The 55,883-nt window shown below is 45.0% G+C and overlaps 1 protein-coding gene across 1 annotated transcript; it reads right to left on the reverse strand.

Moving 5' to 3' along the window:
* Positions 1 to 19,466: 19,466 nt before the first annotated feature.
* GARS1 (glycyl-tRNA synthetase 1) lies at positions 19,467 to 55,614 on the reverse strand. Its single transcript, XM_083186873.1, has 17 exons — positions 55,374 to 55,614; positions 45,960 to 46,061; positions 44,626 to 44,728; positions 40,191 to 40,332; positions 38,900 to 38,988; positions 37,468 to 37,544; positions 35,957 to 36,102; positions 35,719 to 35,868; positions 33,657 to 33,819; positions 32,896 to 33,060; positions 32,653 to 32,761; positions 29,972 to 30,116; positions 27,915 to 28,000; positions 25,361 to 25,470; positions 24,861 to 24,954; positions 23,816 to 24,006; positions 19,467 to 19,752 (listed from the first exon to the last, which is right to left on the reverse strand). The coding sequence occupies exons 1-17, from the start codon at positions 55,557 to 55,559 to the stop codon at positions 19,627 to 19,629; spliced, it is 2,184 nt and encodes a 727-aa protein (XP_083042999.1). The 5' UTR covers positions 55,560 to 55,614; the 3' UTR covers positions 19,467 to 19,626.
* Positions 55,615 to 55,883: the final 269 nt, after the last annotated feature.

Raw genomic sequence — 55,883 nt, forward strand, 5'->3', positions numbered from 1 at the left:
CCAAGGGCTGGCAGCACTTAGACATTTTTTGAATAACAACCCCCTATATCAGGGCCCTGATATAGGACTTATTGTGGAGTTGATGTCTCTAATTCTGACTAAGAATTTTTTTGTCTATGGAGAGCGATTCTACCTGCAGTTGATGGGGGTAGCGATGGGGGCGGCGGTAGCCCCCTCATACGCAAATATTTTTATGTTTGAGTTTGAACAAGAATTGTTTTTTGATGACCCATCAATTGCAGGTAGAATCGTCCACTTTAATCGCTACATAGATGATTTGCTGGTCATGTGGAGGGGCCCTCCAGATGACTTAATTACTCTGTTAGACAATGTAAATAAAAGTGGTAGTCCCATTAAATTTACATATACGTACAGTCCTAAAGAGGTTCATTACCTCGATGTGCTTATCAGAATAGAAGAGGGTATTATCTCTACCAGCTTATACTCAAAACCAACGGATCGTAACAATCTTTTGGCATACAGTAGCTGTCACCCGAGAAGCACCATTCGCAGTCTCCCCCACTCCCAATTATTGAGAGTTAAAAGAATTGAGTCAGATCCTACAAAAGCCGCAGACCAGATGGACAAGATGGTGGCCAGGTTTGTACAACGGGGTTATCCCATTAAAGAATTAGAAGCCGCCAAGACTAAAGTGCTAGCCATAGATCGAGAGGTCCTACTACAGTCTAAAAAAACAGAGGAAACATCTAATACTAGACTCCCTTGGGTGACTACATATAACAGTCATAGCCAGATGTCAACACAAATTGTACGTAAACACTGGCCACTGGTCCAGGCCGATCCGGCATTGGGTCTGTCACATACCACACTTTTACCTAGCTATAAAACGGTCCAAAAACATCCGGGACATACTAGTTAAATCGGACGCATCGATGTTTACCACCCCTAGGATTTCCAACAGGGTGGGATGCATCAGATGTGTCTGTACCACCTGCAGCTTTTTGATCCCAGGATCAACGTTTAACCATCCGCATACAGGAAAACCCATTTCGATCAGACACCTGCTTACTTGTAATACGCCTTACACAGTATACCAAATAATTTGTCCCTGCGGTCTTTCCTACATAGGAAAGACCGAGGGACCGTTCAAACAACGCATGACGGCCCATAGGTCATCGATACGCAAAGCATTACTAACGGGGTCCTCAGATCAGCCGGTCTCTAGACACTTTTTATTAGCGCAACACAGTATAGCTGCGATAAAGTATCGCATGATAGACCACATTCCCGCAGCTATTCGGGGCGGCAATAGGGGACAACAGTTGCTCAAATGTGAGGCACGCTGGATTGCCAGACTGGGCACTGTTGCCCCCAAAGGGCTGAACGAATACTCGGGCATCAATGTGTTATTATAATTACTATTGGAACTTGCATAGCGCATTGTGGCTGTATTCTTGAAAAACCACCACAGCTGTAACTCCTGAGTAGTTGATACCTACACCCATTATCCCTTAGTGGGATAAGCACATATATGTTTGGAGATACCACTTTTTTTATTATACCTGTAAATTGATGTGGTGTGGACACTGTCAGTCGACAGAGCTCACGCACACCTAACATTTTTATGACACAATTTTTCCTATTAGAGTGCAGTGAAATTTTTTGTTATTTAGTTATTTAGTTTTGCAGTGTTTGTATTGTGTCATATGTATATTATCTGCACTATATTATTCTTGTATTAATGTGATATCCATATACATATATTTTTTACTAATTGTCTACATCATTATGTCGACCACCAGCACATTGTAGTAAAGGATAATGGTTCACGTACAGGGGTTAGCAACACAGGTCCATATGGGCGTGTGGGGGCTGACCCAGTACCTGGAAGCACACTCACACACGTGAGGGGCGGTGCTCAAACACCTGCCCTCCCACGTGACTCACCTTGATTAGGTATTTAATCAGTGTATGTTTGTCTGTATATTGAGCCTGACGATAATGCATTCGCATTGAAACGTTGCCATCTTTAAATAAAATTTATACGTTTGAGATTCCTCGAGTCTGGAGTGCTGTGTCCACCCCAAGAAGTCTGTATACCTGTTTGACACTGGCACCCGACCAGCAACGATCCAAGGGAAGCTGTGCCCGGCACCCAAGAAGTCTATATATATATATATATATATATATATATATATATATATATATATATATATATATATATATATATATATATATATATATGGATAGCAGTTGTGGGTTGGCGCCCTTTTGTGTGATCTTCAATAATTAGATCTGTAAAGCCTTCAATTAGAATTTCAAGATACAAGCAAGTAAAGTTCAATATAAGTTTATTAAAATGTCTTTGATTCCACACTACAGTGGTGGTTGAATCAGACCATAAAAAGTTCAGTGGTATATTTCATGACAGCATTTAAAAACTATCCCAACGCGTTTCGTCCCCACACGGGACTTCATCAGGGGTTCGCAAAAAAGCTTTAGGAACAATTTCAACCACTCTCTTGGTGGAGATGTCTTCAAACTGGATGTTTTGAGTACTGAGTCCTTAGGATATCAAATGTACCATTAAAATTTCGTCGTCCCAGATGTACAATCACTTTATTCAGGAACTTGGTGCTTCAATACTACGGTGCGAATGATCTATTCAGTCCGTATAAACACGGATGATGGAACAACTTGGGGTTTAGAGGCTCGAGGGTGTTTACCCAATGATCGAATCACAATTCTGTTCACCTCTTTGGAATAATATCTACAGGTATAGCGGTCATATGGATGCAACTCTCAATGGGTCAATTAGGGCTGTTCTGATAGCCCTTGTTTGCTGGGGCTGTTCCAATAGCCCTTGTCAGATGGATACTCTCATTTAGGGACCGTTGTAGATCAAACAGATTCGAGAAAGAGAAGCATCCAGTGTACAGTCAAAAACTGATCGAAAATAGTGGTTACCACTGTCCTTCTAGAGATGTGTGCTGGTGCAGAGGCTCAGTGGAAAAAATCATATATATATATATAATCTCAATACAACAAATGACATGGCCGCCGGATACCTCGAACTCCAAAACGATAGCTGGTCTCAGCGTCCGGTGCACTTCACGGCACAGCTTGCGGCACCACAAATGCTGGTATCTCCGACGGAGCGCCCCGCTGCTGTCTGCCGCCTCCCCGGTCCCCATTACCTCCCCGAGCCCCGCCTCCCCGAACTCCCCCTAACCCTACTCATCTCCCTGAAGCGGAGACAGGCAGAGTCCCGCCGTCCAGCCGCAAAGTGACTGGGATGCGCGTGCGTGTAAGATGGTACCGGTATAAACTCAGAAAGGGTGTGTGGCAACATGTAGAGGGGGCATGGTCATCCCCTTTTCCTATACTTACAATAGGCAGTTGTAGACCCAAAAAAGTACAAGGTACAGGCCTTAAAAAAAAAAAAAACAGTACTGTACATGCCAAAAAGGTTGGAGGGTATGCGTTCACAGTACTACTGGCAGTAGGTCCCGATTCGGACTGTACAGTATGTATATATAATATATGTTTGCAGTACCCAATCCTGTGTAGCGATCGAGATTTAGTCTTTTTAGTTCTCATTATGGCAAAAAAGGGGCAGTGCGGGATTGCACCTTTATAAAAATGTTTGTCCGCATCTTTTTTTATTTTAAAATACCCAAATTCAGGCATTTTATTTACTGTGGGGGAGGGTAGATGTAGCTGAATTGCTGTAACATGTAAGGTTGTAACATGTGTGGAGAGAGTTAGATTTGGGTGGAGTGTAATCAAACTGAAATCTAATTTGCAGTGTAAAAATGAAGCAGCCAGTATTTTCCATGCACAGAAACAAAATAACTCACCCAAATCTAAAGGTGCCCATACACTTGTCCAATTTGGGACGATTTCACCAAATCGGACATGTTTGATGTCCTCCTTGGGACCTGCTGCCCGTCCGACCTCCCGGCGGCAGGGAGAAGGGTCGCATGTGAAAGGACCACATGCAATGCATCGCATGCCATCCTGTTGCTCGAGAAGATCCTGGGCGGCTCAAGGAAGGTTGGATGGCCCATACACTGCTGTGATACATCTACGATAGATTTCAGTTTGAATACACTCCATCCAAATCTAACTCTCTCTGCACATGTTACATCTGCTCCAACTGCAGTCCAGCATGGTTTTACCCATTTTGGGAACAAAACTTCCCTTTGATCAGGTCTGAATTAGGCCTAATGTGAGGTAACAACAGAGCAACCGAAGTTGCAATTGATGTGAGGGGTTTCGCTGATAGCAGCTGCTTTACAAAAAACACATTAATATGTGAATGTGGGATCCACATTAGCATAAAAAGCAGCGCTAAGGCAAGTTTAATAAAATCATTTTTAATAATAAAATATGCAATAATAAATAAAATGAAAAAAAAAAAATATATAAAAAACACAATAATTGGCACAATAAGCAGATGATAAGGTGAGGTGCGGTGCATCTGCTGGCAGAAAGCCGCTCCGCCTGCTGGTCTGGATGCATGCCCACAACACTGCCACAAGTCAGGACAGTTTTGCGCACTTACATTGTCGCTGACAAGTTTCTGCCCCTATGCGCCCAATTTCACAGGAAGATCCAGACAAGTTGGGGTAAATGTACTTATATGGAAGTTCTATTGAAAATTGGATATTGCTGATAGCAACCAATCAGATTAGATTATCTTCTAAAAGTAGAATCTGATTGGTTGCTATGTGCAATATCTCATCTTCAATAGAACTCTAATCTTAGTAAATTTATCCCATTGATTACATAGCAAACATTGGGGATAATTTACTAAGATGTGAGTTGTATTTCACATTGGATGTTGCTATGGGCAACCAAGCAGTTACTATCTATTATCTTCTAGAAGGTGCTTAAAAAATAAGAAGTAGTTTCTGATTGGTCACCCATAGCAACATCCCATGTGACATACAACTCACACCTTAGTAAATTTCCCCATTGTATAGCTCAAACAGCACTAGCACACATCTCACCTAGAGCCAGATGTACTAAGCTTGAAAAGTAATAAAATGGAGTGTGATAAACAATCAGCGAATCAGCTCCTTGCTACCATGTCACAGACTGTGTTTGAAAAATGTCAGGTAAGAGCTGATTGGTTGGTGGCTTATCACTTTCAATTTTATCACTTTTCATGGCTTAGTACATCTCGCCCCTAGAGTATTGTGTTCAGTTCTGGAGGCCATATCTCCAGAAGGATATAAATACATTAGAGACTGTACAAAGAAGGGCAACTAAAATGGTGCATGGCCTACATCACAAAACGTACCAGGAAAGACTAAAAGATCTTAATATGTATACTTTAGAGCAGAGAAGGGAAAGGGGGGACATGATAGAAACTTTCAAATATATCAAGGGTTTTAACAAGGTACAGGTCGGAGACATTCTTCACAGGAAGAGGAGCAACAGAACACGAGGACATGCACTGACACTAGAGCGAGGAAGATTCAGGGGAAATGTGAGGAAGAATTTTTTCACAGAAAGAGTAGTTGATAAGTGGAATAGCCTCCCATCAGAGGTGGTAGAGGCAAATACAGTAGTACAAATTAAACATGCTTGGGATAAGCATATTGATATCATTACAAAAAAAATAAGGACCAAATATGGTTTGAGGTAACATGTTTAAAAAAAGGGGCAGACTAGATGGGCCAAGTGGTTCTTATCTGCCATCAAATTCTATGTTTCTATGTTTCTATGATAAACAGCCAGCCAATCAGCTCCTACCTGCCATGTCACAGGCTGTGTTTGAAAATGTCAGGTAGGAGCTGATTCGTTGGTTGTTTATCACTCTCCATTTTATCACTTTTGAAGCTTAGTGCATCTGGCCCTGTGTGAGGGCTCCCTTCAGTCTTTACTTTACGCACATTTAATCGCACAAGAACATTGTCAGTATTATAGCTCAAACTATTTTCTAATTGCCGTATCGTTAGTGATGATTACACGGGCTGACAGGCCGGCACTGCGGAGTGTAACAGCCCACGTACCCACACGGAGGATCCTTATCCCTGGGGTTAATTCAGATCACAACTGATGGGAGAAAGACTGAGGCAAGATGTCTTAATGTCATCAATATGCCTTTCCCCCCTGCCATTTAAAGATCATGGCCAGAGATTAGCTCATGAACTGGAAATAAATGAGCACTGATCCAATTAAAAAGGAATGTAATCACCGTATGGTATTATCTCTGCTAATTCATTAGGGGACGACTTGTGACAAATGAGACCATGAAATGAACATTGTTTTATAAATGCAATAGTATAATTTTCCATTATATGTGCATTCTTATATGTAATGGTCTGCTGCAGTCATTGCATATATACAGTATACAGGGGATGCTTAATAATCTTTTATATAAATATGCCACTTAGTCTGTGGCTTCCTGCTGTCTCTATTTCCCTCACGTTAGGTCACTGCCCCCTGTCACATGCAGTCCTGTCCTGACTAGCACATCATTCCTTTCCTGATCTACTCTGTGCTGCTTGGGGACCTTGCTCCATCCACTATATAACTCTCAGTCTGTGGCTTCTTGCTGCCTCCATTCCCCTCATCACAGCATGTCACTGCCCCTGTCACATAAAGCCCTCTCCTCACTGTCACATCACTCATCTCATGATATACTTTGTGCTGCTTGGGGACCTTGCTCCATCCACTGTATAACTCTCAGTCTGTGGCTTCCTGCTGCCTGTTTCCCTCACATCAGATCACTGCCCCTGTCACATGCAGTTCTGTCCTGACCAGCACATAACACATATCCTGATCTACTCTGTGCTGCTTAGGGACCCTGCACTTCCCACTATATAACTCTCAGTCTGTGGCTTGCTGTTGCCTCCATTCCCCATTTCCCACCATGTCACTGGCACTGTCACATAATGTCATATCCATACTAACAGAAGACTCATTTCCTTACATACTATTTGCTGCAGGTAGTGTCCGTCCTAGGCATAGGCAAACTAGCTAAATGTTTAGGGGTATGTGTTGGAAATTTGGCATTGGCAGGCCAGACTGGTGGCTATTTGCAAGGCACCTGACCCAGATGGGTGAATGGCTGCCCTACAACAATTGGACCTCTCAGATCAGCTCTGATCAGCAGCAGGAGCAGAGACAGTGGGAGCAGCAGGCAGCATCATAAAAGGCCACTGGCGGAGGATTGATCAGATTTTTAGGGCGGGGATGAGTGTTGTGCAGGGGGAGGGATTATGGGGCGTAATGTGGATGGGGCATTACTGTGTGGCAATATGTTTATAAGGGTATTAGTAATTTACGACATATTTTGTTGAAGTTATAACTGTTGGTACATTGTAAAAGGGGCATTACTGTGTGGCATTATGTATATAAGGGGACACCGCTGGGCAGATACACAGCGCTGTACCGGTTGGGTATAGAGATGCGCATGTGCTGGTACTGCTCTCTGCCAGATGAGATGGAAGTGCACTGAAGTCCTGGTTGCATATTAACAGCCGGGACCAGCTTTGCACCACCATGGTTTGTAACATTACCCACCTTGAGAAGAGGTTAACAAACCCTTCAGACCTGGTTTACACGGAAACTCGTTCAAAAGACTTTTCTATACTGAAGCTCTTCTCTGGACCATAGCCCTTCTAATTGACCAGAAACTGGACTCATCCCCGCACTAACTTGGCATCTAAGATCTTCTCCACCATAAATTTTAGATTATCTCAAAACTAATTCTACTACTTGATGGTCCCCAACAGTGGGGAAGATGTATTAAGCCTGGAGAAGAGATAAACTGGAGATAGAGTGGAGATACAGTAAAGTGAAAGGTGATAAAGCGCCAGCCAATGAACTGTGACAGTTGAAAATGACAGTTGGGAGTTGATTGGCCGGTGCTTTATCTCCTTGCATCTTATCTCCAGTTTATCTCTTCTCCAGGCTTAATACATCTGCCCCATTGATCAGTATCCTACTAAAGAGATGCACAGGCTGGTTTAAAGAGAGATCAGTGGAATACATTATTGATATTGACAGATGATGATTACCATAGTCGAAAGGATACAGGGTTGATTTGTGAAATGATCCTAAAAGGTCCAAAGAATTTGGGACCCAATTTCCCAAGGTTGTTGTACTGTAGTTTAATATTATTAATAATAAAAGAGTTGAAAGCTTTTAAAATACAATGCCTCTTGGATTTTTTTTTATTATTCTTTGATTGTTTATTGAGATTTGATGTTTGGACCCCTATTGTCCAATTTTCTTCTCTTCTGTACACCCCCCCACACACACACACACACACACACACACACACACACACACACACACCACCACCATTTTTTTTGCAGATCTAAATCTAAATATTTTAATAAAAATGATCAAACTTCCTCTTAGGACATAAGGACAAGACGGACCAGTTTGTACTTGAGAGCCCTCGGCAGCTCCCTGGAAGGCTCGCTTGCGATTTGACACTTGATGTGCCATTTTTACAAGCAATAAATCACATGTATTACCGGGGAGCTTCTGCAGTGGCGGGGGGTGGGCAGCGGCATCCAGGCTGTGGGGATCCAGGCAGCAGTGGCTGGGAAGCAGGCATCGGGAATCCAGGCAGCAGCTGCTGGGAGCTTGTAGCGCTATTTGCAGGGTGGCGGATGGGAATCACTGCTGAATTTGAAAACATATTTTAAAAAGACTGGCTGGATGCTGATTGGCTGAATTCTCTCAGCTGCTGCCTGGATGCTGCTGCTTCCTGGATCACCATTGCCTCGACTCCGCTGCTGCACATAGGTGTGTGCCAGTGGTGCTTCACTGCTGGCACACAGCTGCGGATCAGACCGACACATTGCGGGTGCTAAAAAGCACCCGCGATGTGCCACTGATAGGTTCGATCCGATAGATTTAATGTACAGCCCATACAAACTCCCCACTCTGACCCAATGTGCACAGGACCGCGCATTGGGACAGAGGGGATGTCTGGGGTAAAAAAGGAGAGGCAAAAAAACCCTGCAGATATCCAGAAAACCTGACCTATCTAGAATTAACAAGAAAACTTGGCATATCAAGTGTTAACCCAGACTTGTCTACTGATAATCTATGCAAATCTCATTAAACTGAACTGAAATCTATATAGTGACCACTGGCACTAAGGGACAGCCATTCAATTACAGAAGGTCACATTTGGGTGGCCATTTAACATTTGAATTAGCCCAAATTCCAAAGAGTTAAGGTGCCCATACACAGATCTGGCTGGTTGGAACAAAAACATGGTTATGGATGAGTGACAGTTTGTCAGTTTTCCAGCATTTCCAAGCACATGGTCAACTGTCATTTGCTCTCAGCCATAACCATGTTTTTGTACCAACCAGTCAGATCTGAAGATAAATCTTCATGTGTATGGCCACCTTTAGAGGCGAGCACTGAGAGATGACCACGCACAGCACTTACATAATGTCAGGTGCTGTGTGAGCCGATGACTGTTCCCGCCACCACCCAATGCAGTTCCCTAAGCCGGCCGCTCAGTGCTTCAGGAAGCACAAGGAGTGTGGAGGCAAAGCTCATGAGACAGCTCACAGTTCCGCCTCCATACTCCTATGGCCAATGGGAATATTTGCGCCAGTCATGCATACACAGCAGCGCACAACATACTTGCCTACTTTTGAAAACTAGTTTCAGGGAGATTATAGTTGGCAATAGAATTCTGCAAAGTGCCCCATTGAGGGGGAATGTCATGCTCCTCCCAAAGGGCGTGTCTAGTTCCATATATGGAGAGATTGTGAAAAGAGATTGTGCACGTGGCACCTAGAAGTGTGGGTGTGTACTGCCACATCTAAGAGGAATCTTTTATAATGTCTTATATCCAAATGTAGATGAGCCCCAGAGCAGATAGTAAGAGATACTACAGTATACTTGGTAAAGTGGTGGGAAATGGTGCTGATGATTCAATGTAAATGTTTCTGTCCCATTCCTTTTTTCCCAAAAATGTAACAGTGTAATGTGGGCTAGGTGACATGAGGGAGATTGCTAGACTAATGAGGGAGAGAGGGAGATTGCTGCTATGTCAGGGAGTCTCCTGCAGAATGAAGGAGGGGAGGTAACTATGATGTAACAGTGTAATGTGGGCTAGGTGACCTGAGGGAGATTTCTAGACTAATAAGGGAGAGCGGGAGATTGCTGCTTTGTCAGGGAGTCTCCTGCAGAATGCAGGAGGGGGGGTAATTATGATGTAACAGTGTAATGTGGGCTAGGTGACCTGAGGGAGATTGCTAGACTAATGAGGGAGAGAGGGATATTGCTGCTATGTCATGGAGTCTCCAGCAGAATTCAGGAGGGGAGGTAACTATGATGTAACAGTGTAATGTGGGCTAGGTGACATGAGGGAGATTTCTAGACTAATAAGGGAGAGCGGGAGATTGCTGCTTTGTCAGGGAGTCTCCTGCAGAATTCAGGAGGGGAGGTAACTATGATGTAACAGTGTAATGTGGGCTAGGTGACATGAGGGAGATTGCTAGACTAATGAGGGAGAGAGGGAGATTGCGGCTATTTCAGGGAGTCTCCTGTAGAATGCAGTAGGGGAGGTAACTATGGTGTATCAGTGTAATGTGGGCTAGGTGACATGAGGGAGATTGCGAGACTAATGAGTGAGAGAGGGAGATTGCTGCTATGTCAGGGAGTCTCCTGCAGAATGCAGGAGGGGAGGTAACTGATATAACAGTGTAATGTGGGCTAGGTGAATTGAGGGAGATTGCTAGACTAATGAGGGAGAGAGGGAGATTGCTGCTATGTCAGGGAGTCTCCTGAACAATGCAGGAGGGGAGGCAACTATGGTGTAACAGTGTAATGTGGGCCAGGTGACATGAGGGAGAGAGGGAGATTGCTGCTATGTCAGGGAGTCTCCTGCAGAATGCAGGAGGGGAGGCAACTATGGTGTAACAGTGTAATGTGGGCCAGGTGACATAAGGGAGATTGCTAGATTAATGAGGGAGAGAGGGAGAATGCTGCTATGTCAGGGAGTCTCCTGCAGAATGCAGGAGGGGAGGTAACTATGATGTAACAGTGTGATGTGGGCTAGGTGACATGAGGGAGATTGCTAGATTAATGAGGGAGAGAGGGAGATTGCTGCTATATCAGGAAGTCTCCTGCAGAATGCAGGAGGGTAGGCAACTATGGCGCACACACGGCCAGTTTAACTCCTGGCCATGTTCGCCAACAAGCTGCCACTCCTCGCATGCCGTGAACCCACCGCTGGTATGTGGGGGCCCATAAATGTCTGGGGGCCCCAGGACGGCCGAACCTATTGCCCCTCCCTTAATCCGACCCTGAAAACGTCTATACAATGACTTATATGAGGATACATAAATAAACTGAACAAACATCTATACAGAAGACAAACAACATTAAAAAACAAAACAGACAAAATATACATAGTTCTATACAAACATAACATCTATCCGGGAATTAGCAAACTCCCCAGGGAAGCAGACCTGCCAATCTCACACTGAAGCGCAGCTTTCCTACCTGTGCTTATACTGAAATGATGCATCATTATTCTGTATTATTTCAGATCTGAAAAGAAAGAACATTTCGCCTTTTGCCTTCAAAAGCTTCTGAGTGCAGTCTAAAAGTTGAGCATAAGGAGCAAGAGCGCCACCTTGGGGTAATGGGTATGTTAGCAATCTGCACCACGCTTTTACAAAATGCCTTACATTCTACATTAGACAAACATAGGAATCATTGACAATGGAAAACTACATATAGGTAACTAACGTGCTGTAATCCCTACAAACAAATCCAAGGTGGTCATGCTCAAACACAAGCTAGGAAATGGCAACAAAAGAGATTACTGTTGGGTAAGGCACCAATCCGACATCGTTACCTGTGCAAATGTACCCTGACCTTAGAACGCAGCTATCACGTCTATGTAGGGTTACCACCTAGTCCCTTTAATTCCGGACACATATTAATTACACAGGTACTGTGGCTGGCTGACTTCAAGACTCCACTTCACCTGATTTTAAACTGCCACAGAACCTGTGTAATTAACATGTGTCCGGAATTAAAGGGACTAGGTGGTAACCCTACGTCTATGTACATGACCTTCTCCTTCATTCCTGGCTATTGTAACATGGTTTGGGCTTTGTTGTTTTTTTGGTGTGGCAGGTAGAGCATCTTTACACATGAAAGTAATGTGGAGGATCCGGTCCAGGTTTTAGAGCAGCAGCAGTGAAACTGATGTGATCAGGGTTGGGCTGATTAGCAGCACCTGTGCTCTCCTGATATCAGTGTTTCCAGGGCAGAGGTTCAGTGCTCCTGATGGTGGAACAGCTGCCCAAGTGATAGGCCGGAGTGTGGGCTACGGTAGGGACCACTGGAGCATGCTGAAGAGTTTGTACTATGCTGTTATACCTGTACTCTGCAATGCTGTAACCATGCTTGCCTATGCTGATTACCTGGTATGCTGTTCACCTACTACAAAATAAAGACCAAGACCTCACCTTATCCAGAGTATGCGAGTCCTTGTCACATTACATTTCCATGATAAACTATTAATAAAGTATATTATGATAAATGTTGCAGTGAGGAAAAAGTTTTTTTTTATTTTAATTGATCATAAAAAAAAAAAAATACAATAAAAAAAAAATGTATATCGAAACCGGACAATCCTAAAATTGTGTGGTTTAACTTTCCTTAAAAAAAATGTATTGTATTTTCTTATGATCAATTAAAACGGTTTACTAATTTTCATTATAAATAATCGCCCTCTTACAGTATGTAGTCATTTATATGGTTGATATATCGGAAGCAGATCCGAGATAGGAGCCGCCCACTGGATTATTAGTTTTAGACATAGAGGGTGCAATTTAATAGGATGAGAGATTCAGAAAGTGAGAGATTTGGTAAGAAATCTCCAGGTTTTATAAAGCGGCAATCATTTACACTGCAAAATCACACTGGTTTAGTCGGATCATTCTTCTAGTCCCTAAAGATCTTCCAGTGTTTAATAAGTCTAGGACGGTTGTTAATAATATTACGGTTAGGCCTGATGGGGCTTTGTTGAGTTTGTAGGGATGTCTGGAATGTACAGATTAGGACCGGTTTGTTGAGGAGGCAACCGATGATCCCTTCATCGATGTAGACTCACTAGCTTCCATGGCTTTGATGCACCTTAAATTTTGTATTGAGGGTGCAACCAGGGAAAAGAGAATAAATGTATTCCCAACTGAGAAGCCATGGATGAATAGTGAGGTCCGTTCACTATTAAGATCTAGAGATAGGGTAGCATATACGATTGCTCATTGAAATCTAAAGAGGGGTAATTCAATTGGCTAAGGCCTATTGCCTATGGCAAATTAATGTCAGGAAAGCCCCCGGTCCAGACGGTATTCTATGTAGGGTCTAACATATCTGTGCTGACCAATTGGCAGAAATATTTACAAGGATTTTTAATTTATCATTATTTTATTGTGTTGTTCCACAATGTTATTGTGTTTGTTAAATGATTATTGCCCTTACAGTACTTCAGTAATTATGGAGTGTTTTGAGAGAGTGGTCTTAGATCATCTTAAGGGTGTCATCCCGGTTGTCAATTTGCATATACTGTAGGTCAAATAGATCCACTGAAGATGCTGCTCTTTCTGTTCTCCATAACATTTTCTGTCATCTGGAGAAGTGACTCCTATGTTAAATCTTTATTTGTAGACTATAGCTCTGCTTTTAATATCGCCCTGCCTGCGGTATTGATTGCAAAGCTCAGGGAGATTGGTTACAATGCTCCTATGTGTGACTGGCTGTCTGATTTCTTAACTGATCATCTGCAGTAAGTAAGGATGGGTTCAACTTTCCACTGAGCTGGTCTTAAACGTAGGTGTCGCCCAGGAATGTGTTTTGAGTCCCTTTCAATATTCATTATATACCTCTGATTGTTTTTCAAATTCAGAGTGTAACCTCATTGTTAAATTAGCTGATATTATGGTAGTGAGTTTGATTAGTGATGGAGGTGCAGCACAGTGGCGTAGCTATGTTTTGGGCGCCCCCCCCCCCCCCCGCACCCCTACCAACCCAGCCGCCGCCCATGCAAACCCCCCCTCAATCCCCCACAGCCATACCTATCGCGCTGGTCCCAGCGGCTCCGTTCTTCTGCTGAGGACCACCAGAAAATGGCCGCCCCCATACAGCAGACAGTTTTAGAGAACGGTGTGCTATATGGCGGCGGCGGCCATTTTGTGGTGGTCCTCAGCAGAAGAACGGAGCCGCCGGGACCAGCGCGATAGGTATGGCTGTGGGGGATTTAGGGGGGGGGTTTGCATGGGCGGCGGGGCGGGTGGGTAGGGGTGCAGGGGGCGCCCAAAACATAGCTACGCCACTGTGCTGCAGCACCTCCATTCTATAGCCGTCCTCTTCCCCATCACTAATCAAACTCACTACCATAATATCAGCTAATTTAACAATGAGCCCCCAGCGCCCCAACATGCACAGCGCCCCCCCCCCCCCCCCCCCGCGGTGGCGGGGGCTGCGGTGCTATAGTTACGCCGCTGGTGCAGCAACTGAAACGAATAACTAACTTTTATATAGTAAAAACAAAGAGACGTGGTTATAGATTTTAGGAGATCTAGGAAACCCACCATTAGACCGCTGTTTTTAAATGGCGAAGAGGTAGAGAGGGTTAGGAATATAACATTTTTAGATATTATCTTTACCGAAGAACTGACATGGTCCGTGCACACTGTTACAGCGATTAGAAAGGCTCTGCAACACCTTTTTTCTTGCAGAGACTTATGGCAGCGGGGTTATCTAGGTGAATACTTGTGAATTTCTATTGCTGTGTAATGGAGAGCCTATTAACCTATGATATCACAGTATAGTATGGGGATTCCAAGTGTTCAGACCGTGGATCCTTAGACAGAAAAAATATCATTGGCCAAACCTTGCCTAGTATGGCAGATATTTTTGACAAAAGGAGTAAAGTTGAGGCTAGAAAAATAATTTCAGACCCTAGCCACCCTTTTTATCCGCTTTTCTTCCTGTTACCCTCTGAAAAACGTTATGTGTGTTTACGTTGCAGTACTAGTGTGCGGCGTAACAGTTTTTTTCCTTCTGTTGTTTCAAGTCTGAATTGTAGTGTGTGAATTGTGAGTACTCCTATTCTTATGGAATTTCACTTATGCATTTCTTTTAACGTTGTAGTGACAAGAAATATGATTTGATTTTGATTTGACGATTGATTTGGAAGACTCGAGTCAATTGATGACCCAGCCATGAGCCTGCAGGATGAGATCTACAGTTTGTTGTAGATGGTCCTGAAGAACTTCCCATGACTGGGCCAAGCTGGTAGTCCAGATAACTAAAAAAACTGATTCTGCGTCTCAAGTGTCCATGCCATATCCTTCGTGAATACACAAGGTGCTGTTGACAGTCCAATTGGTAGTGCGCCAAACTAAATGTGATCCTGGAGCAGTGCAAAACAAAGAAACTTTGTAGAATGGGCATGTGAATGTAGGCATCCCGAATGTCCAGGGATGCCATGAAGTCTCCCGGTTCCAAAGCCAGGATTATGTAATGTAGAGATTCCATAAGAAACTTTGGTATGCAGAGAAATCTGTTGAGGGATTTAAGGTTCAGTAACGGTTTGACACCGGAAGAGACTGGTATAGAAACCCAGGCCCCACTGTGCAAAGGGAACCTGCCTTGTCCTTGTCTGTCTCCCCTGGCAAACTGATGGAAAAATATTGATAGGGGAGGGGGGAGACACCGAAAAGTGAAGAAATAGCCTATGCAGACCACGTTGCGGACCCAGTCGTCCGTTGTGGTTTCCAGCCAAATGTCTGAAAAAACGCAAGAGGCAACCTCCCACACTGGGATCCCCAGTGTGGGAGGTTGCCTCATCAGGCGGTAGGGTCTGGATGACAGGTAGTCCAGGACTTTTTACCTTGTTGTCTAGCAGGTCTAGAAGCCGGAGGTTGTCCTCTGTTGGAGGATTGTCCTTAGACCTTGCCCTGTGGAAGTATTGAGGTTGTACGGGGGTGAGACACCAACACGGGGGGGAGAAAAGCAGTCAGACAGCACCACAGTAGCCATGATCTTATCCAATTGAGGCCCAAATAGCACTGTACCCATATTATGGCAAGACCTCCAGGGCACTCAGAATCTGCTCGCCACAGGGCTCGTCTGGCAGAATTTTTGGAAGCCAAGATGCCAGAGTACAGCTGCCGCTTTGGGACTCTGCTGCTAAGGATCCCGGACAGGTACTCACTGGGTGGTGGTGCTTTGGTACAGGAGATCACAAAATGCCTAGGGCTGCTAGAAGAAAAACTGGCTGCCTGAAGGTGAAGGCAGGGTATAGGAGGAGGAGCCTGCGTTGCCTGAAGCAAGTCCTGAATGTCCAACCTATACCCAGCATCAACCCTGTGGAGTGAAGAATATGTTTTTTCTTGCATGTCCTCTTCTTAGCACCAGAAGAAAGAGTGGAAAAGAACTCTCACTACTAAAACAAATAACTAGTCCCCTATGAGGACCTACCTTGGTAGTGAGACCACCGACTTTTAGGGTAAAGCATCCTCAAGTCTCCATATGGGCAATTCAGTGTGGAATGGCAGGAAAATCCAATGATGCTGAATGTGGCATGCTCCCTCCCGCCATCTGTTTAAAACTGCGGCAAATAGGCCGGTAGCGGAAGTGCATCAGTGGAACACATCGGACGTGTGTGCATTCCAAACGGTCACCGAAGCACACCCAGAAGTTGCAGCCACGCTGGACAGAGGTTACAGAATGCTGACCTCCAACAAGTGTCCAACCCTCATCCACTGCACCGGCAACCGGGCAGAAGAGGGTAATGGCTCCACTTCAGCCCCAGGAACAGCAGCACAACCGGCCTACTGTTAAGGTAAAATAAACACCAAACTAACATGACTACACACAAGACAGCAAAAAAAGACTGAGGCGAACGGGGGAGAAGCAATCTTATATACCAGTGGTGGACAGACCCTAAGGAAAAAACGACCCGTCTACAAACAGGAAAAAGGGGCCTAACCCATTGTAACGGCTGCCATGTAGTAGGAATAAATTGTGTTTAATAGAGAATAGAAATGTCCCAATGTCAAGCGACAAATTGAAGACCTGCGCTACAGATGGGCAACATGTAATATCGTTAAAACAGGAGTACAGTAGAGCATTGTGCATGGAGAGGTTTTCTTAATGAACGCTGATGGGAGGAAATCAGAAATGACTGTTTATATAGAACAGTTTCAGCCACCTAATGATAGAATAGATAATATACATCTCTATAGAGACATTTTCCAAAATAAATTGCTCAAATATAACACAAATGCCAATTTATAAAAGATGAGCAGAGAACATGCCTCAATAAGGACTCATTTCCTGCCGGCGTTAACGTCTGAACGGTACATTATATCTAGCACCAGGTAGATTTGTTCTCGTTAGCAGAGGCACCAACTGAATACTAATAGTGATATATCTTATACCATGCCATCGGAAAACATCGGCTGCTTCCATCTGCCTGAGGTCCGTGTAGCACAGTGATTCTGTCAGCAGCCTTCCTCCTATAGCTGTATTTGGTGTGAATTATATCATTTGGTTTCCCTTACCTGAGCATTGAACGTACAATGGGGGTTATTCTGGTTCATTCGCAAGGCTGCGAATTCCACCAAACCCTGCCTTGGCGAACGGTGGCCTGGCGTGTAACAGAATGGATGCAGAGGGTGAAGGTAATTACAGACATGTACGATGGCCTTACTCAGACTGCATGACAGTACTTTATATAAAAAGGAGGTTTTTCCGGATACAGAATTAAAAAGAAATGTAATGTACAAGAACCAACAGGCTGCCTTCACCCGCTAGCCCCAATATATGACCTACAGAGGTCCCTACACAGATCGGACAGAAATCCTATTTTAAAGGACAGTGACCATTCTATTCTGGCTGGAGGGGAAGATCCCAAACTGCAGGAGGAATCATGAAAAATTATTTTTTTAACCCTCTATGTATAAGTTACTGTGGGAGTAAAAGGTCATTTATATCAATCCACACCGCCATACACTTTAGGAACAAAATTTGGGTCAGACCTCTGAGGAACAAGCAGTTTTTGTATGTTGTCCCCATGGTTATGACATAGCAGATCAAAGCTGGCTGGCTCAACCAGGTTATGGTCAACCACCCTTAGATGAACATGTATTTTACCCCAAATAGCGGACTTGGGACTCAGTTTTAAAAACTGAGTGGGACCCCAGGGGATAGGTTGCGCTCTACTGCAGCCGGTGTAGAGGTAAAACTGATATAACTGTTTTCGTTCCAGTGTTCCCATGTGGAAAGATTGCTGCAGTCGCCATCCTGTGTTGTATTTGCAGCATGGCCAAGGCGGACTGCTCCCCGAGGCCTGCTGCCGGAGCGCTCCTCCCTAGTCCACCCGCCGCTGCTAACACATCTCTCCTCCATGGGCAACTCGCCGCTGCCGACAGCTCTGCTCACCGAGGCCTGCTGCCGGAGCTCTCCTCCCTAGTCCACCCGCCGCTGCTAACACATCTCTCCTCCATGGGCAACCCGCCGCTGCTGACAGAGCTCTGCTCCCTGGGGCCTGCTGGAGCTCTCTTCCTCCCTGGACTACCAGCCGCTGCTGTCAACTTTCCATCTGCATGGTCCACCCAGTGCTGCCACTGACAGTGTGACATCTCATGCTGAGCCTGCTGCCCTGCCGTCACCTCATCTCCACCTGCCCTCTCTCCTCTGCTGGCTCTCCATTTCCCCCCGCATGTTGCGTAACGGGCATTATGGAGTGTGTAATCTTGGTGCAGTGTGTCCAAATGGGTCTAATTGGTGCAGTGTGTTTAAATGGCGCTATTGTGTGGTGTAATGTGATTTGCTATTGTGTGGCCATGCCCTACAGAGTCCCTGTTTCAAGATTACAGTATGTCTTTTCTAGTATATGTGTATCTTGCTTTATGTGAGTGGGCCAACTGATACTTCCACCTGACCCACAGTGAGGGGCACCACAAAATCTATGTTTGCTTACCAAAAATAAATACATTCAAGGTATATGCCATGTGGTGGAGGCTTCTGTATGTGCCATGCTGGGGGGGGGGGGGGGATTAGGCTTTATTCCATTGGGACCCAGAAAAGGTCAGGTAGGACCCCAATTTTTTAAAGTGAGGGGTCCCAGGAACCCAGAATTTTTTAGGGCTTTCGCGATCACTGGACCGCCGACCATGCTCCCGTCACTCTAACGCTGATGTCTTAACTTCCATTACTGCCGATCTAGACTTGTTCGGCTATCTTTAGGCGTCTAACTAGACAGGTTCGACCATAACATGGTCCATCTAGATCCTTCGACCGATACCATCCCTACTATCCATAACTGCTCCATTAAGCAGCTGAACCCTAAAGTTATGTACACACTTAAACGATATGTACCCAGACAACATATCATACCGTGCGTACACATTCAGAGCGATGTAATGAAGGACAAATCGATCCCTCGGGAATATTAAAGATATGACATTAAATGCAAAAGCAAATGTTCAACATATAGTTTAATGGCAGAAAGCTTTAAATGGAAGTGATAATTAAGGATTATCCCTGTAAGCATATCAAAATGCCTGTTTCCCTTAATTGTCAACGAGATAAAATTTTGAACGTCAGGGTCACTGGTAAAATGGGCCCGATCCATGTCTTCTATTCCTCCATCGTATCCTTCTTGCTGGTCTCCTGCCCCTCAAACACTGGATATTTCTTCTCCACCTCTGCCCAAGCCAGGAAACCGTTGGCCAGACCTTGGATGATGCCGGGAAGTTCTGAGATCTGAAATGATATTGACAGCGATCAGACGTTTTCATAATCACAATTTGTTCTGTTCACACCTTGGGAGAGAAGAAAATCTGGTGTGTCGCACTGCCGACAGGAAAGCCAACATTCCAGTGGGCGCTATGGGTAACACTACCTTTTCTACAATTATCATATATAGCCCCCTATGTGAAATCAAGCACACTGTACATCAACATTATCATATCATCCAGTAACATCTACAGCAGTGGATAAGAAGGACATAAAGGTGTGTAAGGCCTCATCTCTTCTCGAAGACCAATTTAATGCAGGAGCTTTAAAGAACTAGAGACGCACTTAACACTTTTGTTAAGGTCTTCCCTACAAGTCCCAACATGGTGGTACAGCTTATTACCTACAGTAAGGGTGCGTAGTCTAGGGTCCCTAGAACTCTTGTACATAAAGGCAAGAGTTCTAGTTAACAGAGCAAAACCTCGGACAGTTCACCACAAACTCTGCAGTAATGGAACCATGGCAAAAAAATTACAATTTACAGGAATAAATGGCGCAGAGGGCACACTTCACAATAACAGAATAGATATAATTAGGTTTCTGTATATCATAATTCAGAATGAATTTTACAAATTATATTTTTTATTCGTAGTGAAGGCAGACTTTGGCATGAGTCTCAGAAAACGCATTGCGGTGCTGCGCAGGAGACGGTGGTGGGGATATTTAACCTTTAACATAAAAATAACTAAATGAAACCTGTGGGAACAGGGAACAATTTACATTTTGACAGCAGCCACCATAAACCCTGGATTGAAAATATACCAAAAAATCTAATACTCAGATTACCGCGCAGTAACTAACGAAGATTTCTTGGCTCAATCCGGTGAAATGTTACATTTCAAGAGAAGAGGCTATCCAGAGGAGCTCCTTAAAAAAGCCTTTAAGGATGCACTCCAAGTCCCTAGACAAAAACTCTTAGAACAGACGAATAAGAAATCTACTTTTCTACAAGAATCCTCTTTAGATAAAAAAAGACTTTATACTTTTTTATCTCAAATTCAATATGAGGTCAAACTCCATTAAGAAAGCTGTTCTTGACAACTTTTAGATCTTACAACATGATAAAATATTGTCAAAGTGTCTTGACAAAACCAAAATAATCTTCAAAAGAAATCAAAATCTCAGGGAATTTATAGCGCCAAGCATGCTACCTAGAGAACCATCCTTCCCCTAAGACAACTTGGATACCTCATAAACCTAAAGGTAATTTCAAATGTAATAAATCAATCTGTCTTACTTGCAACTATATGGAAAATAAAAATTATACGATTATCTCGCTTGTAACTGCAGTATACATCCCATTAAACAATTTATTAACTGCAAGACTACTTATTGTATATATGCTTTACAATGCACTTGCAGTACATCGAAATACTAGAAGCTTGAAAAGTCGCTTCAGAGAACATAGAAACAATATTCTGAAAAAAAAATTCCCAATCAGTGTTTCAAAAAAGATCTTTTGATCTCAGGAATTGAACATATATCTGATACCAAAAGAGGAGGTGATAGATTTAAAAGGCTATCGCTGAATCTTCCTGGATCTAGATACACTTGCCCCACTGGGTTTAAATGAAGCCCTTGATTTTTTCATGTTTAGACTAGAGAAGGGGTTCCCAAACTTTTTTGAATCACAGCACCCCGAAGCATAAAGGCCCATACACACTGGGTGACTGAGCTGAAATCCGCTCAAAACAGCAGGTTTGAGCGGCTTTCAGCTCAAAGCCGCCTAGTGTGTATGGCCCGGCGATGAGCGCTGCTGCGCGCTCCCACAACATCGCTGGGAAAGCCTGTCATCTGCTGGTTATACCAGCAGATGACCGGCTTTCAGGACGGCTTTGAATAGCTCTCCGCAACAGCGTCCTCCCTCCTCAGTCGGCGCCGGGCAGGGGGAAAGCCGCTCAGTGTGTGTGCACGGAGTGTATTTCCCCACAGCGATGATAGGGATTATAGTGGTCCATAAACGCTGGGCATAGTCACCCAGTGTGTATGGACCTTTAGAGATATTTTCGTGGCAAAAAAAGTTAAATTGTGTTTACATCTCATCATTACGATCAGTTATGTGGTAACGGAGAGGATTCACTTCTGTTTCTCCACAATTTGACTATTATATTGGACATGAATAACTTAAATTTGTCATGGACTACAAATCCAGGGCACCCCTGCAAGTCCCCCAAGGCACCCCAGGGTGCCACGGCACACAGTTTGGGAACCACTGGACTAGAGTATACGGAGACTGGAGGTGGAACCTACATCCCATGAGTTGGGGTCCCACCATCGTTGGGGTGATTTGTTCCTTCTCCCCTGTTCCATATCTCAGTATTTTTTTCACCTCTTATTTCACCTAGTATTTCTTACCCTAATTTCTGTAATCAGTATTTACATCTGATCAGGTGATTACACAGAATTCTTTGAGGCCACCCGCAATTTTTCCCTAGCTATTTTCCAGTATTATAATTCCCATTTTCATGATTTTTTTTAATATATTTAGAATGTTTATTATTTTAATTCTCTTAATTTCCATGATGATTGAATTATGCTCAAGTGTTTTCCGCAGGGACCAGAATGACAAAACTACCCTCAAACTAATGGTTTGCTGTTTACTCTCCTTCTGATCTGTGCGGCCTCTTAACACCATCACGATTATTACCACCAATTGACTGCTCTCCGTCTAAATTAAATATATAATGTGTTACTTGTGTCGCAATATTTCTTCTTAGATAATTATGCCTGCTAGTTCACTTGTTACAGGACACGCTGTTTAGTAACTGTTGCTTTCTGTCTGAAGCTTCGATTGTTATGTTGTACACACCTAATTGTTGACAATTGGCTCCTTAATTATTTAATTTAATAATGACCCCTTGCTGCACTATTTATACCAAGTCCGGATGCTGGCAATATTCAGCTTGAAAAGTTTCCAATCACCAAGGAGACGAAACATGTTGCCACCCAACATCCACCAGACCTTGAACCTGACTTCTGCCCTTACTTGGGCTTTGACCGCTAGATTATGCTAGATCGTCTCTCCACTGACTGCAGCAAACAGCACTCACCACGCTCTGGCACACAGCCGCTCTCCAGCACGGCAGTGCTCACCACCCCGCTGCCCTTCCGTTTGAACAGCACTCATACCATCTCCCTGTGCGGTAAATGATTCCTTTACCTAGACTCAAGTGGGTGAGATTACATTCCTCCTCCCCCTGCTTCTACTAACATGCCGGTATACCAGCGTACTATCATTTCACTGCTTTATCAATTAACTGCCTAAACCAATGGGACTTATTGAGTGTCAGCTTACACGCTAATTAAGGCAAAATCATCTTATCCACAGTCACTAATACCGCATTTTGGCGCCTGTTATTAACCCCATGTTTCACCATACAGCTTTTCCTTAGTGGCTTTCATACAGACTCATGGCACAATCTCCTTACCTGGGATGGGTGTGGTATAGGGGTCCGACAGTCGGGATCCCGACAGTAATTATTCCGACGTTGGGACCCCCACGAGGAAAAATAGCCGACGGCTGTTAGCGTTTTGACAGTCGGGATCCCGACTGTTGGGACCCCGTCCGGCACCCACCTGGGATGCCAGCAAATGTATTTTTTTAGGCTACCTTCAGCCTTTTAATCTCTGCATTGCTCAGATATGGTCTTATTTATCGTTTATGTTTCATTATACACCAATTTTTGTTGTGTACCCACCGTCATCCATTATTATGGTTTACATTTTTATACTTATTATAACATTTTATAAATCTCAGAGGGCATCCTGTATAAAAAGGACTACACCCCTCTGGTATGTGCAGAAGACCCAAAACCTGACATCACTCCTCTGTGATGTCACTCTTTTGCTACTACACCCTGCTAGGCAGCAGTTAATGCAAGCTACATACTAATGATGGCCACTTGCTCCACAATATTATCGGCTAGGCGTGGATAGGACAAGATGAACATTCTGATGGAAATGGAGGCAGGAGTATACAGGACCCTAACAATTGGAAACTACATCATACATGCTACAGTGACAGTATTACCTCGGCTCTTATCTGCCGCATTGTGTCGCGGTCTCTGAGGGTTGCAGTGTGTGGAGTGCGATTCACTGTATCAAAGTCTATTGTGATACCAAAGGCAACACCGATCTCATCCGTCCGGGCGTAGCGCCTCCCAATGGATCCAGAGGAATCGTCTACTTTGTGAGACACGCCGTTCCTAGTTAAAGCTTCGGCTGTGGAGAAAGGGAAGTGTGTAGAGGTTAGTTCTATAGACATTAAGGGGTCCATTTAATTACCCAAGAGTCCCATATACTGTATGCTGCACTTGATTTCGGACCGAATTGGTCCGCAGCCCCATAGAAGTGGCCACGAGGGGGGATAAGGTGCTGTTTTTGGCATTTCCATCCATTATGACAACTAGCCACCCTCGCAGCTTACTGAGCACTTGCTGCAAATCACAATCTGAATAGCAACACAATACAACTCCATCATCATAATCATCTTCTATATACAACATATACTGTTTTTACCAATGAATCCATACACAATCTCACAGATATATAATATATAGTATTTCTGTTCTATATATCCCCCGGTATACGGTCCTCACTATGTAACCCATGCAGCCAATCCCACAGCTATATTTATTATTTATTTATTAACAGTTTCTTATATAGCGCACACAGATTCCGCAGCGCTTTACAAAGCATAGTTATAATCAAAAACACATAACAAATTACAGTACAAGACAGTTTAGGACAAGCACATGGTTAATATAGATAGTTGCATCAGGGGACAGGACACTGAAGCAATCATCAGGGTGGCAGAGGTTTATATATTCTAAGAAAGGCACATGAGGAGAGAGGGCCCTGCTCGTGAGAGCTTACATTCTAAAGGGGAGGGATAGACAGACAGGGGTGACACAGAAGGTAAAGAAGTGAGCATAAACAGTAGGTAAGGATAAGCGATGGTCAGGTTTTATGTGATGGCCAGCTATAGACTGGCCATCACAATTACCCCACTCACTGATGTATAAATAAAGGTATAATGTACAAATACCAGCGCTACAGATCAGTCCGGCACTTACACAGCTCCTTCACGAAAGGCACGAATTCCTGATTTTGGCTCAGCGGGAGCACGGAACACTTGTATGGTGCAACTATGGCTGGAAAACTGAAGTACTGGAAGTGGAGAAGGAAGAAAAACGGGGAAAAATAGATTAGACATGTCAGCGACAACCACTGGCACTATTTTATTTTATCTAAATAAAAAACTCCTACGATAATTCAATCAATGGGGCAGATGTATTAAGCCTGGCGTAGAGATAAAGTGGAGAAAAAGTGGAAGGAGGCACCAGCCAATCAACTCCCAACTGTCATATTTCAAACAGTTCATTGGCTGGTGCGCACTCTCCTTCCACTTCATCTCTTCGCCAGGCTTACTACATCTGCCCCAATGATTAGCGCTCAGCGACGTGTGCAAGATAATGCCGCAAGCCTTGTGGGATGAATGCACATGGGTTTGTTTGGCTACAGTATGGGGATTGAAGAGTAATTCGATCAGTAGGGTGTATGGAGACGGCCTTACCGTCCTCTGCTCGTCCCCTTGTCGGACCTGGAATGTGTGTTCTAAAACGGTATACATGATTCTTCCAAGACCAAATGACGGCTCAATGACATTTGGCACGATTTCCTCCACTGAAAGTACAAGGATTACACACAATGAGGGAAGCACAAGATTGACAGACAAGATTCAACACTGATTTTTATCTTCTTTAATAGAAAAGTAAAGTCCTGTGACTATGATCTCATGAGGGCAGAGCTGCTGCCCCCTGGTGGACAACTCTTACACTGCACAGAGAACTTAAAGTCTGAAGACAGAGTGCTGGGTGCTATCTGAATACTGACCCCACCATGGTCCTCTAAATTAAATAGGTGGGCATAAAATACTATAATGGGGATAGGGGATACACTGCAGGAGAGCCACCTGGAAGTGTCATTATTGGGTATCTGTAGACACAGAGCTATAGCTGAGGGGGGCGGGGGTGAGTGATGGATTAGGCAACAGCAGTATCATGCCAGTAACAAATGTTCTGGTAATTAGAACAAAAGAGCCAAACAGACGAGCTACAGGTCATTGCTAGAAGAACACACTCAAGAGCGTTGCATGTAGTTCCATATTCCTAATTGTTCTAACAGGAGCACTCTATTCGGCGGCAAAGACCTTGGACTATCACCGGCAGTTTCCATGACGACTGCTAGAAGCAGAGTTGAAAGGATGCTGCGGTCTGATTGGCGGCAAGGTGACACAAGAGAGACAGGCGTGGGCAGGGGGTCATTGTAATTCACTATTCTTCTCACAGCGGCAAGCATTCATTGCCAGTGTTCTATCACGCAGGAGCCTGGAAACCCCACACAAGGGCGCAAGGCATCCCATTGTCCCAGCAGCATGAATCGGAATTGTGCAGGGCCCCGGAACATTCAATGAGCACTGAATAGGATGAGTAATGAACAGTGTGCCCACAATGCCAGCAGTGGGGAGGACAATAGCTCATCTCCGGAAACAGAAATGTAACCTTTGAAGTCGTATTCAGGCAAACACATTGTGTTCTAGTACATACACTGAACAGAGGGGCAGGAAAGGCTTAACCCTTCTACTGCCAGAGGAGACAGTTAGGAGCATCGGCAGGGTTCAAAGTGTTAAAGGGACCACTGTACCCAGAGCACCAAGATCTGGCAGGGGCCTTGCTCAATGTAGCATTCTGGGGAACGGTTTTAAGAGCACTAGCACTTTAGGTTTTCTTCCTCTATAAGTGTATACATGGCTGCCTTAACTCCATGGCAGGGGTGGCCAAACCGGTCCCCAAGGCCTACCAACAGTTCATGTGTGTCAGGCAACCTGTGTATCTATTAGTAGGAATGAATGCAGCAGGTTTGAAAATTAGACAGTTATTAATGACTGGAATCGGTACATCTGTCAGAATGAACTTAGGTCTACAGTCATCAGGTCGACCCCACTAGGTCGACTGGCAGGAAGGTCGACCTGACTTAAGGTCGACATGGGCCAAGATCGACATGACTTAAGGTCGAATTTGCATAAAGGTCGACATGAGGAAGGTCGACTGGTCATAAGGTCGACATGGGTTTTTCAGTTTTTTTATCCGAATGTCGACACAGTCGACATGGACACAGTTGGCAATGAGAATCGGACCCTCGCTTCGCTCGCAATGCATCGGGCACGGTGGCTCGCTTCACTCGCCACAGCTTTAATAACCTCCTCCACGCCCTAGTGGATGGTAGGGCATGAAATACCGCCTGTCGGCACATGTCGGCTCAAAAAACAGTGAAAAACCCCATGTCGACCTTATGACCAGTCGACCTTCCTCATGTCGACCTTTATGCAAATTCGACCGTGTCATGTCGACCTTGGCCCATGTGGACCTTAAGTCAGTTGACCTTCCTGCCAGTCGACCTAGTGGGGTCGACCTAATGACTGTAGACCTAAGTTCATTCTAATAGATGACCGCATCCCTTAATGACTACAGCTGTGCACCAGCTAAGTGACCTGGGAAATGTGACCGTTAGTAATGACTACAGCTATGCACCAGCTAGGTGACCTGGGAAATGTGACAGTTAGTAATGACTACAGCTGTGCACCAGCTAGGTGACCTGGGAAATGTGACAGTTAGTAATGACTACAGCTGTGCACCAGCTAGGTGACCTGGGAAATGTGACAGTTAGTAATGACTACAGCTATGCACCAGCTAGGTGACCTGGGGAATGTGGATTGTTGGTAGATCGAGGATCTGTTTGGCCACACCTGCTCTATGGGATAGACAAGCATAGGATTTTATTCACAGACCTAACACTAATATCCATGGGAAAGATTGCACTAATTTACCCCTATTCATAGCTAGAGACCCGTAGAAGCAGAAATGTAGAGATTATACTACTGAGATTCTACAGAGGACAGGGCTGCATGTGTCAGGGGCAGGGACATAAATTACCGGGAACCCACAGTTATAGTGTAAGCAGCAGGGTCTCCCTGCAGCACAGAGTATATCAGGAGATGAGTGCTGTGTCAGTGACGAGAGGGCTGCACGAGACATTACATAGGGAGAAGCAGATCGTTATTTCTTTACCGTGTAACGTTTTCTGAAATTTCTTGACGCTGACCATGTCCTTCGTCAATTGAAAAGTCTTCCCTTCTGTTTCAATAGTAAATTCCCTGAAAAAGTTGCCAAATTGTGTTACTACAGCCAATAAAACACGGAGAAGTTCTGCAGAAAGGATAGGCTAGTGTAAAATATATGTATAGAAGATCTATTCACTAGCAATTAGTGATCTTAGAACACCCACAAACGTTATTTATATTTAATGCCAGTGAGTGAATATCTGAAATAGTCAGCGGTGAGCTGCTAGCGGTTAAACAAAACAAAAACCACCCAAAATAATTTGAATGTCACAGCTTGAAAAAAAAAAAATGATTTCAAATTTTAGGCTCAACATACAGGGAAGCAGGGACACCAACCTACTTGTTATTAACTACTGTATACCTCATACAATGACCGTCAGACATGGATGAGGAAGCATGGCGGCCTAGGCCTCTTACTGGATCGAGGGCCTCATTCACAGTTAATCGCTCATCTGCAACGTTACAAATCACTGCAAGTAGATAGCTGCCACCTACAGAGAAAACCCGCCTTTGGTAGAATTGCTAACGGATCAATATTCGCAATACACTTGCAAATCCATGTGCAATTCACTTGGATTCAGGCTGATTGAAGCCTGCGCTGATGTCACAGATCCTTCCAGACAATGACTGGGCACGCCTACATTTTTTCTGCCACTCAGAGAAAATGGCCGGTTAACCGCCCCAAATGCCGACTTCCGGTCAGTGACAGAAAAAGCATATTGATCATAATCCCCTTGAAATTTGACTATTTCCTCATGCGCAATGTGTACGTATGCATACGCAGTCATTTGATAATTCGATCTAGACAAAGTGCAGGTACGCATGAAACGTGTTGATCGAGCAAGGAGGAGTCCGTAGTACCTCCAATCCCCCCTGCCGAGGACCAGCCACAAAGCCGGGGAGAAGTCATCTGCCGCACGGGACCTGCAGTGAAGCAGGGACTACCTGCGATCAGCTGGAACTAGTAACAGCGTGTGACCGCTTCCCTTCCATCTAGCGGACCCGCCTTCTACAAATACCAGCAGTAGAAGTATGGTAAGATTAGGACACTCCTTGGACTTCTCTACACTACTAAGGTCCTTTTAAAACCATACATAGGAGCTGTTTTTTTTACACATAACATAGCGCAAGTGAACAATTTTTCCATTCGATAATTCCTCGATCAGCAAATTTGCACATCAGCAATGAATTGTGAATCAGGCCTCGAATCAGAAATTTTACACCCTGAGACAACATCTACCCCACCATGTTGCAGCGCCATGCAATATAGAGAACAAGGTCACAGGCTTCACATCCTCCTGACAAATACCCCATGGAGCTGGTTTGGGATGTACCGAAAGAGGGGTGAAAGCAACCTACAGATGCAGCACAGTTGTGGGAAGTGTTGGGAAGGGTCTAGGGTTAGGCATTCCCTGTGCGGACAACGACAGAATATCAACATAAACAGAATGGCGACATTTGAATATCAACATATTATTGGACATTCAACAGAAAAACTGCAGTGTCAACATGCCGACTGCAAAAGGCGGGTACTTAAACCCTTTTAGTGCCAAGTGAATTTAGCAAAATAGGTGTGTAAATTGCCCAGCAAACATTTGTATTCATTAGAATGACCTGTAATGTTACCTGATATAGGAAATATAAAAAAAAAAAATTTACACAAAAAAAAATATACACAACATTTTTTTATTTGAAGTTATATAACAAATGTGAGCGATGCTGGGGTTTTTAGCGGATATTTTGAACATCTCTCACACATCTAATGGGTTTAAAGGAGTTAAAAATGTAGCTGGAATTTTATTAAACAAATTGAATGTAAGATTTTTTTTTATCTCAAATTATTTATTTGTTCCAGGCTTTCATTACGTAGTATACTGAGACAAGCAAGGTTTCATTAAACTAGATTTCAATCAAATTGGAATACGGTTATGTTCTAGGTGTTTTGGCTGGAAGTGTGTATATACGAACATATACATACATACATACATACATACATACACTCACCCTTTTCCCTCTAGCAGCTGCTCCATCTCTGATACATAGCAGGCATCGCAGATAGCCAGGTACTCCATCACCAGCTTGGCGTCTTTCTTGTACGCCTTGCCGACAGCGCCCTTATTGGCATCAAACTGGACAACATTCACCGTTTTGTGCACTGGAGTTAAGGTGCTGAACAGCAGTAGATATATAGATAGAGATATATAGATAAAGATATATATATATATAAACATTATTATGTTATTAGACGCAAATGGTGTTGTCGTTCTGTGCCCCGATGCAGCGGAGGGGATAATAACTCCTGATCCATCTTGTAGTAGGACCTGGGATGAGGACTACCCACCCCAAACTGCCTTTACGGTCAGCTTCACCTTTATTCAGTAAGTGCAGAGCCGTGGGTGCAACTTGATATATCGCGGGACAGGTAATAGGAAGACCAGAGCAGCAGTCAGCCACATAGGAGGAGTTACCATAGAAGGGATGGCAGCCTATACACCATGCCTACTTATGCTAGCTCCAAGCAAAAGAGTTGGTGGAAGCAGGGGAGTTAAAAGTGTTTAAAGAGACATATGAAAGTTACTAAGAAATCTGCCCCCCCCCCCCCCCCCCCTCCCCCAAAACACAGCTAGTGGCATTTGGTTAGTACTCTGTCCAGGCTTACAAATCCCTGATATAATCTGAGGATACATGGAGCATCACGGAGTTATGTGGAAATTGGGGAATTTGTGGGCTAAGTCTAAAGACTGTTCAGGAGGCATTGTGTAAGGGTATCATGATCAATCATTCCCTTCAGAATGTAAGCTCTCACGAGCAGGGCCCTCTTCCCTCATGTGCTTTTCCTTCTCTTACATAAACCATCTTTGATGGCATCAAATCCTGCGATTTTCTGCCACCCTGATACTTATTTCAGTGCCGCCTGCTGAGGCAGCAATGGTTATGTACCCTGTACTTCATTGTCTTGCTTTTTCATTTATGAAATCAGGCGCTGCCATATAAAGGGTAATATTCATAAAGGACAGTACTGTAACAAAGACAAAGGGAAGGATGATGTGCAGCAATTTTGAAGGTAATAGGGCACACATGAAGTCCTTATCAAATTATCTATCGTTACACTGTACCCAATAATGTTAGTGTCTGGTTGCTGGTACATGCTGCAGAATGTTTATGCAGTATCTGGTTGCAGCCTGAATGTATAGATAGATATACGGTTTTAGCCATGTCCTACAGTTTGTAAGCTTGCAGCAGGGCCCTCCTACCTCCAAGTCTGTCTGTTGTTAACAGTTTGTCTTATCACTGTCTACTATTGTAAAGCGCAACGGAAGCTGCTGCGCTATATAAGAAACGGTAAATAAATAAATGTCCTAGTATTAATAAACATAATAGTACTATAGCACCACCTACAGGTGAAAGGTAGAATTAGGATTCCACATTACAGGGGAGTAGACTTCACCATATCAGTAATCCAGGTCACCGTAGCTGTGGACAGTATGTATGGTGTTATGGTGGACATACATCTACAGACTGATTGGAACAAAAATCTGGTAATATCTGAATGAGTTTTTGGCAGTTTTCCAGCATTTCAAATAAAATGGTCAACTGTCATTTTGCTCTCATCCATTACCAGGATTTTGTTCCAACCAGCCCAATATGACAATCGATCTGTAGATGTATGGCCATCTTAAGGCCATAAATCATTCAATGAGTTTAATTTCCGCCCAGATGCACTATGGCTTGCATATACTGCATAAGGATCTAGAATGCACGCAGTGGATAGCACAGGCTTTTAATACAAGCCCTGACAGGGGTACACAGGCCAGATTTCTAGCATGCCAGATAAGCGAGAAGACTGACTGCTCGGTCGCAAAAGCCCTAGAACAGGGGCGGCCAAACCAGTCCTCGTGATCTACCAACGGTCCAAGTTTTCCAAATCACCTAGCTGGTGCACAGCTGTAGTCATTACTAACTGTCACATCTCCTAGGTCACCTAGCTGGTGCACAGCTGTAGTCATTACTAACTGTCACATATCCGAGGTCACCTAGCTGGTGCACAGCTGTAGTCATTACTAACTGTCACATATCCCAGGTCACCTAGCTGGTGCACAGCTGTAGTCATTACTAACCGTCACATCTCCCAGGTCACCTAGCTAGTGCACAGCTGTAGTCATTACTAACTGTCACATATCCCAGGTCACCTAGCTGGTGCACAGCTGTAGTCATTACTAACTGTCACATCTCGCAGGTCACCTAGCTGCTGCACAGCTGTAGTCATTACTAACTGTCACATTTCCCAGACTGCCTAGCTGGTGCACAGCTGTAGTCATTACTAACGGTCACATCTCCCAGGTCACCTAGCTGCTGCACAGCTGTAGTCATTACTAACTGTCACATCTGCCAGGTCACCTAGCTGGTGCACAGCTGTAGTCATTACTAACTGTCACATCTCCCAGGCCACCTAGCTGGTGCACAGCTGTAGTCATTACTAACTGTCACATTTTCAAACTCAACTATAGATCCACAGGCTGCCTGAAAAACAGGAACTGTTGGTAGATCTTGAGGACAGGTTTGGCCACCCCTGCCCAAGCACATAATGCAGCATCCTGTAACACACTGGGTGATCACTCATTCGTGGTCAGCAATCACAGCGAATAGCTGACCAGTAACATAGAAATCAGGAGATTACAAGGATATGGGTTCTTTAAGAGGTTTCTCAGCTACAAGTGGCACTTTAGTAGCTCTGGAGTGGCAGGAAAGATCATAACATGAGCGATCGGCGCAGCCAACAATCTCTATCCAGCCCTGAGGAATAGAAAGAAATAAAGATTAGAATCTTGTGCAGTTTGTCTTGCAGCAATGTAGTAAATGTCGCAGTGCGGTACAGCACTTATGTTACCCCCGCCTGGCTAAGGAGAAGCACTTGGCCCAATACTCACATAAGAGGTTTTGGCTTCCGCGTCCCAGCAGTCGCAGGCATAATGAGCCATCTCGTTTTCCATGTGCTGCCGGAACCTCAGCTTCTCCGGCGAGATCCCAACTTTAACGAGGTAGAGGTAGATCCTACCGATGAAGTATCCCAGGACAGAGTTGTTAATCACACCCTGGGGTTGGGACGGAAGCGATAATAACCTTAATACAGTATTGTGCATTGGTTATACCCAGTCCTGGCACAACCCAGGCGTTTCCCTCTCATTACTCGTCATAGTCATAGGCTCGATATACCCAACATTAACTCAATGGGTGGTAGGTGCCTTTCTCAACAGTTACAAAAGTGCAGATTCCTCTCATTTGACCAGAAGGGGGCACTGTTACACTGGACTATGCGCCCAGGAATAAGGATGCAGGCCCAACCTTATATGTATGCGGAGATACAGAATATCGTATGGGCATCTTTTACTGGAAACCAAGACAATCTTCAAAAAAATAATAATAATGAAACTAGTAAATGACATTTCAAAGTATGGGGCAGATATATTAAGCCTGGAGAAATGATTACGTGGAGTAGCCAGTCAGCTCCTAACTGTTATTTTTAAAACACAGCCTATATTGTGACAGATAGCAGCCAATTGGCTGGTGAGTTATCAACTTCCACTTTATCACTTCATTTCTCAGCAATTTACCCAGGTCCAAATGAAGCAGAAATCTCCCCGTGTGTATGCCCCATTGTAGGTGTCCTCTGATCTGCCAGGTGACTTACCTGTTGTACAGCGTCCCCGAGCCGCATCTTGTGCGCAGACTCCCCGCTAAGCTGGGCCTTAGAGGAGTACAACTGGATGTTGAGGTCTGCTACATTCTCAAATTTGGGGTGATTCTTCTCATTGGGGTCAACAAAATGCTCTATTTCTGCCATAGTGAATTCTCTGTGAAACAAGCAGAGGACAGTAAGAGGAACTTACAACTTCATTTAAAGGCGACACACAGCAAAGGTCATCCAATCAGAAGAGGACACTGCTGAGTAGCACACATTCATTGCCATGCGGCACCCTGGTTGAAATCCGACGGCTGCAATTCAGATATAGGCCACCATGGGGAGGCAGAGGACAACCTGCGAGGCCCAAGTAAAGGTTCATGGCATAACTATAGGGACAAACAAAGGAATGGTACTTCTCATTCAGTCACTGGGATACGATAACAGAACATGTTTTCGAGATCTCCTTGCTGGAGCACAGATGCAATAATTGCTCATCGGAAAAAGGTCCACAGGTGGTTCTAATTATTGCATTTGTGATTGTGTTCGGAGACCTGGGACATACGCACTGTAAGGGTGCCCCAAGTATTGGATTTTTTAGAAGGCCCGCTTGAGCAGTGATGGGCCACACGTGGCCCTCCAATCCTTCCCTTACAGTCCATTTCTCCTTTTTGTCTGGTCATCATATTTGTTATAGACCAGGGGGTTTTTAGACTCAACCCTCTGGTTTTCCCAACAGGTTATGTTTTCAGGATGTCTATGTGGTAGGCGGTGGCATAGTTACTGATCCAGCTCCTTCCTGGACGCCAGGAGCAGGGAATCCCGTTCATGCTTGTAATGGCTCCTTATATGTTAGTACACGTCTTTCTTTGATCAAATATATTAATTTAACTTTGAGATTAAGGGTAACAGGTGTCACTTGTATAGGTTAGTGGGCTGCCTAGTGTGCGCCCTGCAGCACATTTGTCTGCTAATAATTTGGGACAAAAACATGGGGGTGTTTGACTCTATGGAGGAAATTCTATTGGGAGCGAGCACATTTTGCTTATTCGCCTAGTGCGATATTTTCCAGCGTGCGCCTTACAGCGGCTATTCCAGAACACGTGACCAGTGTCACAATTTAAAAAAAATGCATCACATTGATATAGAATATGATGGCACAGAAGAAGCAACTGGCCCATAGTTTGCCCACATGTGCACACACACACACGGGTGTTCATTTTAGTCAATAATCCAATTATCGTACCAGTATATTTTTGGATTGTGGCAGGAAACAGGAGTACTCGGAGGAAACCCACGCAAGTACGGGGAGAATATACAAACTCCGCACAGTTAGAGCCATGGTGGGATTCAAACCCATGACCTCAGCGCTGTGAGGCAGTAATGCTATTACTCCGTCCGTTCTGTCCAAAATGTCTTCAAATTAGCAAAGTGCCAGGAAATTAAATGAAGAAATCATGTAAACAGGAATGTTAAAAGGGAAAATGCTGAAGGTATGGGGGTATGAAAATAAAGTAATATTTTGTGCTCTACCAAATAATTAATCCTGAGTCTGCAGCATAAAGAAATCCTTCATAAATAAATAAAAGAGTCTTCAGTCCAGCAAGCAATTAACAGGAGTAGAATGAACACGAACGCACCACCTGCCCTCACCGAGCTACTTCATAACACCACTCAACTTTACAAATAGATTGGCAAGAACGCTGCGTCACAGATCTGTCAGCTGAACGTAAAACCTCAGGTTCTCATGTACTAACAGGACTGCAATATCCTGATGATGGAAGTGAATGGTGACAGATGAGACTGCTTTTATGCCATGGATGATAAGAGTCACAAAGTGCTGACGTGAACGGGAAACTTCCTCTTTCATGGCCCAGAGAACACCGGGCTGGGAAATAACCAGGCAAGGACTGGAAACTGGATGTGACTTTCCCATATACTACATCATACATTCGCAAAGCCCAGCAAGACCCTACCAACATCAAATCACAGGAGACTTCCATGGTTTCCAGAAAACACTTACTCTGGGGGGAGGGTAATCGATTTGTGCCAATAATTCCCATTTACTTACCGTACCCTGATGAGCCCCGATCGAGGAGAGATCTCGTTCCTAAAGGAGTTTCCAATCTGAGCCGCAGCAAATGGCAGTTTTCCCTGATTAAATTCCAAGAGACGTTTGAAGTTGAGGAAAATTCCTTGGGCAGTTTCTGGTCTTAGATAACTGTCCGTGGGGGAAATAAACAGTTTAGTAAAATTATATTTTTTTTCAAAACTGAAATTCTAAAAAAGTTAGGAAATTGGTGGCTCACCCAGTCATGTTGCCCCCGGGTCCGATGGACGTTTGGAACATGAGATTGAAAGATACCGGAGGAGAGAGGTCATTTAGGGTGATGGGAGATTTGACATTGTATTTGACAAAGAGGTCAGCTAGGTCTTGCTGGCCGTAATTGTCCATCTGTGTAACGAGAAGCGTTAGACAACACAGCGGTTAGTGATCGCTCGCACTAACAGGAGAACATGGAATAAAAAAAGGCAGTACTCAAATGTATTTTTAAAGTGGAAATCATTTACTAACACCCTCTAAATCATTGCCGCTTTAAGAGAAAAGCAGGAGTATGGCCAGAATCCCTCAATCCTGAAGAACTAAAGCCAGCCATACATCTACAGATCGATTGTCAGATTGGGCTGGTTGGAACAAAATCCTGGTAATGGATGAGAGCAAACAGTTGACCATTTGCTTTGAAATGCTGGAAAACTGCCGAACTGCCATTCCAGATATTACCAGGTTTTTGTTCCAACCAGCCCAATCTGACAATCGATCTGTAGATGTATGGCAGCTTAACTGTATTACATCCTGCCAATAGTCTTTCCGAGATGTGCATTTTAATTGCAAGGTGGTGCGACCAAACCGCTTTATGAGACCAACTAAACTTGATGCATACTGCTTTTATATCTGTGTGTGACCGAGCATGTATACAGAGAACAATGGAACTGGATTCAGACTCAAGTATACCAGTATTGCATATGCATTTAATCAGCCCAATTCTGTTAATCTGTTTATTTGCATCACATCTGAACAAATAAAAAGACGATAAAGATAGAGGCAGATGTATGAAGCCTTAAGAAGAGATAAATGCAATGGTGATAAAGAGATAAACGTCCAGCCAATCAGCTCCTTACTGCCATGTTACAGGCGTGTTTGAAAAGTCAGTAAGGAGCGGATTGGCTGGACGTTTATCTCTCGTTATCACCATTGCATTCATCTCTTGTTAAGGCTTAATACATCTGTCCCATTGAGTGCAAGCCAAGCTGCGCGGACCTGGTGAACAGATCAGGGGCATTTTTGGTACATTCAAACCTCAAGAGTATGAGGATCCATCTGTAGGGTGAGATGTTCGGAGGCAAAACAAAATGTTAGGCTATTTAAAAGGCGCTACATATAAAGGTTTACAGATATACGTGTAGAAGTTCCATTAATATAATCTTTACTGTTACACTGCGCACATAAGTCTTCCTTTATGTTCTCACACTCAGAGCCAACATCCCGTTAGCAGGAAATAGCCGGTGACGGCTCGCAAACATAAACACAGTGTAAAAAAAACAAGTTCTAACAAGATATGGGAAGTTTTCATACATCTGAAGGATATTATTAGCATCTTAATGTAAGGAAACTTGTATTTCAGGTTTAGCGATATATTAATGAAGCTACTCCCAGTGCCCTGTGCAACAGCTGACTAGCGCATCATTAACACCCTGTTAAACCAATACAATGCCAGCGATATTTCTTATATGTGCCGGATCCCTGCAGAGGACAGCTCACCTGTGTTAGGACGCACTCCATTTCTGCCTTCTTCTCCGCTGTACACTTCTTATCAGACATGAGCTTCTGGAGATGAGCTGTGTAAAACAAGACTTATATTAGGGATGGACAGTGGACTGAGGCTGCTCTAAACCTGCAGATTATAGTATTATTAATACATTTCTTAGCTGCACATACACCTACAGATTTATCTTCAGATCTGGCTGGTTGGAACAAAAACATGATTATGGATGAGAGCAAATGACAGTTGACCATTTGCTTGGAAATGCTGGAAAACTGACAAACGGTCATTCAGATATTACTAGGTGTTTGTTCCAACCGGCCAGATCTTAAGATAAATCTGTAGGTGTATGGTCACCTTTAAAGTGGGCATGGACTAACAGGTGCTCATTATCTCTTAACACAACTGTCCAGCAGGGGTTCTTAGCTGAAGGTGGGGATGCGGTTAGATGTAGGATGACCGCCTGACTCTCGCACCCAATCACAATGGGGGGCGGGATTAAATGTGCGGAACATATAACAGGTCCTGTTATACAAGTTTTATACGCAGTGGGCTTCAAAAGCATAAACCCACAAGTGTCCCTCAGAATTATACTAATGTCTTACGCCTTCATGTGCATAAAACAGGACAGCTGTTTCAATAAGCTGTCTATGCGAGTTCAATCCTTGGAACATTGGAGGAATCACATTTTCAAAAGACTCCCGAGTTTCTGACGCTGTATCAATTAGTTGGGCAGAGGCTGCTGGACAGAGAGAAACCAAGGCCGCCATTGAAAACAGCATTAATATGATCATAGGATTGCATAATGTAAAACTAAAGCTGGCTACACTTTACATGTAAGCAGCCAAATCAGATAGAATCTTAAGTCTGGTAATGTGCGGAAGCATATTACAATCAGGCATATAATATCCAGGCTTCTATAATCTATAATGGCGTCCTAATACACGGAGCATCTGTACGCCATACACTGGGAGACGCCCGGCGCTACTGAAATGCTCTGAGACAAGTAGTGCAAGTATTTTTATTTCCATTTTGCATCTTCGTCACATCGTAGATGCAGCAAAGAGACGCCAAGCTGCCACTCCAGCCACACAGGGATTGGTACAACAGACGTAGATAAAGAACAAAGAAACTTGGCGTGCGGAAGAGCCAGGAGCAATGGAACCTTGCTTACACGGATTAGACTCAGTCACACACAGATGTACAACACCACAAGCCCCAGTGGTCAGTGTAAGCCGGCAATGCCATTGTATTTGAGCAGAAGATGCACATTTTGAGCAAATGATACTTGGTGCAAGACAGGACGTGCAGTATGGGGCTTTTCGGTGCAACAAGCCACGATATAAAAAGGACATCTGTTTAACCGTGCCTTTCCCAGCCAGCCCTGAGCACAAACCCCAATGAGGACCCTTATACACTGGCGGTCGTCACCTTTCAGAAGATGGTCGGCTCTGAAGCATTCTCCGTTCTTCACATCTTTTACCATGAAATCTGCAAATTTGTCAACGTGGCCGGAGGTCCTGAGGGAAGGAGACAAATGGGAGGACTGGAGGTTACCACAATACAGTGACTGGATAACAAACAGCAGCTCTATGTAATACAGTAAGGGTTCCCTGCCATGCAAATGGATGTTACGGTGTAGCATCCAGTCGGCAAACCCCTGCGAGCGAGTCACCCTTGCGAATAGGTGGCGTCGGCCAACCAATCGCAAGGCGGGGTTTGGTGGACTCACAAGGCTGTGAATTCGCAGCCTTGCGAATGAACCAGAATAACCCCCAATGTGTATCAGCAGCCTGAACTTGTATTGGTATTTAGCACCTGAATTGTAGGCTTGGGGAGAGGCCTAGTAAGTCAGCATTGAGTCTCAGGGCCAGATTTATTAAGCTCGATGAAGTGATAAACTGTCTGGTTTTTATCACCGACCAATCAGCTCCTACCTGTGAAGTTACAGGCTTGGTTTGAAACATGACAGGTAGGAGATGATTGGCCGTTGATAAAAACCAGACAAAGACATTGGGGAAATACTCTCTAGTTTCGGAACACTATAGGGTGTATTCAATGCCGATCCCCCTGTCAGTATTCAACTCACCCCTCATTCGCCAATTCCCCCTCACTCAGTTTTTTGAATGAGGGGGAATTGGCGTATGCGGCTGCAGAAGCAGCGAGACTCGCGGCTAAATACAGCGGGATCGCTGCATTAGCCACGGGTCTCGCTGTTTGGGGGAATCCTCACCGTCCTGTGACGGCGAGGATTCCCCCAGAACGTTTAATAGGGGCGAGCGGCCGGCGAGGGGGTTAAACAGTGAGGATCGCTGGTTTTCTGCGATCCTCGCTGTTTAACCCCCTCGCCGGCCGCACTGAATACTACCCTATGGCTCAATTCAGTTAGACCGTATGAGCGTAATGCCGCCCGAGTTCGGAGGCAGTGCGGGATGCCGGCTGAACTCTGACATTTTTTAACAAGGAAATCACTTACGAGGCATTGCTTTGCCTTATAATAGATTGCTCTTTTAAAAAAACATCCGAGTTAGGCCGCATCCTGCACATGCCGCCCTAAGTGTTTATACTTTGTTTGAAGCCCAATAGGGTTGCGATTGAGCGGGCTTTTAGACGCATTACCCTGCAGTTGCACGCCAGCATCTCGATCCCCTTGTGTCTAACTGATCTGACCGCTTAGTGTACATACAGAATGCAGTCATTTATGTAGTCAGGGAAGAATTACTTGAGGACGGGTTCCGGGGTGAGCATGGTGCAGTCAATCTCCAGAATCTGCTCCTCCTGTATAAAGTGCTGTCTCCATGTCTGAATAATATTATTCTTCAACGCACAACCGACGGGTCCAAAGTCATACAGGCCGCTGACACCTGCAAGCAGCAATCATGGAGAGACATCAGTATAAGCATCACACTTTAATTTTTCTCAATGGCTTTTCCTAAAATACAGATTATGATGCACAGATCGCTCAGCACACATGGCTGCACACCTGCGATGTACCTGCAATGTGTGCTTGTAGGCAAAATCCTGCGATCTAAGCAGGACAGTCATTGCATGCACAGTCTAGCTCTGCGGGCGACGCTCGGGGCCTCGCATCACCATCGCTGTAGGGTGTACACATTACCCAGCGTGAGCACATCAAAAGCACACTGCAGAGAAATAGTGCCAGAGGAGGGGCGGGGGCACAGAGCGAGAGACAAAGCGTCAGAGGAGGGGCGGGGGCACAGAGCGAGAGACAAAGCGTCAGAGGAGGGGCGGGGGCACAGAGCGAGAGACAAAGCGTCAGAGGAGGGGCGGGGGCACAGAGCGAGAGACAAAGCGTCATAGGAGGGGCGGGGGCACAGAGCGAGAGACAAAGCGTCAGAGGAGGGGCGGGGGCACAGAGCGAGAGACAAAGCGTCAGAGGAGGGGCGGGGGCACAGAGCGAGAGACAAAGCGTCAGAGGAGGGGCGGGGGCACAGAGCGAGAGACAAAGCGTCAGAGGAGGGGCGGGGGCACAGAGCGAGAGACAAAGCGTCAGAGGAGGGGCGGGGGCACAGAGCGAGAGACAAAGCGTCAGAGGAGGGGCGGAGGCACAGAGGGAGAGACAAAGCTTCAGAGGAGGGGCGGAGGCACAGAGGGAGAGACAAAGCGTCAGAGGAGGGGCGGGGGCACAGAGCGAGAGACAAAGCGTCAGAGGAGGGGCGGGGGCACAGAGCGAGAGACAAAGCGTCAGAGGAGGGGCGGGGACACAGAGCAGGAAAGAGGGGTAGACTGAAGGCAGCTGTTTTTCTCCCCTGTACATCATGCCAATGAAAACGGGCATACACACGGGCGATTTTTGCCTCTTTTATAAGCAAGCTGTCTAAATTAAGCATAAATTGCTCCGTGTGAAAACCTCATAGCAATGGAGATGCCCTGTCCCATGTGTATGTGGTATTATTTTCCACATTGTATCCTCAGGTGCTCTGTCAAAGTTAAATATAATTTCCCTACACACAACCAAACTATAATGAATGTTTATTCACATTTACTATACTCCTAATACTAACAGACTGCTGAATAGGAATTAAATGCCACACATCTCCAACTAATCACGTATTAAAAAGAAAAAAAAAAATCTAATTATATAGGGATCATGCACTGTGGGGTTTCCAGAGCTTGATCCACAAGAGGGGGAAAAATAAAAGCAAACGTACACTGTGCGAAGTACAGTATGTCGTAAACAGAGATCCCGGATAACTGTGGGTTCTATATGGGGACACATTACAGAGTAGACCCTGTACTGCGTCCCATCTTCCAGGGAAGTCTTTAAAGTGTTTTAGTGCTCCAAATCCTATTTCCGTTTAATTTATTATTGTTGTAGGACAGAAGCTAAACAATACTACAGAGAACAGAGCACTGCAAGTACAAACACCATTTCTAATCATCGATTATAACATTTGCTAAGGTACTTTTAGATTACGGACAACGATTCCTCTCAGGTCTCTAGCATCGGGAATGCTGAAAAAACAGGGTTCTGTGGGTAATCTTAGAAAATACCAAATTAAATTGCTGGCTCCTACATATTTCAGATTCTTGACCTCCCCAGGGGGTAACAGGTTTCTGCCTGCCAGGATATAACTCCATGGTTATAATTCAGCAAGTCTGACCTCTCACTGAAACATCCTAAAATAAAATAATGCAAATATAGGGTCTGATTCAGAGTTAATCGCCGCTGTGAGAATTTGCAAACCTACCCATTATCGAATGTCTGCGCACAGTTGTAGAAGCGTCAGACTAACTCACATTGGCACAAGGGAAATCATTAGATGGTTTGTGAATTGCTTATGGATTTGCGGGGAATAGCATATCGTGTCCATTCCCATGATATGGGAAATAAATTTGCACGGGGCCAGGTTCTCTTTCTGTTTCGGCAGCAGCTATCTACTCAGTCATCTGCAACTTTGCAGATGAGACATCAGGTATAAAATCAGGCCTTGTTTTGCCTTATAAAAAGGACAGCAATTTAAAAAATAAAAAACAAAAACAAACACCTTCGAGTTCGGTCAGCTTCTGGTATCGCACAAAGGGGGTATTAAATGTGGGATTCCGACTGTTGGAACGCCCCGAGAGTCGGAATCCTGGACCGTTTTAGGCCAGCCTCGCCTGCAATTCGACGGGCGGAATTCAATGTTCTGCCTGTCGAGTGGTGAAAAGGTGGCTTGTGGGCGAAACGGCTGTGAATTCGACAATCCGCTGCCATTTCCCAAAAAAACAGATCCGACTGGTTTAAAAGTCGGATCCGGTTTGTCGAAATCCGCCTTCAATGCTGTCGGAAACGGCAGTATTGAATAGGTGGCGGAAGCCATTTCCCCTGTCGGAAATAGCGCCTGGCATTGAATACCCCCCTATATCTGGCCATTGTACCCATGGTGTAAGTTTCATTACATGCACTATTAAATATCCCTGCAAGTAAAGTGTGGTCACAATTATTGTTCTAAAGAGACTTGACATGTGTCGGTGTTGATTATTTAGGTACACTACCTATGTTTTTGTGACGTACTGTAGAGACTAGGGGGTAAATTTACTGTTGAAGATGGGATGTTGCCAGTAGCAACCGTTAAGATTCCATTATATTTTAGAAGGTTCTATGGGCAACATCCCATCCCCCTAGTCTCTACTTCATAAAAACATAGGTAGTAGGGGCTTATATAAGAGCGGTTGAGGGAGGGGTGTGTTTATTAAAGCTTGGAGAGAGATTAAGTATCAACCAATCAGCTTCAATGACATTGGCAGTTAGGAACATATTGGTTTGTACTTTATCTCTCTACTAGCGTAGCTAAACATACCCCTAATGCCCCTTTCAGACCGCACTAAAAAAAACAACGGTATTTTGACGATTTTTAACATTTTAAAACGGTAAACTGTACAGTCTGAAAGGTCCATAGTGAATTTATAGTTTTTAAATAACTGGTATTTTAAAAAACTGTAAAAAAGCAGGGTCCTACCCGTTTCAGACCCGTTTTTTTTTTTTGCTGTCTGAACAGGTCTGAAACGGTACCCAGGCAGCAGTGAGCACTATGGGTACAGCTGGAACCAGCACAGTGCATATTTAATGAGCTGGGCCGCTCATTACATATGAGCATATATAATTAACAGTCCGCTCGTTAAATTTGCACTGCCCTGGTCCGCTCAGAGCGGGAACAGCTGATGCTCAGACCCCCTTACCCTAGACACTGGCTGATTATTTCTCAGCCACGCGTGACACCTACTGAATCACCCATTGCATAGTCCTGCATTCCCTGTACAGTTGAGTTCATCTGCTGCTTTCACACTGCAAACCTGTTATAAACCCGGTATTTGCATGTGGTGTGAAAGGGGTTAAACTTGCTCTGACCCGTTTTATCAAACATTTTAAATACCGGGTCTAAGCAGGTTTTGCGGTGTGAAAGCAGCATGAGTCACAGGATAGCCCAAATGTTGGTTAAGACCATTCATGGACATTACAGTTCCCAATGGCTGAGGCGACTTTTTACCCCATCATCATGTTTGCATCTTTTACTTGTTACTGTTGTAATCACCTTACTGACCCTACAGATCGCCGCTGGTCACCCTCACTGAGCTCTAGAGCTGGAGGACTGAAGCTGGTGGGTAAAACATACGCAGCCTAAGGCATGGGGAAGTGGCATAATAAGGAGTCGCCCAGCTGTAACATGACCACTGCCTAACACACCACTAGGAGGGTGCTAATAAGGATGAGTGAAACCGTACACGTTACCCACATCCTCCTGCTGGAGCACAGATGTGCTGTATTTGATACGGATACATTTTAAAAAGATCCACATGTGGATCTTTTAAAATGTGTCAATGAGTATTGAATGCACCTGTCCGGGTGACCCGGAAAACGTGAACTGTGTCGGGTCCTGAGGACAGAGTTTGAGAACCCCTGCCCTAAGGTACCATTTCTAAATTTAACATTGTCTTCTGAAAAAAAGCTTTACCCACTTTGTCACAATGATGACATACCATAGCTGTCAACCACAGGTTCTCAAACTCTGTCCTCAGGACCCCACCTGGTGCATATTTTCCAGGTCACCTGTGGATTTTTAAAATGTGACAGTTATATATACACATCGCTCCTGCCGATGACCTGGAACACGTGAAATGGGTGATTACAGAGAACCACTCCTGTAGAGTAATACCTCCATAGATTGCAAACGCCTGGTCATAAAAGAACCGTCTTTTGAGCGTGTCTTCCATCTTTGCTCTGTCAACGACGTCATCCTTGGGCTGCAGGGACAACTCCTGCAAGACATCAGAGACATAAGTTACTGTGCTGTACGGTGAGGTTGTACAGGGCTGTGGAGGAAAAGGTCTGTACAACACCAGAGGTCTTATAACAATGTGGGTAAAGAAAGGGGTAGACCAGGCATTCCCAACCACGGTCCTCAAGGCACACCAACAGTGCAGGTTTTGTAGATATCCAGGCTTGAGCACAGGTGACTTAATTAGTACCTGAGTGATTCTGATTAAACCATCTGTGCTGAAGCCTGGACATCACAAAAACCTGCACTGTTGGTGTGCCTTGAGGACCGTGGTTGGGAATGCCTGGGGTAGACTTATAGTTAGTGCAGTCAGTATAGTCACTGATGTGTGAACTTACCTATACGTTCCTTTTACCGACTGTACCTGCCACAAAAACATAGCATAAAAAAAATAACCAGCAGAATGGGAAAATACATTCACCCGAGGATTCCTGCACACGGTGGATTGGATCAAATCGGAGCGTTGCTGCAGAACTTACACCAGTTATCAGTTCCTATACAGTGCCACTGGCTAGGACTATATGTAGCACAGGGCAATGGGGTTAAATGCAGGGAAGTACAGCCCTTTTTTGCCTGGTCAGTGTTATAGTCCACTTTACTAGTGTTCATTCTAGCACCCGCTATCTTTGAAAACCCATGCAGTTCCTCTTCCCTGCCTGGGGTGTCACTGTCTGCTGTAGTACTTCTAGCGCAGTGCGGTCTGTATATCAGCACCGATATGCAAACCAGACCTGTGCTAGAAACACCACATCAGATAGCGACACCCCAGGCAGGGAACCGGAACTGCATAGGTTTTCAAAGATAGCAGGTGCTAGAATGAACACTACCATTATTGGCCAATAATAAATACTGCTAAATAATATGAAGAAAATATAGTGGCTCCTTTTTGAAACTTTTGTACCCCATGTAAATGTTCCCAATCCAGCTAAGCCCAAGGATAATATGTATAATTATAACAAATGACTTCACAAAATATAAGGCAGGGTGGAAGGTAGTTCTGTATAGATATTCCAAAGGGGGGGGGGGGGGATCATCACAGGAGAATGCTGTTGGACAATGCACTTGTGTGGAACTTGGTTTAATTGCAGTTTCCCTCAGCAGTGACAGCAGACACCAGCAAGTTTCATGCTAGACAGAACAGAAACAGTTTTGTTGCTGCAGACAGAGCAGCAGATGCTTCTGGAGAAAGTCTAACATTATTCTATCACTACCTTAGCTTCCAAGATCCGTTTTCTGGCCTTCAGCTCGGCCACCGCCCGGTCCACATCCACCTGGGGAGCCTTCTCTTCTTTCAGCTTGCGGATGAGGTCACCCTGAGATTGAACAGAAGGAGAACGCATTCGTTTTCTGCAGCAAACACATCAGAAAATGGACCACACAATTTCTAGACGACACATTTGAGAATGAGAAGTGAAACATCTTGTATGCATTTCACAGGACACCAACCACTACCATCCACTGCAGTGACCTGTGTTCAGACCATTGCCTTCGTCTCAGGATTCCAGAACTGCAGTATACTGTTCCTCTATAGATAAGAAAAGTTTTATTGTTCCTCAGTGAGAAAAACAAAATAGCAATCTAGCAAATATGATACCTTTTAATGGCTAACAAAAATAAATGTTGTTAAAATGCAAGCTTTAGAGACTACTTAGGTCTCTTCCTCAGGCATGGTATAACAAGGTGTGTGAAGAAACACATATATATACACAGCAGAGTAGGAACAAGATGTGATAGATGGACATTCTTAAGATCAAAACAAAACAAAATAACAGAATGAGCTTGTAAATTACACTCTAGAAATTAGAGTTCTATTCCTACCATAAGCAGACTTCAGAGGAAATTCTAGAGGTCAGACATTCTGATAAATCCTATGGGGTGAATTTATGAATCTTTGTGCCCTTGGATAGGACACGGAAGCAGTAGCTCCTGCAAGATTCAGAGTAAAAGGTGCCCACACACTAGAAAGATCTGCGATTGTAAGATGTGCGCATAAAATAGCCTTCAAATCTTTTTTCTGTCCTGGACAAAAGATTTCAGGCAAGCGCACATCTTTACCAAAGATTTTTCTGAAGATCCCATGTGCGTTCCTATGGATCTTCTGATCTTTCATGCGGCATGTAAGATCAGAAGATTTAGCAAAAGAGCCACGGTAGCGCGCATCGGACCGAAATCGGCCTATTTGCGACCGATGATCGGTAAACGTCGGACGATATATCAGACGATTTATCAGAAATCGGACAAAAAAATCGTTCTAGTGTGTGGGCACCTTTACTGCAGTCTACAAGTCTTCCAAGGGGGACGGAGGTCAGAAACAATTTATTAGGCTCTGAAAGGCTATGTGAGCATATTCAGCAAGCCTTACACAAATATAATGGTTTTTCTATAGAGATATATTACAGGGGAGAAAAGTATGGGGTCTAAAGCATTTTTGGCCAGTATAAGTGAGAAGTTTAGTAAAATAACTGAAGGGTAGTACGTATGATGCAGTGATAAGTGATAAAGTGCCTGGTACCTTATCACCGGCCAATCAGCTCCTGACTGTTAAGCAACAGGCTGGGTTTAAAAAGGGACAGTTAGTAGCTGATTGGACGGTGAATAAAGTACCTGAAACTTTATCACTTCTCCCTTTTCAATGCATCATACATCTTATTAACCCGTTGTACGAGGACACGTGTGTGTCGGAGAAATGTGTCATGCAAAGGCTTCCGCCACAGATCCACTTCCGAGCAGCCGGGTTACTCACCCCTGTAGGTCTGCTGGTATAATATCTAATGGCTAAATCCCACATTCACTTCCTAATCCAATGTTATTACACTGAGCGAGCTCCTGCCAGAGTCCTCACGCTTTGGTTGAGTCTCTGAGTCAGATCAACTGTGATAATTGTGTTAAAATAAACTTGTCAATAAAAAGGCTGATCCACCCCAACATCAGAGGGTGAGCTGGTGCATCCTGCCAAACAGGTCCGCAGGGCGGAAGCGCAGCCTGAAGGACTAGTTGTAGCAGTGTCGTACCCCCTACATGCATCGCATTAGATGCGATAGCTAATCAGGCAGCAGCACAAAGATGCAGAAGTGTTTTCTGCCGTGATATTCAGCTTCGAACTCAACGGAGAAGAGCATAATGTTCCCGATAATGCAACCAGGGCAATCCACGGCTAATTTTCCCAAATTCTGGGGGTTATTCTGATTCACTCTGAAAGGCACAATTACTCTCTAATGGACAAAACCATATGCACTGCAGGTGGGGCTGATGTAAAATGTGCAGAGAGTTAGATTTGGGTGCTTTATTATTTCTGTGCAGGGTAAATACTGACTGCTTTATTTTTACACTGCACTATAGATATCAGTTTGAAGTACACCCCCACCACCCAAATCTAACTCTCTCTGCACATGTAGCATCTGCCCCACCTGCAGTGCACATGGTTTTGTCCATTAGAGTGATTGTGCCTTTTCCGAGTGAAGCACAATAACCCCCTCTGTCCTCATGGAACACCAATAGTGCGTGTTTGCAGCCATCGGCTCAGGAATAATTAGTGCAACCTACAGATCTATTAAATTTGTCAAGTATCATAATTGTGCTCCAGATGGATGACCTGGAAAGCATTTCACGGTTCGGATTCTATGAGTACCGGGCTTGTAAAATAATAGTACAATAGAATGCCCACTATATCGTCCGGTTCTTTAAACCACTTCGGGACAGATTTCCTTTACTACTGTGCCACAGGGTGTTATTGCTGTAAAGCCCTATAAGATACATATTACATACAGTGCGCTTTGCTGAGGGAGTAAAACCTTTACCCATTGTAAACCCTAATTTCATTATATATAAAGTGTTATCTGTATAATGCAGAGGCCTCATAGGATACATTCATTATGCCGGGTGTGTACACATCAGTCTCAAGGAAATTGCAGGGGTTTTAGAGTTCCAAGGTTTGGTCCTTAAACATTGTCTATTTGTTTTCACATTTGCCCCTTGTCTCTTGCAGAGTCATATTGACTATCAGACATTATTTTCACCCCAAATATCTGCACATGTGTATTAGTGCGTGTAGTGATTGTATATGAACTGTATAAGGCAAGGCGCTCCAATTACAGCTCAATCTCTGCAGATGTAGCTGAGTACACAGTTAGCATTCCTTTTGCAGACACAGAGGTCTCCCTTCTGTATAATGTGGTCTCTCCTCTGCTCTACAGTGGAAGTTTAGGATAACGTGGCAGAGGGAGGAGACATCATCCCAAATTACTGACAGGGGGGAGCCGACTGCTGCCGTATACACAGAGCAGGTCTTTCTGTCCCCATTCAACTTTTTAGGAAGAAAGCAAATGAATGCTTACACAGCTTACCCTACATCCTATTCCGAGAGGATAACACTGTATCCAATTTTATTGTACTATTTAACAATGATTTCAAGGCACCGGCATATCTGCAAGGTCGGATTATTACTATATATACTGTAAGCTTGCGAGCAGGGCCCTCCTACCTCTATGTCGGTTTATTACTAGCCAGTTTGTTTCTATCACCGTTTCCTATTGTAAAGCGCAACGGAATATGCTGCGCTATATCAGAAACTGTAAATAAACAAGTATTACCTTTTTGATTTTAATTAGAATTATTTTATTTTAGTGACCTCTTTAAGACCCTGTGCTTGGAGGGGATATTTACAGTGTAATAACTTTCAGGAGCCTGCGAGACACCCCCTAGAAAGCATTCGCTGACTGTACGCTGTACTGAAGGGTTGTAATGTCAGTTCAGATGGATCGGGCAGTGTGAATGGAGAACAAGTTGCCCCATCCGTCTGTACAGCGTTAGAGCTGTTTCATGCACAACAGTTTTGTCCGGACGGTACGAACGCGGGCGTTTATTTTTGCGTAGTTTAAAATGGAGGAATACGTGCTAGCTTTCAGAAAAGAAGAATATGGCGTGGCCTCCGCGTTCCAGCCCTGGACGGCTGCCATCAGTTCGTGACATACTTGACATTATGCACAATTTCACACACAGAATCTAGTTGCCTGTTGACCAACTCATCCAGCCTTCAGTTTAACCTTGGCGACAATGTTACATGGAAAACGGGAAACATCGGCGGGGCCCTATTCAATGCTGTCTTTCCCAACGGCATTGAACAGGGATCTCGGCAGAAGGAACCTGACTTTAGAAGCAGTCAGACCCGTTCTTCCAAGAACAGTTGTGGATTGTCAAGCTCCCGCCCATATCTCGTGACCCCTTTTCGGAGTTTGGCAGGCGGGACCATTGAACCCCGTCTGCCGATTCTTAGACGAGCCGGCCGAGGACGGGGGGGTCACTGCTGTCGGGCCAGCCTGGCAGTCGTATACCTCTTAACCCTTTGAGTGCCAACGTTGCTGTGAGCGAACCGCAAAATATCCGCTAAAAATGCTGACTTCGCTCACAGTGAAACACAGCCAAGTCAATACATTAAAGTTTCGTTAAATATTGCACCAAAAAACAAGTACAGTTGCTGTGAGCGGCGCTGGCATTTTTAACGGATATTTTTACAGCAACGCTGGCACTCAAAGGGTTAATAAAATAAAACTGTTTGCTGGGCAATCTTCACCCCTATTTTGACAAATTCACTTAGCACTCAAAAAGGTTAAACTAGATCTGCTGTATAAAAAATATAGTAACACAAGGACCCAAGTACCGCTTAGAAAAGGGTTATGAAACTAAAATGAGAAAGATTGAACATAATTTGCATTCAAAATGAGATTTGTGAGGGGAAATAAGGCAGATGGAAGAGATGCAGTCAGCTTAGAGATGCATTAAATAACCCAACAAGCATGTCATTGGTGAATTATGTGCTAGACAGACACAATGAGCGATTCTTCTGGTGGCCTTCCTCGGTCTGACCTATCCTATACCCAGGTCCCCCTGGTGAGGTCATAGAACTATCCCCCAATAAACAGAGTACCCTGGGAACAGTGTTAATGTAGGCAAAAAAGCTCAGGGCCAGGTTTTAACTATTTGCTATGTATACTGTGATACCCCTTTCACACCAGCATAAATTTCGGGGTTGGGCTCGGGAACAACCCGCGACTAGTGCTGGTGTGTAAGGTTCCCGGGCCAAAATCCCAGCAAAATTTGCAGGGATTTCAACCCTGCTATAGAGCAGGGTTGATCCCAGGTTCAACCCGGGATTCTGGTCGACGTGAAAGGGGTACTCACCGAGGTTGCCGGTCCTCCATGCGTGCGATCGGGCCGGGGACCCACAAAGACGGGGGGCACAGATGACAGGACAGGCAACGGATGAAGATGACGCATCTCTCCGTCGCCCTCACTGCGCCCGCTATCTGACCGGTCATCTGCACCCGCCGCCTGTTTGCTCCCCGGCCCGACCGCACGGAGGACCGGCAACCCCGGTGAGTACCCCTTTCACACTGGCCAGGACCCCGGGTTGAACCTGGGAACAACCCTGCTCTATAGCATCTGTCATTTTTCAAACCAAGCCTGTAACGTCACAGGTAGGAGCTGATTGGCCGTTGATAAAAACCAGACAGTTTATCACTTCACCGAGTTTAATAAATCTGCCCATTTGTTTGAAAAATAAAAGGTAGGAGCTGATTGGCTGGCGGTTTTTCATTCTCCACTTCATCACTTTTTGAAGCTTGATACATCTGTCCCTTAGTCACCGTACAAGAATGGTAGGTGGCTGCAGTTTATACCATCCCCATCCTCCCAACCAACAAATGTCATTTACTTTGTATTAATATCGGACAACCAGGGATTGTGTGTTAATGGATTTGTAAAACAGGATCCTTGCAAATATAATAATAGCTACTCTGGCCAAGTTCTGCTTACACTTCCCTATGTACACTACTGCAAAGACAGACTGATAAGATGATGCAATGCAGGTTATAAGGATGTGTTTAAGTACAGGTAAAGCTGGCCACACATCTACAGATTGATTGTCAGATTGGGCCGGTTGGAACAAAAACCTGGTAATATCTGAATGACAGTTTGTCAGTTTTCCAGCATATTGAAGCTAATGGCCAACTGTCATCTGCTCTCATCCATTACCAGGATTTTGCTTCAACCAGCCCAATCTGACAATAAATCTGTAGATGTATGGCCACCATAAATTAACAAATCACTTTGATTATACCAATTGTACAAAGTCATGGATATCCTTGAGACCTGGACTGTGGGTGGTACCTTGTTGACTGAGTTTGGGAAACCCTGATGTACAAACAGTACCCGGCAATTTGTGGACATCTGAACTGGAACTAGAACGTGCACCACACTTCACTCTACGCTGCCTGACCAAGCTGCCAAGTGCTTGCGAGCAGGGCCCTCCTACATTTTGACTGCAAATACCCCGTTTGTTGCATCACTGTCTCCTTTGTAAAGCGCAACGGAATATGCTGCGCTATATAAGAAACTGTTAATAAATAAAATAAGTGCCATGAAACGCGCCAGGTGAAGTAAGATTTCATTTATTTAGGTTCTATGCTTTATTTTTAAGTTGAATATTTGCCCATGATTCTATTTTTACATGATTTACTATTTATTGAGAAATTGTGTATGCGTGTTGATTTTTTTTCTTGTCTGCTCTAGATACATCTTAATTCACCAAATTATCCATGACAATAATTTGATATTTGCTGATAGTACCAATAAGTAATTATTTTTTGCGAGAGGTGCAGTTCGCACCTCACACATATTTAGTGGGTAAAAGACTTTCCGATCTTTGACGTTGATCTGTGCTGTGTTAATCTGTCGAACAGATCTATTACATACATCGGTTCTCCCTTGGGGTAAGCAATGGCTTACACACAGTTCATGTGCCACAGACACATCTTTCTATGTCCTGTTAAAATAGTGTAGCGCCCTGCACCTTTCAAAACCCATGCAGTTCCTCCTCCCTGCCAGGGGTGTCACTGTCTGCTTTTGGGGTTCTGATACAGTCTGGTCTGTACTGAGATACAGGCCACAATGTGATAGACACCCCAGGCAGGGAAGAGGAACTGGAAAGATTTTAAAAGTTGTGGGGTGCTAGAATGAACACTATAAAATGTGGTATTAATCACCATTCACCACCCTGTTGCCACCAACTTGACCGGCTACCCATAGGAAAGCCATCTGTTTGGGCTGAGTGATAAAATGAATCATGCCTACAGTTATTAAATCACTACTGTTCATTCTAGTGCGATGCAAAACACATGGGCTTCCACCATAAGCACACTCTGGTCTACACCTCAGCATTGAAATACAGAGCAGAGTGTACTAGAAGAACAAAGAAAAAAAAAAAAGAGTAACACTCCAGGGAGGAAGGAGGAACTATAATGGTTTTGAAATGTACAGGGTCCTAGAATGGTATTCGGTCCCTCTGTTGACAATGTCTAGGCCAAATGTCACTAGGTCAACCACTATTGGTTGACAGTGACTAGGTCGACACCTAAGAATGGTCAACTATTTTTAGGTGTCTACCACCTATACCATAACCGCCAGGGCCGGTGCAAGCCCCCCGCCCGCCCCAGGCAAAAAAACGCGCGCCGCCCGCCCGCCGGGGGGGGGCGATACTCTCTCCCCCCCCCCCCCCCCCCCCCCCGGAGCGCAGGTGGTGCTGCACAGAAATCTCATGCCACGGGCCGGCTCATGGGAGCGGGCGGCGCGAGCAGCGTGTTTTTATAACACGGCCGGGATAGGAGAGAGGAGAGGGGAGCGGGCGGAGAGGGGAGCGGGCGGCGCGGGGGGGAGTAGCATTCATGCCACGGGCCGGATGGGAGCGGGCGGCGCGAGCAGCGTGTTTTTATAACACGGCCGGGATAGGAGAGAGGAGAGGGGAGCGGGCGGCGCGGGGGGGAGTAGCATTCATGCCACGGGCGGGATGGGAGCGGGGAGCGGGGGGAGGAAGAATGAAGAATCGCAGACTTGACTTACCTGCTCCCTGCTCCCGGGTACCTCGGCGGCTCACTACCGCCCTCAAGCGGCCGGCGCCCTAGGCAAATGCCTAGTTCTGCCTAGTGGTGGCGCCGGCCCTGATAACCGCTAGAATGAACACTACATGAAATTAATTTTATGCAAAATGCCACACAACCATGAATTAGTACCAAGAACCCACTATGACAGGGGTGCCGGATGAATAACCGACACGACCATCTTCCCTCGTGGGGATTCACAACTCCATAGAGGGAGAATAGATTAGGTGGATAGGGCAGCGAGCCTGCAAGGGGCTTGAATGCGCTCGCCCCAGTCAGGTTCCTGACAGTCGGGATTCCGAAGTCGGAGAAACGACCGTTGGAAACTTATACCATCCCCTATGACAGGAACCCACTAGAGTTACCAGAGATGAGCATGCAGTAAATGAACCCCTCAAAACAAAGATCCCTTATAGTGGACCCAGCTCATACACACCAAAGCAACCTGTCCCAATGAATGACAGGATACATATTTATTTAGCAGACAAATCGGTTCCTGTGTGTAGGCAACGGTAGAACTTTCAATCTAAAACTGGTCATGCACTAGTGCGATTTTGCCCGATTTCACCCGACTTGAAAGGTGATAAAATGGAGAGTGATAAACAACCAGCCTATCAGCTCCTACCTGCCATGTCACAGGCTGGGTTTAAAAATTACAGGTAGGAGCCGATTGGTTGGTTGTTTATCACTCTCCAAGTCTTAGTACATCTCGCCTTAAGTGACAGGACAAGTAGTACATATTACAAATATCAGCATAATTGATAACCCTGCCCCAGCCTACGGGGCTCCCGAAATATAACCCTGCTACCTGCCTAAGGAGCAACCCAAATATAACCCTTCCCCAGCCTACGGGGCAACCCACGTATAACCCTGCCACCAGCCTAAGGAACACCCCAAGTATAACCATGCCACCAGCCTAACTGGCGCCCCATGTATAATGCCCTACGCCAGTTAGGGGCACCCTACACACAATCTTAACCCAGTGTGAGAGGCACCCTACACAAAACCCTACCCAATCGTAAAGGAGCACACTACACATAACCTTACCCAATCGTAAAGGGGCACCATATTCCATTCGTAAATGGGCACCCTACCCATAACCCTACCCAATTGTAAAGGGGAACCCTACACATAAACCTACCCCAGCGTGAGGGGCATCCCACAGGTAAACCTACCCCAGCATGAGGGGCATCCCACAGGTAAACCTACCCCAGCATGAGGGGCATCCCACATGCTGTCAGCTCCTACCTGCCATGTCACAAGCTGGGGTAGGGTTACCTGTGGGATGCCCCTACCCCAGCATGAGGGGCACCCCACAGGTAACCCTACCCCAGCATGAGGTGCACCCCACAGGTAACCCTACCCCAGCATGAGGGGCACCCCACAGGTAACCCTACCCCAGCATGAGGGGCACCCCACAGGTAACCCTACCCCAGCATGAGGGGCACCCCACAGGTAACCCTACCCCAGCATGAGGGGCACCCCACAGGTAACCCTACCCCAGCATGAGGGGCTCCCCACAGGTAACTCTACCCCAGCATGAGGGGCACCCCACAGGTAACCCTACCCCAGCATGAGGTGCATCCCACAGGTAACCCTACCCCAGCATGAGCGGCACCCCATGTATTGCCATCAGTGTACCCTCAGATGACCCGGGCGGCGCCACCCTCAGGTAACATGTGCGGCGGCTCTCACCTGTTCTCTGACCGCCAGCCTCAGGGGCGCCAGCTGCTCCTCCATGCTGCGTGCTGCCGGCTGTGTCACTTGTGCCGGGTGCGGGGCTGCGGGCGTCCGGACTGCTGTTCGGGTGTGCCGGGTGAGAGAGCCGGGCAGATGTCGCAGCGGTAGCAGCCGGGCGGGGAGGGACCTGAGCACGAGCATCACACCCCCCTTCCCTGCATGATGAAATCTCTGCCGCACCGGCTGCCGGAACGCGACACCAGGGCAACGCTTTACGGTGTGGAAGTTCCGCCTCCGCCATCTTTGTTGTGGGCAAATGTTGCTCAGTCTCCAGCTGTGCTGACAACATTTCCCCCTATTCCCATGATATACCAGCCCAGCAGTGGCGGATTCGGGGCATATGGGCTGAGTGTGTGTAATAAAGTGGTAACTAGGGATTAAAATGTATCCATTGTGCACATAATGACGTCACAGTAGTGACATAATTTAGAATAGAGACATCACTTATACCTGTACCAGAAATTA

The sequence above is a fragment of the Crinia signifera genome, chromosome 5, assembly GCF_055691185.1.
Source record: "Crinia signifera chromosome 5, ASM5569118v1, whole genome shotgun sequence".
Taxonomy (NCBI): Eukaryota; Metazoa; Chordata; class Amphibia; order Anura; family Myobatrachidae; genus Crinia; species Crinia signifera.

What these genes read in the sequence shown, in the direction of transcription:
- GARS1 (XM_083186873.1), bottom strand. Translation starts at nt 55,559, where the DNA reads ATGCTCGTGCTCAGGTCCCTCCCCGCCCGGCTGCTACCGCTGCGACAT. An exon ending in AACGGATCTTGGAAGCTAAG is followed by an intron (nt 44,729 to 45,959) that starts GTAGTGATAGAA and finishes GATGTCTTGCAG; the next exon opens with GAGTTGTCCCTGCAGCCCAA. An exon ending in ACCCCGGAACCCGTCCTCAA is followed by an intron (nt 38,989 to 40,190) that starts GTAATTCTTCCC and finishes TCCTTCCCTCAG; the next exon opens with GACCTCCGGCCACGTTGACA.